The 72,089-nt window shown below is 45.3% G+C and overlaps 1 protein-coding gene and 1 pseudogene across 1 annotated transcript; one reads left to right on the top strand and one right to left on the bottom strand.

Moving 5' to 3' along the window:
- Positions 1–7,326: 7,326 nt before the first annotated feature.
- LOC109781767 (uncharacterized) lies at positions 7,327–8,199 on the top strand (annotated as a pseudogene).
- Positions 8,200–47,430: 39,231 nt separating this feature from the next.
- On the bottom strand, positions 47,431–51,064 carry LOC109744958 (WAT1-related protein At1g44800-like). The gene is made up of 7 exons (XM_020304099.4): positions 50,730–51,064; positions 49,504–49,566; positions 49,290–49,406; positions 48,913–49,156; positions 48,665–48,823; positions 48,426–48,577; positions 47,431–48,317 (listed from the first exon to the last, which is right to left on the bottom strand). Exons 1-7 carry the CDS (start codon positions 50,918–50,920, stop codon positions 48,146–48,148), a joined length of 1,098 nt encoding a protein of 365 aa, XP_020159688.1. The 5' UTR covers positions 50,921–51,064; the 3' UTR covers positions 47,431–48,145.
- Positions 51,065–72,089: the final 21,025 nt, after the last annotated feature.

Genomic DNA, 72,089 nt, shown 5'->3' with positions numbered 1-72,089 from the left:
TCCTCTAGTTTAGCATATATTGTGCATTTATGGGTCATTTATGGTGCATTTATGGTTGACCTAAGTAATATGTGTCACTCTTTGTTGTGGCAAGCTAGCTTAAGTGTTTGGGTTAGGGGTTTAGTTAGGTTAGGGTTAGGGTTAGAGTTAGGGTTAGGGTTAGTGCTATGATTAAGGTATAGTAGTTGTTAGATTCAAAATCTTATATTTTAGATAGTTCATCCTTATGAAATGACCGGTCCATGGATGACTCAATTTTGTTCCATTGTTTTTAGATGGATAAACTAGTGAATGTGCATTATTTGGACAAGGCGGCTTTCATGGATGGAAATGCCGACGAAGGGGAGGAGGCCATGGTTTTTGACACAAGCCCGAGCTATGATGATATTGTTGTGAAAGTGAGAAGCGTCCTCAATTGGATTAACCCAAGTGATGGTGTGAAGCTTGTTGGGCGATATGATGTGGGAGTGGGAGTAAAATCCCGATTAAAGAGTATGCCCATCACCTCTGAATTGCATTGGGATGTGTATAAGGAGAAAGCTGAGGGATCACAAGACAAGTCACTTGAGTTATTTGCCACAAGACAAGTAAAGGTTGAAGTTCCTCGGCCACTACTCGACTTGAACCGGAATGTGTCCTCCCCAATACATGATGCTGTCGTGGTGTATGACCACAATGCGGCTAGCCAACCACCAAGTAGCCAACCAAATGAAGAGGACATCAATGCTAGAGCCATAGTTCTTCTAGGTGATGATCATGTTGGAGATGAGGCCGTTGCTCATGTTGATGAACATGCAAATGTTCATGTTGATGAAGATACCATTACTCATGTTGATGGAGATGCTATTGCTCAAGATGATGTGTATGCGGAAGAAGAAGAGATTCATTACAATCCCATTGGTGACTTGGATGTCATTGTGCATCAACAAGACATGGACCGGAACCTCCCTTATAGCCATATGTGTAGGTATGAGTCGGATGATGAGGGTCCACCGGAAGAATTGGATGAGGATGGTTTCACGCCGCAAGAAAATCAAATTTACAAGAAGGTCAATAATGGCAAGGAAAGAGGACCCTCTTTGTTTCGTGATCTTAGTCTTGCCGACAAGGCCGTTGTTGATGGTGGCATGAGGTTGGGCTTGGTTGAACCATCACCTTGCCCGAGGATGGGTGATCCAAGGCCACCGGGTGAGGATGAGAATGCTCATTTGAAGAAAGGGATCAAGTTTGGTTGTTTGTAAGAGTTCAAGATATGGTTGAGTGACTATGCCATTCGGAACCATAGGCCGTTCGTTGTTGGTCATTCCAACAAAAAATTGCGCTACACCATCAAATGTGACAAAGAAGGTTGCCCATGGAAGGTCCGTGGAAGAAAGATCAAGGAAACCGGGCAATGGGAGTTGAAGAGTTGTGTGGCCACCCACAAGTGCATACCGCCGGAGAAAGCGGACCGAAGCAAGGGACACCGCCAACTCATGTCCGAGTATCTAGGCTATAAATTGTTGAATGAGATATCCCATGATCCAACCGCGAAGGTGAAGTTCCTCATGAGTTCAGTCTTTGAAAGATTCGGGTACCCGGTCAAGTATGGAAAGGCGTGGATGTCCAAGGCAAACGCTATAAGGATGTTGCATGGTGATTATGTCGCCGCGTACAACATTCTTCCGAGAATGTTGGGAGCCATTGCTCATCGGAACCCGGGCATGCGCCGTAGGGTCGAGTCAATCGAGGGAGTGTTTCATCGAGCTTTTTGGAGCTTTGGGCAATGCATTGATGCATTTAGGCATTGCCGGCCCGTGTTGTCAATTGATGGCACGTTCTTGACCGGAAAGTACAAGGGCATGTTGATGGTAGCAATGGCCCACTCGTCCAATGACAATGTCTTGCCGGTGGCATTTGCGTTGGTGCCTTCCGAGCACGATGATAATTGGGAGTGGTTTATGGATCATGTGAGGACGAAGGTGATTGGCCCCAAAAGAGAGGTGTGCATCATATCGGATCGCCATCATCGGATTCTCAAAGCAATAGAAGTTGACATTCCAGGCTATCCAAAGCTCCAACACCGTTGGTGCATGAGGCATTTCGTGGCAAACCTTTACCGTGCATGCAAGAGTAAGGAGTTTTGCAAAGATCTTACCCATGTTTGTGTGGCATTCAACACGGACACATTCCAAAGCCGCTATGATAAGCTATTCAAGGCGTTGGAGAAGAACAAAGGAGGGAGAGAATTCTTGACAAGGCATTTTCCATAGAAGCATAAGTGGTCACGTGCTTACGACGAAGGAGGTTTCCGATACGGAGACATGACAAGTAACATGGTGGAATGCTTCAACAATGTGCTCAAGGGTGTCCGTTCTTTGCTGGTCACTGCAATAGTGAAATATACCTTCTTCAAGCTCAACGAGTATTTTCTGAGGCATTCAGAAGAGACAGCCAAATGGATAGGTGAGAAAATGGAATTTCCCTTCAAAGTTGAGGATTGGTTGAAGCATGAAGCGCGCAAGTCTTGGCGTCAACAAATCATTAGTTTTAATGAAAAAGAACAAATCTACCAAGTCGATGAGCCAGGTGGCACAACAAGGGACGGCATGACGTACGGTGGAGTAGCATATGAGGTGCGCCTCAAGACCCGGTGGTGTCAGTGCGAGAGACCTCACAAGTATCATTGGCCTTGCTCGCATGTGATGACCGCCGCAAGGTTCATAAACTTGAAAGTATCCGATGGTACCACCTTGCGATTGCATGAGTTCACATTGGAACGAACGAGGATGACATGGGCTCCTAGGTTTCATTCCTTCCTAGATCAGTCACAGTGGCCTGAGTATGATGGGCCACACATCGTCCCCGACCCTGAACTCATGGTGCCTACAAAGGGAAGAAGAAGAAAGAAGTAGTTTAGGGGTGACATGGATGACCTAGCTGGATACACTGGAATGAAACAATTTGGTAGCGGCCATTTCATGGAGGCACCGGACATCAATAGTTGTGGTAAATGTGATGAGCCGGGACACAATGTTAGGAAATGCACCAAAAAGCCACGGACCGATGCCAACACTCCGGATCCCACTAGTCAAAGTGGTCCCGAAGAGGAGGTACCGGTGGCACACGAGGAGGTAGGAGTGGTAGTGGGCGAGGAGGCGGGAGTGGTGCGCGTGGAGGACAGACGAATCTTGGCGGTAGTGGACGAGGAGACAGTATTAGAGGGCTGTGACTTGACTTGTCTTCAAATGATTACGAAGAAAAACAGAGTAAACTCTGCTCTGCTTTGCACCCTACCGCCAGAGGATTCGGCGGTAGGCTATGACAGCCTACCGCCATGGGCATTAGCGGTAAGCATTTAAACCCCATAGCAACCTCCTGGAACGCAAACTCTCCCCTGTTTTGCGGTAGGGTTGGCCATCCTACCGCCAAGGCCTACGGTGGTAGGGTGTCCACCCAACTACCCTTTTCCTGTGACCCAAACAGCAACATTTCTGACGGTAGGGTAGGCCACTCTACCGCCAGTGGTCATGGTGGTAGGGTGGCCACCCAACTGCCCTTCTCCTGTGACCAAAACGGCGATATATCTGACGGTAGGGTAGGCCACCCTACCGCCAGGGTTCATGGCGGTAGGGTTGGCCACCCTACCCCAGGGGTCACGGCGGTAAGGTGGCCACCCAACTTCCCTTGTTCTGTGACCAAATCGGCGATATTTTGGGCGGTAGGGTTGGCCACCCTACCGCCGGAGCCTATGGCGGTAGGGTGCTGATCCATGTCCCCCTTCCTTTATTTTGTAGCCCTTTGCCTTTCCATTTCTTACAAACTTCTATGAACTAAGCATCCACAAATGACATCCACAAATGATCGAGTAGCAAAGACATACATAACTGAGCACAGTTCATTACATCCACAAATGACACTAGTTCAACTGACTTAAAACATCTAGAGATTCGAATGACATGAGTTCAAACTACAAAGCTCAAGCTCGAGCATACACTTTCTACTTCGGAAAAAAAGATCTAAAACACATAAGACGTTCAATTTGTGCGTCATGATCAGGATTAGGCTTCAGTTGATAATCCGACGATCCCGCCCAATTCTCCAACACACCTTTCGTTTCGCCGAACCAGGCCCATCGAGCACAGCGTTCCAGAATCTCTGACTTGCCTTGTCTGATTGCCCATCCAATGACCTGTCCGGGTTTTCTCAAGTCCAGATCGCGGAATTCTTCTATGTTCATAGAGAAAAAGATCTCCGTTGCCACAGAATGTCTGCAAGCATATTCCTTCTCATGCAGCTCATTAAGTATCTTCTGTTTTTTTCACAAGCCCTACGGAAAACTTTTCTCTCCTTAAGATCAGAAGGTTCCTCCATGAATGGATACTTGTTGAAATCCATCATGGCAGCAAACACCTCATCATTGCTCTTGAACCATGCTTCAAGCTCCCTCTTGATACCAAGTTCTCGCTCCGGCACAATCTTCTCAGACGCTACCGCCAGCCTCTTAGATGCAATGTCACAACACTTCTCATATACTTTCTTCATCTGCTCTGGGGTCATGTTTTCCATGCTACATGAAATGGAACAAACCATAACTCAAATCAAATGATACAATACAAACACAAAGCATAACTTATTTATAATGACCTAGGTTACATAATGTTCTCACTGGTTCAAATGACATAGGTTACATAAATGATAAGGGTACATGCCATTACAGTCCAAATGACACTACAACATCATTTGTTTCAACCCCCTCTACTACTCCATTAACAAGACATCTTTGTCCGGGCTGCCCGGGGTTGCAACAAATGACATCATTTCTTTCACGGACCCAAGCCCAACGAGTTGCCCGACTAAGTATCGCCGATGATGGTTGCCTAAATAGCCAATCAATGATCTGGCCAGGGTTGTTAAAGTCCATCTCATTCACTTCATCCCTTGTTCCACAAAATGCAATTTGCCTTGCAAGAGCGCGTCTATAATTTTTCTCTTCATTCTTGAGGTTGCTTATATTTTTCTCTTTAACTTGGTATAACTTAACTCTGGCATCGTCGCACTTCGTCACATAATATTTTGAAAAATCTCTACAAGCCGCATTCAATGCATCAACGGCTTTGACCCACAAGTCCATCTTTTCCTCAATGACTGCACGTTCACGCTTCGCCGCCACCTCCGCGGAAGTCTCAACAAAGATGATCGATCCCATCCTGCAAGTCACGGGATTACTATAACGGTCATCCAAGGCAAAAATCCTAACCGCCTCTTGACAAAAACTATAACCCTAGGAGTAGATCGAGCTATAATTCGAGAGGTAACTACTCTAACAAAACCCTAGTTAAACTATAACCATAACCATAACCTTAACCCTAACCATGTCATTATACCTAACCTAACAAAACCCTAAATGATATTTCTTACTACCCAAACAATGCTAGTGACACAATACATTGTCAAAGCACAAACATTACCCTAAATGCATCATATACATTGATTTCACCACAACAAAACCATGAACTAGTGATTCCAACAAAATGAGCAAAATGCATGAATTGAACCAACCAAATGAAAGGGGAATGGGGGAGGTACCTTGGGTGATGCAAATGGCCTCGATCCACTGGCCAAATCTCAAGCAATGGAGGGGGATCTAGTGGGTGATTTGGTGGGGGAGAAGAGGGGGAGAGAGCTTGAGCTCGAAAGAAGAGTGGGGTGAATGAGTGGGTGGGGGAGCAGCACAGCCCCCTCCCTCACAACCTTATCCAGGAACCTACCGCCAGACAGCCCGGCGGTAGGTTGCAAGAGCCTACCGCCATAGCCAGCGGCGGTAGGTCCCTTTGCCACGTGTACATGGCCGTTAACAGCCAGACGGCGTCAGGGAACCTACCACCACGAGGGGCGGCAGTAGCCTGTACATCTCTACCGCCAGGTCCTCCGGCGGTAACAAAAGGGTCAAATCTCGAAAATTTTCCATACCAGAGTCAAGATCTCGATTTTATACGCCAAAAGAGTCGAAACATGAAATTTTGCCGCCGGAGGCGGAGGAGCCATACATGAGAAATCATACGCAAAAATCCTACCCATGCGGCTTGGCACCAGCAGGTTCCGTGCTTGCTTTCCCCTTCTCACTGGCACTGCTTTCTCTCCGAACCGGTCGCCACTCTAGTGCTCTCTGTTCACGCTCGCACTCTCTCTCTAGCGGACTGGGGCGGATCCTATAGGGGCCGAGCTGGGCCGTGGCCCGCCCAGGAATTTTACCTGTGCATATCTTCCTAGCCCAGCGCTACAGCCCCCAGCCCACATGGCGCATCCCCGACCCCTCAAAAAAACCTCAGCCTCACGAAGGCAGCGCATTCATTCTCTCTCTCTCAAAAAAAAAAAAAAAAACGACGGCAGCGCATGGCACCTCCCCGTCTTGAAGCATCTAGCCGCAGGACTGTAGCGCATTCTAACCGAGGGGAGCGCCGGCGACGGGAGCGAGCCGTCCGCCGTCTCGTGGAGCGGCTGCGGCCAACTCTGCCCACGGTTTCACTGATGGAGCTGATTCAGTTAGTTCCACAGCTGGTTAGTTGGCAGATTGTCGACTTCAGTGGATAGCCATCCAGACAAGAAGAAGCTTCTCTCCGTGCAAGGCTTCGACTTCTTCCGGTATGCAGAAATCCTAGGTATAGTGTCACCGTTTTCCAATGCCAGGAATTCTTCACATTGCTAATCCTCAGAAACTTATTTGGTGTATAGGCTGATGATTTTGCAGTTGTCAGAAACTTATGGTGCGAAACGGACAATTGATTGCCAAATGGAACAGTTGTAGGATAACTATTGAAATGCACAATGTTGATTCCTAATGATGTTGTATATATCAGTATTAACTGTAAAGTTTTTTTTTGCTGGGAACTGCAAGTACACTTGTCTTGCTCACATAGACGACCTTCCAGTATGCAGATTGAGGATCTGTGCTAACCGTGTAATTCTGATTATCTGATACGAGATTCTTCTACTCTGCTCACGTAGAAAATACTCCTTCCGTTCAGCTTGCAAAAACATCTTATATTGTGGGACGGAAGGAGTAGTTTTTAGGCTTGTGAGCTTTACTTGCCCATTAGCAGTCAGTCTCATTGACAACCGGAGAACGTAATAGTACCATCTTATTGTTTTACAGTTTTAGTGAACTCTAGTTGGACTATGCACTGCTATCTATCCTTTAGAGCAAAATTTCACCGGGGTATATATTTTATGGTTGCTGCAGGGAAACGATTCTTTGAAGAGTTGGATAGAGATGGTGATGACCAAGTCACCCTAGAAGACCTTGAAGTTGCAATGAGAAAGAGGTGATTGCCTAATCGATCGACCATGGGTCTCTGCCTCGGCAAGGACCCTTCTCCCTGGCCGGACCTCCCGCTGGATCTGGCCGGCCTCATCCACGGCAAGGTCCGTTCTCCCTAGCAGGACGTCCCTCCGGATCTGGCCGGTCTCATCCTCTGCTGTCTCACTTCCCACGCTGACCACCTCAGCTTCGGGGCCGTGTGCCGCTCCTAGATCGAGATCCCGTGGTTCTGCAAGGAGCCGTCCAAGATCGTCATGTGTTCTCCATCCATGGTGATTTTCAACGAAGGGACCTTCATGATTGCGCCTCTCTAGCCGGCCGACCCAAACGGATGGTATTCTCCTCGTGGTGATGATTACGTGGACATGGCAAGATCTTCACCGTCACGCACTCAGGGAAGCTCTTCTCCCATGACCTCGTCCACCATGGCTGCGAGCATGTGATGAAGATGAGCCCATCCATTCAACCCGTGAACAACACCGTCTGCCACCTGGTTGTGTCAGTGTCAGCTGATAAGGAAAAGCTACTGATGGTACGGTGGAGCAGAAAGGCCATGTGTGTCATGGTTGATGATCAACGGAGGGCAATGAATCTGCAGGTATTCGAGGCGGGCTTGGCCGAGGGCCAGTGGTTGGAGGTGAAGGACCTGGGAGGCCAAGTTCTGTTCCTCAGAGAGTTGCTGCAGGGCATTTGGATCGCCGGAGCAATGCCACCCGAGATTCCCACAAGGGAACCGTGTGTACATCTTGGGCGTCGACTGGCACCTGAAGAGGACCGTCGCCGGTGCCAGCCCGTGTAAGTGCCATGACTGTCAGCACGTCGGTGTTCCCAGCTACTGCGTGTATGACATGACTACCCATACTGTGAAGCGCCAAGTCGGAGTGGCTCTTTCCATGTGAGTGATTCAAATCCAGAGAGATAAATCGTACTAGTATTATGGGAAACTAGCAATGATCTATCGAGGGGCCTTAGATATTACAGTGCAGGGCAATTATACGACCTCATACATTAGTGGTCCATTGCAAATATTTCTCCAGCTACGCTATATATTTTCAAAGCAGATGACCAGTTCTAAATCGCCAGAAGGGTCATTTTGAAATTGTTTGTCATGGTACATTAATGCAGTACATCGATGTTTTCTGCGGAGGCCAAATTTATGTCTCTACAGGAGGCCTCTCCCTATTGCTATACAACTACTCGTCTCCACGCCCAAGCAATTTTTTCTCCTTGTGCACACAATGCAGATCGAAGCTGTCAAGGCCTCATTTGTGCGAACAAAAGAACTCCAGCTAGTATTTTAAAAAATTGGTGAGTCAACTCTCCTGTGTCTGCGTGTGATTGTTTGTGTCTCTAGTAATGGGTTACCAGCTGCTATTGGCAACTTGAAGCATCTTCGCTACCTTCAAATCTCGAGAGCTTCACCTTCCAAGAGTCTCCCCGCCGAGTTCTGTCGGCTCTATAACCTGGAGATTTTACGTCTACAGAAATGCATGCTAGAAAGCTTGCCAGATGACTTCAGTAGTCTGATATGCTTACAGAGATTTGAATCAGATGGATTTGAATGCAATTCAAGGTCTAGAAGTTTCCGGGAAGAAGAACTTTATTATGAAGCGAATGTTGATCTAGCCACTGATGAGCAGGGGCGAGGATTTAGGTTGATGAAGAATATTAACAACCTTGGTGAATTGAACATACATAATATCAGCAAGCTAATCAAGGAGCATGGAGCAGAAGCCCAACTACAGAATAAGCATTATCTTGAGATGCTTAACCTATCATGGTCTAGGTTGAAGTCATCTCAAGAGGACAAGTTCTACAACCTGCCTCAAGTCTTTGCTCCTCCATTGTTATCCAGGTGTGTCGCTTCCAACCTGGTTTCCCACTGAGATCTCGTCAAGCTTAATGTCACCTTCGTTTATAATTTGCGATGGACGCGAGAGTTCATCAGCATCCAATATCTCAGAGCGTATAAACCAAAGTGAGATAGCTGAGGCAAGGAAAAATGATATCGCTGGTATTTTCTCGTCCCTGACAGACCTAGTGATTGATAACTGCCAAAATCTATCATGCCTCAAACATTTTACTCCCTCCATCAAGAAAATCACAATTACGAATTGCAAGGACTTAGTTTCAGTACCAGCTGAAAGATTTGTGGATCTCCGTTGCCTTGAAGAACTGACGATGCAGCGGTGTCCAAAAATATATTCCCAAGGTTTGGTTGCACCTTCTTTCAAGAAGCTTGTGCTGAGTACGGGGAGTGTTTATCTTGGTTGTGGCAATCTCGGAGACAATATCAACTGCTGCTCCCTCACCTACTTTTTTTTGGTCATGGAGCCGTCCCACATCCATCCAACTAGAAATGTGGAATCTTCCAGCACTAGAGGAGACAAAATTTTCAAATAGTTTTTTTCGCGAATACGCAAAGCTTGCGTATCATTGCATTGATAGGAGGAATAGAATGAGTACAAAGAATGGTACAACACATGACACGAGCGCATGCAGGCGTGAACATGGTGCCCGGAGCAGAGAGACAAAGGATGCTCGGCCCGAATAGAGGATACATCACAGCTAAACCAAAGCCTGAACCTAGAGCGGCAATCTGGACAATCTGGACAGGTCCTCAGAAATACGGGCGGATCTAAAGCATTCCCGTCCCTTACTTCCTAATTTCATTCTCATATTTTGAATGACTCACTACTGGAATTTTCATGTACGCCGGGTGTAATGCTCTTCATCGAGTGCTAAAACACGGACACTCGGCAAAGCAAGGTTTGCCGAGTGTCACTCTCGGCAAGCCCACCGTCACGGCAAACTGACATCTTTGCCGTCACTGCCCCACGGCAAAGAGGAACCGCACGGCAAAGTTGCAGACGCCGAGAGCAGCTCACGGTAAATAGGAGCCACGTGGCATGCTCGTCCGCAATAGACGGCTCCGTCAGTTACTGCGTACTTTGCCGAGCGTCACCCTCGGCAAAGCATATGCAACATCTTTTTTTTTTGTGTGTGTTCTTTCTAACTGACATGTGGTCCCACTGGTCATATTTATCAGTAAAAGTTTTAAATAACTTGCTAAATATTTTTGAAAAAAAATGACGATATCTTTGCCGAGAGCTGCTCTCGGCAATCCTTCTGACCAGCGTGGCCCACATGGGGGGCTGCCACTTTACATAGCTTTGCCGAGAGCTATGCTCGGCAATGCTCGCCTTCTTTTCCGAGAGCTGCTCTCGGAAAAGTTGTGGCACAACAGTAGTGTCCCAGACGACCATGTTTCCGAGAGGTGCTCTCGGTAGTATATCGTGTTCCGAGTGTTGCTCTCGGAAATCTTTCCCATCCATTCTGCTGTCAAGCTATTTCTTTTCTGATCCCTGCAGATAAAAACAACTGCAGTGCAATTTGATCATATATAGGCATAATTTGATCTAGTCCACACATATATAGGCATAATTTGATCATATATAGGATAATTTGATCTAGTCCACACATATATAGGCATAATTAGGGATAGTCCACATATTTTCACACACAAGTCGAATGTATTTGTTGGAAATATGCCCTAGAGGCAATAATAAATTGGTTATTATTATATTTTCTTGTTCATGATAATCGTTTATTATCCATGCTAGAATTGTATTGATAGGAAACTCAGATACATGTGTGGATACATAGACAACACCATGTCCCTAGTAAGCCTCTAGTTGACTAGCTCGTTGATCAATAAATGGTTACGGTTTCCTGACCATGGACATTGGATGTCGTTGATAACAGGATCACATCATTAGGAGAATGATGTGATGGACAAGACCCAATCCTAAGCCTAGCACAAGATCGTGTAGTTCGTTTGCTAAGAGATTTTCTAATGTCAAGTATCATTTCCTTAGACCATGAGGTTGTGCAACTCCCGGATACCGTAGGAATGCTTTGGGTGTACCAAACGTCACAACGTAACTGGGTGGCTATAAAGGTGCACTACAGGTATCTCCGAAAGTGTCTGTTGGGTTGGCACGAATCGAGACTGGGATTTGTCACTCCGTCTAAACGGAGAGGTATCTCTGGGCCCACTCGGTAGGACATCATCATAATGTGCACAATGTGACCAAGGAGTTGATCACGGGATGATGTGAGTTACGGAACGAGTAAAGAGACTTGCCGGTAACGAGATTGAACAAGGTATCGGGATACCGAAGATCGAATCTCGGGCAAGTAACATACCGATAGACAAAGGGAATTGTATACGGGATTGATTGAATCCCCGACATCGTGGTTCATCCGATGAGATCATCGTGGAACATGTGGGAGCCAACATGGGTATCCAGATCCCGCTGTTGATTATTGACCGGAGAACGTCTCGGTCATGTCTGCATGGTTCCTGAACCCGTAGGGTCTACACACTTAAGGTTCGATGACGCTAGGGTTATAGGGAATAGATATACGTGGTTACTGAATGTTGTTCGGAGTCCCGGATGAGATCCCGGACGTCACGAGGAGTTCCGGAATGGTCCAGAAGTAAAGATTTATATATGGGAAGTCCTGTTTTGGTCACCGGAAAAGTTTCGGGTGCTATCGGTAATGTACCGGGACCACCGGGAGAGTCCCGGGGTCCACCAAGTGGGGCCACCAGCCCCAGAGGGCTGCGTGGGCCAAGTGTGGGAAGGGACCAGCCCCTAGGTGGGCTGGTGCGCCTCCCACAAGGGGCCCAGGGCGCAGGAAGGGGGGGAAGGGGGAAACCCTAGTCTCAGATGGGCCTAAGGCCCATCTAGTGGGGCGCCCCCCTCTCTCCCCCCCTTGGCCGCCCCCCAAGCCCCATCTAGGGCTGGCAGCACCCCTTGGGGTGGGGGAACCCTAGATGGGGGCGCAGCCCCTCCCCCTCCCCTATATATACTTGAGGTTTTGGGGCTGCCATACACATGAGAACTTTTCTCTTTTGGCGCAGCCCTACCCCTCTCCCTCCTCGTCTCTTGCGGTGCTTGGCGAAGCCCTGCTGGAGTGCCACGCTCCTCCACCACCACCACGCCATCGTGCTGCTGCTGGAGGGAGTCTTCCCCAACCTCTCCCTCTTTCCTTGCTGCATCAAGGCGTGGGAGACGTCACCGGGCTGCACGTGTGTTGAACGCGGAGGCACCGTTCTTCGGTGCTTAGATCGGAATCAACCGCGATCTGAATCGCTACGAGTACGACTCCTTCATCCGCGTTCTTGCAACGCTTCCGCATCGCGATCTACAATGGTATGTAGATGCACTCCCCTTCCCCTCGTTGCTAGATTACTCCATAGATTGATCTTGGTGATGCGTAGAAAATTTTGAATTTCTGCTACGTTCCCCAACAGTGGCATCATGAGCTAGGTCTATGCGTAGTTTCTATGCACGAGTAGAACACAAAGCAGTTGTGGGCGTAGATGTTGCCAATTCTTCTTGCCGCTACTAGTCTTATCTTGTTTCGGCGGTATTGTGGGATGAAGCGGCCCGGATCGACCTTACACTTACGCTTACGTGAGACAGGTTCCACCGACTGACATGCACTAGTTGCATAAGGTGGCTAGCGGGTGTGTGTCTCTCCCACTTTAGTCGGAACGGATTCGATGAAAAGGGTCCTTATGAAGGGTAAATAGAAATTGGCATATCACGTTGTGGTCTTACGTAGGTAAGAAACGTTCTTGCTAGAAACCTATACAAGCCACGTAAAAACTTGCAACAACAATTAGAGGACGTCTAACTTGTTTTTGCAGCATGTGCCTTGTGATGTGATATGGCCAGAAGATGTGATGAATGATATATGTGATGTATGAGATTGATCATATTCTTGTAATAGGAATCACGACTTGCATGTCGATGAGTATGACAACTGGCAGGAGCCATAGGAGTTGTCTTAATTTATTGTATGACCTGCGTGTCAATGAAAACGCCATGTAATTACTCTACTTTATTGCTAACCGTTAGCCATAGTAGTAGAAGTAATAGTTGGCGAGACAACTTCAAGAAGACACGATGATGGAGATCATGATGATGGAGATCATGGTGTCATGCCGGTGACAAAGGTGATCATTTCGCGCCTCGAAGATGGAGATCAAAAGGCGCAAGATGATATTGGCCATATCATGTCACTTTATGATTTGCATGTGATGTTTGTCATGTTTACATCTTATTTGCTTAGAACGACGGTAGCATAAATAAGATGATCCCTCACTAAAATTTCAAGAGAAGTGTTCCCCCTAACTGTGCACCGTTGCGAAGGTTCGTTATTTCGAAGCACCACGTGATGATCGGGTGTGATAGATTCTAACGTTCGAATACAACGGGTGTTGACGAGCCTAGCATGTACAGACATGGCCTCGGAACACATGCGAAACACTTAGGTTGACTTGACGAGCCTAGCATGTACAGACATGGCCTCGGAACACAAGAGACCGAAAGGTCGAACATGAGTCGTATAGTAGATACGATCAACATGGAGATGTTCACCGATAATGACTAGTCCGTCTCACGTGATGATCGAACACGGCCTAGTTTGACTCGGATCATGTATCACTTAGATGACTAGAGGGATGTCTATCTGAGTGGGAGTTCATTAAATGATCAGATGAACTTCATTATCATGAACATAGTAAAAAGGACTTTGCAAATTATGTCATAGCTTGCGCTTTAGTTCTACTGTTTAAGATATGTTCCTAGAGAAAAATTTAGTTGAAAGTTGGTAGTAGCAATTATGCGGACTGGGTCCGTAAACTGAGGATTGTCCTCATTGCTGCACAGAAGGCTTATGTCCTTAATGCACCGCTCGGTGTGCTGAACCTCAGCGTCGTCTGTAGATGTTGCGAAACATCTGACATACACGTTTTGATGACTACGTGATAGTTCAGTGTGTAATGCTAACGGTTTAGAATTGTGGCACCAAAGACGTTTTTGAAACGTCGAAGAACATATGAGATGTTCTGAAGACTGAAATTGGGATTTCAGACTAGTGCCCACGTCAGGAGGTATGAGACCTCTGACAAGTTTCTTAAGCCTGCATACTAAGGGAGAAGAGCTCAATCGTTGAGCATGTGCTCAGATTGTCTGAGTGCCACAATCGCTTGAATCGAGTGGGAGTTAATCTTCCAGATGAGATAGTGATGGTTCTCCATAGTCACTGCCACCAAGCTATTATAGCTTCGTGATGAACTATAACATATCAGGGATAGATGATGATCCTTGAGCAACTCGCGATGTTTGACACCGCGAAAGTAGAAATCAAGAAGGAGCATCAATTGTTGATGTTTAGTAAAACCACTGGTTTCTAGAAGGGCAAGGGCAAAAGGGATACTTCATGAAACAACAAATCAGTTGCTGCTCTATTAAAGAAACCCAAGGTTGAACCCAAACCCGAGACTAAGTGCTTCTGAAATGAGGGGAACGGTCACTGAAGCAGAACTACCCTAGATACTTGGTAGATGAGAAAGCAGGCAAGGTCGACAGAAGTATATTGGATATACATTGTATGAATGTGTACTTTACTGGTACTCCTAGCAGCACCAGGGTATTAGATACCGGTTCGGTTGCTAAGTGTTAGTAACTCGAAATAAAAGCTGCGGAATAAACGGAGACTAGCTAAAGGTGAGATGACGATATGTGTTGGAAGTGTTTCCAAGGTTGATGTGATCAAGCATCGCATGCTCCCTCTACCATCGAGATTGGTGTTAAACCTAAATAATTGTTATTTGGTGTTTGCGTTGAGCATAAACATGATTGGATTATGTTTATCGCAATACGGTTATTCATTTAAGGAGAATAATGGTTACTCTGTTTATTTGAATAATACCTTCAATGGTCTTGCACCTAAAATGAATCTCGATCGCAGTGATACACATGTTCGTGCCAAAAGAAATAAAATAGTAATGATAGTACCACATACTTGTGGCACTGCCATTTGAGTCATATTGGTATAGAACGCATGAAGAAGCTCCATGTAGATGGATCTTTGGACTCACTCGTTTTTGAAAAGATTGAGACATGCGAACCATGTCTATTGGTATATGTGCATGAAGAAACTCCATGCAGATGGATCATTTGGACTCACTTGATTTTGAATCACTTGAGACATGCAAATCATACCACATGGGCAAGATGACTAAAAAGCCTCGTTTTCAGTAAGATGGAACAAGAGAGCAACTTGTTGGAAGTAATACATTTTGATGTATGCAGTCCAATGAGTGCTGGGGCATGCAGTGGATATCGTTATGTTCTTACTTCATAGATGATTTGAGTAGATGCTGAGAATATTTACTTGATGAAACACAAGTCTGAATTATTGAAAGGTTCAAGTAATTTCAGAGTGAAGTTGAAAGATCGTCGTGACAAGAGGATAAAATGTCTATGATATGATCATAGAGATATCTGAGTTACGAGTTTGGCACACAATTAAGACATTGTGGAAAGTGTTTCACAATTAATACCGCCTGGAACACCACAGTGTGATGGTGTGTCCGAACATCATAACTGCACCCTATTGGATATGGTGCATACCATGATGTCTCTTATCGAATTACCACTATCGTTCATGGGTTAGGCATTAGAGACAACCGCATTCACTTTAAATAGGGCACCACGCAATTCCGTTGAGACGACACCGTTTAGAGAAACCTAAGTTGTCGTTTCTTAAAAGTTTGGGGCTGCGACGCTTATGTGAAAAAGTTTCAGGCTGATAAGCTCGAACCCAAAGCGGATAAATGCATCTTCATAGAATACCCAAAACAGTTGGGTATACCTCCTATTTCAGATCTGGAAGCAAAAGTGATTGTTTCTAGAAACGTCCTTTCTCGAGGAAAAGTTTCTCTCGAAAGAATTGAGTGGGAGGATGGTGGAGACTTGATAAGGTTATTGAACCGTCACTTCAACTAGTGTGAAGCAGGGCACAGGAAGTTGTTCCTGTGGCACCTACACCAATTGAAGTGGAAGCTCATGATAGTGATCATGAAACTTCGGATCAAGTCACTACCAAACCTCGTAGGACGACGAGGATGCGTACTACTTCAGAGTGGTACGTGATCCTGTCTTGGAAGTCATGTTGCTAGACAACAATGAACCTACGAGCTATGGAGAAGCGATGGTGGGCCCGGATTCCGACAAATGGCTCGAGGCCATAATCTGAGAGAGGATCCATGTACTTGATGGTCGTAAGGCTGTTGGGTGGAGATGGATTTTAAAAGGAAGACAGACAATGATGGTAAGTGTCACCATTAAGAAAACTCGGCTTGTCGTCAAGATGTTTTCCGACAAGTTAAGGAGTTGACTACGATGAGATTTTCTCACTCGTAGTGATGCTAAGAGTCTGTTGGAATTATATTAGCAGTTACTGCATTATTTATGAAATCTTGCAGATAGGATGTCAAAACATTGTTTCCTCGACGGTTTTCTTGAGGAAAGGTTGTATGTGATACGACAGGAAGGTTTTGTCAATCCTGAAAGATGCTAACAAGTATGCAAAGCTCCAGCAATCCTTCTAAGGACTGGAGTAAGCATCTCGGAGTCGGAATGTACGCTTTGATGAGATGATCAAAGATTTTGGGTTTATACAAAGTTTATGAGAAACTTGTATTTCCAAAGAAGTGAGTGGGAGCACTATAGAATTTCTGATGAGTATATGTTGTTGACATATTGTTGATCAGAGATGATGTAGAATTTCTGGAAAGCATAAAGGGTTGTTTGAAAGGAGTTTTTTCAAAGGAAGACCTGGATAAAGCTGCTTACATATTGGGCATCAAGATCTATAAGGATAGATCAAAAACCGCTTAATAGTACTTTCAAATGAATACATGCCGTGACAAGTTTTTGAAGGAGTTCAAAATCAGCAAAGAAGGAGTTCTTGGCTGTGTTACAAGGTGTGAGTATTGAGTAAGATTCAAGACCTGACCAAAGCGAGAGAAAGGACGAAGGTCGTCCCCTATGATTTAGACGTAGGCTCTACAGTATGCTATGATGTGTACCACACATGAAGTGTGCCTTGCCATGAGTTGGTCAATGGGTACAATAGTGATCCGGGAATGGATCACATGACAGCGGTCGAACTTATCCTTAGTATCTAGTGGACTAAGGATTTTCTCGATTATGGAGGTGAAAAGGGGTTCGTCGTAAAGGGTTACGTCGATGCGAACTTTGACACTAATCCGGATGACTCTGAGTAGTAAACCGGATTCGTATAGTAGAGCAGTTATTTGAAATGGCTCCAAATAGCGCGTGGTAGCATCCACAAGATGACATAGATATTCGTAAAGCACACACGGATCTGAAAGGTTCAGATCCGTTGACTAATAACCTCTCTCACAAGCATAACATGATCAAACCAGAACTCATTGAGTGTTAATCACATAGTGATGTGAACTAGATTGTTGACTCTAGTAAACTCTTGGGTGTTGGTCACATGGTGATGTGACCTGTGAGTGTTAATCACATGGTGATGTGAACTAGATTATTGACTCTAGTGCAAGTGGGAGACTGTTGGAAATATGCCCTAGAGGCAATAATAAATTGGTTATTATTATATTTCCTTGTTCATGATAATCGTTTATTATCCATGCTAGAATTGTATTGATAGGAAACTCAGATACATGTGTGGATACATAGACAACACCATGTCCCTAGTAAGCCTCTAGTTGACTAGCTCGTTGATCAATAGATGGTTACGGTTTCCTGACCATGGACATTGGATGTCGTTGATAACGGGATCACATCATTAGGAGAATGATGTGATGGACAAGACCCAATCCTAAGCCTAGCACAAGATCGTGTAGTTCGTTTGCTAAGAGCTTTTCTAATGTCAAGTATCATTTCCTTAGACCATGAGGTTGTGCAACTCCCGGATACCGTAGGAATGCTTTGGGTGTACCAAACGTCACAACGTAACTGGGTGGCTATAAAGGTGCACTACAGGTATCTCCGAAAGTGTCTGTTGGATTGGCACGAATTGAGACTGGGATTTGTCACTCCGTGTAAACGGAGAGGTATCTCTGGGCCCACTCGGTAGGACATCATCATAATGTGCACAATGTGACCAAGGAGTTGATCACGGGATGATGTGAGTTACGGAACGAGTAAAGAGACTTGCCGGTAACGAGATTGAACAAGGTATCGGGATACCGACGATCGAATCTCGGGCAAGTAACATACCGATAGACAAAGGGAATTGTATACGGGATTGATTGAATCCCCGACATCGTGGTTCATCCGATGAGATCATCGTGGAACATGTGGGAGCCAACATGGGTATCCAGATCCCGCTGTTGATTATTGACCGGAGAACGTCTCGGTCATGTCTGCATGGTTCCCGAACCCGTAGGGTCTACACACTTAAGGTTCGATGATGCTAGGGTTATAGGGAATAGATATACGTGGTTACCGAATGTTGTTCGGAGTCCCGGATGAGATCCCGGACGTCACGAGGAGTTCCGGAATGGTCCGGAGGTAAAGATTTATATATGGGAAGTCCTGTTTTGGTCACCGGAAAAGTTTCGGGTGCTATCGGTAATGTACCGGGACCACCGGGAGGGTCCCGGGGTCCACCAAGTGGGGCCACCAGCCCCAGAGGGCTGCGTGGGCCAAGTGTGGGAAGGGACCAGCCCCTAGGTGGGCTGGTGCACCTCCCACAAGGGGCCCAGGGCGCAGGAAGGGGGGGAAGGGGGAAACCCTAGTCTCAGATGGGCCTAAGGCCCATCTAGTGGGGCGCCTCCCTCTCTCCCCCTTGGCCGCCCCCCAAGCCCCATCTAGGGCTGGCCGCACCCCTTGGGGGGGGGGGAACCCTAGATGGGGGCGCAGCCCCTCCCCCTCCCCTATATATACTTGAGGTTTTGGGGCTGCCATACACATGAGAACTTTTCTCTTTTGGCGCAGCCCTACCCCTCTCCCTCCTCGTCTCTTGCGGTGCTTGGCGAAGCCCTGCTGGAGTGCCACGCTCCTCCACCACCACCACGCCGTCGTGCTGCTGCTGGAGGGAGTCTTCCCCAACCTCTCCCTCTCTCCTTGCTGGATCAAGGCGTGGGAGACGTCACCGGGCTGCACGTGTGTTGAACGCGGAGGCACCGTTCTTCGGTGCTTAGATCGGAATCAACCGCGATCTGAATCGCTACGAGTACGACTCCTTCATCCGCGTTCTTGCAACGCTTCCGCATCGCGATCTACAATGGTATGTAGATGCACTCCCCTTCCCCTCGTTTCTAGATTACTCCATAGATTGATCTTGGTGATGCGTAGAAAATTAGGAATTTCTGCTACGTTCCCCAACAGTATTATCCTAGTAGACGTCACACAAGTCGCAAATTCATACATATTGTCACTACTTGCAAAACACGTGCACGTCACAATAGAAGTACACTTGTTCATATATAGATCATCTTGAGGAGGAGAGGCCATCAGGTTAACATTCCGGAGGAGGAGGAGGGGCATCACTTGCACTGCTTCGAGATTGCATAAGAACCTATAAGATGAGAGTCACGTGAGGGTGGTTCATCCATATGTAATGAATCTTCTACTCTAGTTTAGATAATGTTCTACCTGTAGTTGATCCTCAAGCAGCTTCAACCTCTTGTTCGTGTCTTCCCGTTCCTTTTCTCTAGACTCCTGCTCAGCCTGCCGCCTTTGCTCCTCTTCAACAGTCCGCTGCGCCATTAAATCCTGTAACATGGCATTAGGCTCATATAGGTTGGAACGGTGCTATTTCGAGGCATGGACATAAATGAAAGGTTAGGATGCTAACCTTGAGACGCGCTATCTCACGTGATGCGGCGGTTGGGCGACTCCGTACGGACGGAGTTGAGCTGGTGCTTGACACGCGTATCTCGTGCAGCTTGCGATGCGAGGAGGTGGCGATCGCCCCGTTGCAAAGGAGGTGGCGGCCATGGCGCTTCCCCTCGCCAGCAATGATGAGAAGCTCGGGATCAAGGGGCTTGGACGTAGGTTCGGCTTCCTGCCCGTGCACCTCCTGGAAGACCTCTTTGAAGGTCCCCCACTTCTCCTCCGCCGACTCGCTGCAGAACTCGACGCCATCCTTCCCCTTGCGGCCTTCTCTCCAGGCTTCCAGGATGTGGACCGGGCGACCAGCCTTCGCCTCCTGCAAAATTAACCATCAAGTTGAATGAACCAAGATGCACCATGCGAAAAAGTTAACATCTTAATCCACATACCATGTGTTGCTTGAGAGTGGTTAGGTTCCGGCTCCCCTGGACATGAGCCGGGCCTGGCATTTTGGCTCGTTCATTTCCCTTCTCCACATGCTGCGCCTGCCATGCTGGGTCACACCACATGTCAACCAGGGCCTCCCAACAATCCTCCTTCATCCAGGGTTCCTTCACCTAGTCAGACAAAATCGAATAATTGAGGAACAAGAGGGATGAATCAAAGTACTAGCAACCGATGTAGTCACTTACCACTGACAGGTATTCTTCTCGCGACAAGTTGGTCTGGCAAGCAGTCTTCCTTGTCATCTTCCCTCCCTTCTCATCGACCGACCGACACTGCATCACGGCTTTGTACCGCAGCGTGTGCTTGGTGTCAGAGAGTATCTTTCGGGCAGATTTCACGATGCCTTTGATCGCCTTCTGCTTCTCACCATCCACGCAAGAAAATGTTTGCTACAAGAAAGCATATGGCATCTTCTCACCATCCACGCAAGCAAGGATTTGGATATGGAAAAATGCAGTGGTCGGAGCGAAGATACTTACAAAAAGAGCATTGATGACCCGAGTGGCCATGGTGACATCATGCTCATCCTTGTTGTGTAGATAATGCTCCCAGGTTAAACCTGGCGACGGCGGATCATCATCACCCGGCTTGGACAATCCAGGGAAGTGCTTCCTCAAGAGGGAGCCGATGACGTGGTTCGGCGGGCGTGCCCCCTTAGGTTGTGTCGGGATAAATTCCCACTGACTGCATGATATAAAAGACAAGCATATGTGAGTGTCAAAGCTGTGGCATCCAAAATATGATGGAAATGAAATGCTTGCTTACCCCTCTCCTGTCGGGCAAATGACAGGACGGTTGCTGGCAGCAGTTGGTTCCGGGACCTTCCCCGGACCACGCCCGGATTTCTTCCTCTTGGAAATGTTGCTCGAGGTAGACCCCGAGCCGTCCGAGGCCTCCATGTCGCCCGACTCGGTAGCGAGCGGATCTGGTCCATCTAAGTCCACTCCGACATCGCCATCCGATGATGACTCGTCGTCGGGGGTGGACTGGTGGGAGGCGGACGACTTGGTCCTACCAATCGGGACTCTCCGGTACTTACTAGTGCCCCCATCAGAATCTGAAAAACAAAATAAATATGGTGAATATTAACCACACTACTTCAATAGGCATCAAACTTTTTTTGATCAAAGAAGGGTTTTCCCCTTCCGATTTTCATTAAAGAAAACCAAGCCAACAGGTATTCACTTTGTTGATTAGTTTACATATCTATGTTAGGGACGATGACTAGTTCGATGCTTGGTTTCATTTCAATATTTCAATATAAAAGTGGAGCCGGCCTATATGTCCAAACTAAAAAAATCATAAGTTATGTGAAAGAAGAGTATAAGCACAACCAAAATGGTAAATAAAAAGTATTCAAGCATACTCCATGGTTTATTCAAGCTTCATTTTAACTGGATGTAATATATGCCAACAAGCATAATTCATCGAGACGAGAGAGGGAGGAGGGGCCGGTTTTGTACTAACCTGAGGGCATCTCCAGCTGCCGCGCTACCTGAGGAGCTCCACTGTGACGGCCGTCCTCTCATCGCATCGAAGAACCGCCGCGCCGGCCGCCGGCCATGAAGCTTGGTGGTGGTGGAGGAGGGGTGGCGGTGGCTACAGTTGGGGGCGGTGGAGGAGGGGTGACGGCGGCGATTTTGGCGGAGGCGGCGGTGGTGGCGTGGGAAACAAAGAGGGGGCGGTGGCTGCAGTTGGGGGCGGTGGAGGAGGGGTGGTGGCGGCTGAAGTTGGTGGTGGTGAAGGAGGGGCGGCGGTGGCTGCAGTTGGGGCGGTGGAGGAGGGGTGGCGGCGGCAGTTGGTGGTGGTTGAGGGCGGCGGTGGCGATTTCGGCGGCGGCGGCGGCGGTGGCGCAGGGAAGAGAAGAATGAAGATAGAAAGAAAGGGGAACGGTTAAGATCTAGGTTACATGCTTTACCGAGAGCGGCTCTCGGAAAAAGCGGCCATTACCGAGAGCCGATAAGCGACCCTCGGTAACAACTGCTCTAATTTTTTGTTTTCCTTCTCTTTGTGTTTTTGTTTGGCAGTATCTTTTTTGTATCTGATATTTCATATGTTTTTACGACCAAAATTTGAAAATGCCATGACTTTTGATGAATTTTTTCGATAAAAGACTTTTGATGCACTCATAGATATATATATGCTTTTTTGGGTTAGATTTGTTCAAAACTCAACTTTAAAGAGTGTAAAGTAAAAAAACATGAGAAGAAGCAGTTGTTGACCGTGGACTTCTTCATTGTTGACGTCGTCGTTCTCTTGTCGTGGTGGAGAAGGAGGTTGATGAGGTTCATCTTGGTGTACTTCCTCATTTTCTTCATCTTGATGTGTCCCACTCATGGACTACACCCTCTCGGTGCCGAATAATGCCCTAGACCGCCGGGGCCACAGGATGGGTGCTCGATATAGAGACCGCCCGATGGGGGGGGGGAGGGCACCCCTACATGCGTGTGGCCCATGCATATGCATGCAGGGGTGGTGTGCTATTTGAATAAGCAACGCACGTCCTTGACGTGACACGTGCCTCACAAACCACACACACGGGCGGGAACGTCGAGGACCGGCTGCGTCCGTCCCCGAGACAGAATCTTCGGTGGGTGATCCCGTGATAGAACGAGCCTAGACTTGGTCTGTCAACTCGCGATGACATGCACTAACACGGAGAAGCAGTTATTCACCGTGGACTACACCCTCTCGGTGTCGAATAACGCCCTAGACCGCCGGGGCCACCGGATGGGTGCTCGATATGGAGACCGCCCGAAGGGGGGGGGAGGGCACCCCTACATGCGCGTGGCCCATGCATATGCATGCAGGGGTGGTGTGCTATTTGAATAAGCAACGCACGTCCTTGACGTGGCACGTGCCTCACAAACCACACACACGGGCGGGAACGTCGAGGACCGGCTGCGTTCGTCCCCGAGACAGAGTCTTCGGTGGGCGATCCCATGATAGAACGGGCCTAGACTTGGTCTGTCATCTCGCGATGACATGCACTAACACGAAGAAGCAGTTATTCCCCGTGGCCTACCCCCTCTAGGTGCCGAACAACGCCCTAAACCGCCGGGGCCACCGGAGGGGTGCCGGTCTCTAGAACCGGACGAGGCCCATCCGAAGAAGAAAACACAAGATGGTAATTATGATGTGCTAAGGTTGTTTGCCAAGCATGAAAGAAAACAACAACAAAAAAGTATAATACATATTATCGAGAATGAACAAGAAGGAAAGATACCTAGGTTAGATGCTTTACCGAGAGCTACTCTCGGAAAAGGTGGCCATTACCGAGAGCCGAGAATCGACCCTCGGTAACCACTGCTCTAATTTTTTTTCACTTCTCTTTTTGTCTTTGTTTTGCACTATCTTTTTTGTATCTCATATTTCATATGCGTTTACGACCAAAGTTTATAAATTCCATGACTTTTGATGAATTATTTCAAAACTCAACTTTAAAGAGTGTAAAGTAATAAACATGAGAAGAAGCAGTTGTTGACCGTGGCCTACCCCCTCTCTCGGTGCCGGTCAACTTTCTAGACCGGCACCGAGAGAGAACTTTAAAGAGTGTAAAGTAATAAACATAAAAAGAAGCAGTTGTTGACCGTGGCCTACCCCCTCTCTCGGTGCCGGTCAACTTCCTAGACCGCCGGGGCCACCGGATAGCCCATGCATATACATGCGATGGCCTTCTTTGAGAGCACAAGAAGTTTCGAGGCCAACGGAGCAACAGGACCCGCACTTCCTGCACAAACCGGACACATTCCGTCTCGATACCCATAGAGTATCTCGAAGAACGGGCCTAGACTTGGTCTGTCATCTCGCGATGACATGCACTAACATGGAGAAGCAGTTATTCACCGTGGACTACACCCTCTCGGTGCCGAATAATGCCCTAGACCGCCAGGGCCACCGGATGGGTGCTCGATATAGAGACCGCCCGAGGGGGGGGGGAGGGCACCCCTACATGCGTGTGGCCCATGCATATGCATGCAGGGGTGGTGTGCTATTTGAATAAGCAACGCACGTCCTTGACATGAGACGTGCCTCACAAACCACACACACGGGCGGGAACCTCGAGGACCGGCTGCGTCCGTCCCCGAGACAGAATCTTCGGTGGGTGATCCCGTGAGAGAACGAGCCTAGACTTGGTCTGTCAACTCGCGATGACATGCACTAACACGGAGAAGCAGTTATTCACCATGGACTACACCCTCTCGGTGCCGAATAACGCCCTAGACCGCCGGGGTGCTCGATATGGAGACCGCCCGAGGGGGGTGGGGAGGGCACCCCTACATGCGCGTGGACCATGCATATGCATGCAGGGGTGGTGTGCTATTTGAATAAGCAACACACGTCCTTGACGTGGCACGTGCCTCACAAACCACACACACGGGCGGGAACGTCGAGGACCGACTGCGTTCGTCCCCGAGACAGAGTCTTCGGTGGGCGATCCCGTGACAGAACGGGCCTAGACTTGGTCTGTCATCTCGCGATGACATGCACTAACGCGAAGAAGCAGTTATTCCCCGTGGCCTACCCCCTCTAGGTGCCGAACAACGCCCTAGACCGCCGGGGCCACCGAAGGGGTGCCGGTCTCTAGAACAGGACGAGGCCCATCCGAAGAAGAAAACACAAGATGGTAATTATGATGTGCTAAGGTTGTTTGCCAAGCATGAAAAAAAAACAAAAAAGTATAATACATATTATCGAGAATGAACAAGAAGTAAAGATATCTAGGTTAGATGCTTTACCGAGAGCAACTCTCGGAAAAGGTGGCCATTACCGAGAGCCGAGAATCGACCCTCGGTAACCACTGCTCTAATTTTTTCCCTTCTCTTTTTGTCTTTGTTTTGCACTATCTTTTTTGGATCTCATATTTCATATGCTTTTATGATCAAAGTTTATAAATTCCATGACTTTTGATGAATTATTTCAAAACTCGACTTTAAAGAGTGTAAAGTAATAAACATGAGAAGAAGCAGTTGTTGACCGTGGCCTACCCCCTTTCTCGGTGCCGGTCAACTTTCTAGACCGGCACCGAGAGAGAACTTTAAAGAGTGTAAAGTAATAAACATGAGAAGAAGCAGTTGTTGACCGTGGCCTACCCCCTCTCTTGGTGCCGGTCAACTTCCTAGACCGCCGGGGCCACCGGATAGCCCATGCATAGCCCATGCATATACATGCAATGGCCTTCTTTGAGAGCACAAGAAGTTTCGAGACCAACGGAGCAACCGGATAGCCCATGCATAGCTCATACATATTATCGAGAAGAAACAATAGGGGGAAATATGCTTAAGTAGTCGACGTCACATTTGCCGAGTGCTTGTCGGTGCGGCCCTCGGAAAAGAAATCAACTCTAGATCTAGGTTAGACGATTTACCGAGAGCAGCTCTCGGAAAATACGTCCCCCTAGATCTAGGTTAGATGCTTTACCGAGAGTCACACTCGGAAAAAGTAGACATTCCCGAGGGCCGATAGTCGACCCTCGGTAAGTACTGCTCTAATAATTTTTTCCCTTCTCATTTTGTCTTTGTTTTGCACTATCTTTTTTGTATCTCATATTTCATATGCTTTTACGACCAAAGTTTATAAATTCCATGACTTTTGATGTTTTTTTTCAAAACTCAACTTTAAAGAGTGTAAAGTATAAAACATGAGAAGAAGCAGTTGTTGACAGTGGGGGGGGGGGGTAGCAATGCCACCGGAGCATCGCACCGGGCCCTCATACATGCCGTACGATGTGGTGGAATGTCCAAAGAGGCAGCATGCATCTCCGGGGTGTGGCCCCCCACACGGACGGCGATGACATAGTAGTAGACGTTCTGCGGTAACGATTCGGCATGAATATTATTAAATACTCGGAGCGCGATAAAATCATGAGTTTTTTACACAACGTGGGCACATGTGCTATAGGACTGATGGTAATTTTCATAGTTTTTGGTGATGGAGAAGTATCTGAACACTTCCCTTTCCGCGGATTGCTCTTCGCGTGTCTACAACTGTGGCCGGCGGCCTCCGGGGGCTAGCACATGCCGCCAAATCTTGCGTAGGCGGTCTCTCACAAGTCTGCAAGTGTTGTGGCGGTTGCAAACGCCCGGCCCGCGTCTCCGGGGTGTGCCCCCCTCACGGACGGCGCCGCCGCCGGCACCTGGAGGGGGGAAACGGATGCGCCGGGTCTACACGGATGGGGTCTTGCTGTGGCTTTGGCCCGGATGTTGCTCCAAAGTGTTCCGATGGGCTGACCTAACACAGCCGGGTGGAGAGTTCCACTGGTCAAAGCCCGTCCGTGCAAAGTCAAAGGGCTAGATCCCGTGGTCAAACGCTACAGGGTTAGGCGGGACGAGGGCCCTGGGGTAGCAATGCCACCTGAGCATCGCACCGGGCCCTCATACATGCTGTACGGTGTGGTGGCATGTCCGAAGAGGCGGCATGCGTCTCCGGGGTGTGGCCCCCCTCACGGACGGCGATGACACAGTAGTAGACGTTCTGCGGTAACGATGCAGCGTGAATATTATTAAATACTCGGAGCGCGATAAAATCATGAGTTTTTTACATGACGTGGGCACATGTGCTATAGGACTGATGGTAATTTTTCATAATTTTTGGTGATGGAGAAGTATCTGATAAACTTCCCTCTCCGCGGATTGCTCTTCGCGTGTCTACGACTGTGGCCGGCGGCCTCCGGGGGCTAGCACATGCCGCCAAATCTTGCGTAGGCGGTCTGTCACAAGTCTGGAAGTGTTGTGGCGGTTGCAAACGCCCGGCCCGCGCCTCCGGGGTGTGCCCCCCCTCATGGACGGTGCCGCCGCCAGCACCTGGAGGGGGAAAACGGACGCGTCGGGTCTACACGGATGGGGTCTTGCTGTGGCTTTGGCCCGGATGTTGCTCCAAAGTGTTCCGATGGGCTGACCTAACACAACCGGGTGGAGAGTTCCACTGGTCAAAGCCCGTCAATGCAAAGTCAAAGGGCTAGATCCCGTGGTCAAACGCTACAGGGTTAGGCGGGACGGGGGCCTTGGGGGGGGGGGGGGGGTAGCAATGCCACCGGAGCATCGCACCGGGCCCTCATACATGCCGTACGGTGTGGTGGCATGTCCGAAGAGGCGGCATGCGTCTCCGGGGTGTGGCCCCCTCACGGACGGCGATGACACAGTAGTAGACGTTTTGCGGTAACGATGCGGTGTGAATATTATTAAATACTCGGAGCACGATAAAATCATGAGTTTTTTACACGACGTGGGCACATGTGCTATAGGACTCATGGTAATTTTTCATAATTTTTGGAGATGGAGAAGTATCTGATAAACTTCCCTCTCCGCGGATTGCTCTTCGCGTGTCTACGACTGTGGCCGGCGGCCTCCGGGGGCTAGCACATGCCGCCAAATCTTGCGTAGGCGGCCTCTCACAAGTCTGGAAGTGTTGTGGTGGTTGCAAACGCCCGACACGCGTCTCCGGGGTGTGCCCCCCTCACGGACGGCGCCGCCGCCGGCACCTGGAGGGGGGAAACGGACGCGTCGGGTCTACACGGATGGGGTCTTGCTGTGGCTTTGGCCCGGATGTTGCTCCAAAGTGTTCCTATGGGCTGACCTAACACAACCGGGTGGAGAGTTCCACTGGTCAAAGCCTGTCCGTGCAAAGTCAAAGGGCTAGATCCCATGGTCAAACGCTACAGGGTTAGGCGGGACGGGGGCCCTGGGGGGTAGCTATGCCACTGGAGCATTGCACCGGGCCCTCATACATGTTGTACGGTGTGGTGGCATGTTCGAAGAGGCGGCACGCGTCTCCGGGGTGTGGCCCCCCTCACGGACGGCGATGACACAGTAGTAGACTTGGTCTACACGGATGGGATCTTGCTGTGGCTTTGGCCTAGACTTGGTCTGTCATCTTGCGATGACATGCACTAACACGGAGAAGCAGTTATTCACCGTGGACTACACCCTCTCGGTGCCGATCAACGCCCTAGACTGTCGGGGCCACCGGAGGGGTGCCGGTCTCTAGAACCGGGCGAGGCCCATCATTTGAAAAAGAAAACACAAGACGGTAATTATGATGTGCTAAGGTTGTTTGCCAAGCATGGAAGAAAACAACAAAAAAAAGAGTATAATACATATTATGGAGAATGCACAAGAAGGATGCTTTACAAAGAGTTCCTCTCGGAAAATGCGGCCATTGCCGAGTGCAGCTGGACGACCATCGGTAAATTCTGTCGGTGCGGCTCTCGGAAAAGCCCCCGAGATCTAGGTTAAGACTTTTACCGAGTGTCGTTAAAAGTTGGCTCTCGGAAATGTTTCCCGCGGGGACTTATGCAAAATTTCCCCCTCGCGCGCGCTCACTCCTCTCTTCTCTCTCTGTTTCTCTCACCCCCGCCCCCTCTGTCCGCTGCCGCCCCTTAGTGCCGCCTCCCCATCCGGCGAGCTCTGCCGCCGCCGCCGCCGCCACCGGGAGTGCCTCCCCCGACCCCTCCACCTCCACCTCCACCGAGCCCCCCCACCGCCACCTCCACCGAGCTCGTCCACCACCACCATCTCGGCCAAGCTACACCGAGAACTACCGGCGCGGCATCCCCTCCACTGAGCTCTACCTCGTCCGGCATCCACCTCCCCCGCCGCCCCCCTGCCCCGTTGGTGAGCCCCTACTCAATCTCGTTTTTTTGAAATAAAAGGGGTTTCCCCCCTCTCCATTACAACAAAAGGTGTATATATATGCATAGTGAATAATGTGTGTGAGTGTGTGCTTTGTATGTGTGTGTGTCAGTGAGTGATGTTGGTGTATGTGTGCATATATAGTGAATGGTTTTTTTATATTTAGGTGTGTATATTTGTGCATATATAATGAATGGTGTATGTGAGTGTGTGTGTGTGGGAGAGGGGTGCTATTGATGTGTGTGTGTGTGCATGTGCGAGTGAGTGTGTGATGTGTGTGTATGGATATGTGAGTGTGTTTGTGTGTGGGGGGTGTGTGAGTGAGTGTTTCATGCAGGACATATGATGTTTGTGTGTTTGACATATGATTGACACAACTTCATTCTTTCATGCAGGAGATGCATCTATTTTGACAATAGAGAGAGTGAATTCCGTTGCATGCTTCAAGGGTAATCTCTTCCCGTTCATGTGTAGGTTTTCATTATTTGTAGATCACCTAAATAGTCGCGTAACCTAGGTGTCTCCCTTTCGGAAGGGTTGTATCTATAAATATGCAAGTCTTTGCATATTTATAACCTCAACTCTCTCGAATTGTCCACGTTTTCCATGGACAACCCGAGGATGTGTAGGCGGGTCGTTTTCATGATGTACTTAGATCCGAGACAGAATTTCGACAGTGTCTCCTTGTTGTTCTCTAGATACACATCCTCTTGGCTTATTGCTGATACGTGTATTTGGAGAACAGCGGGGAGGTGCTGCCAAAATTTTGTCTCGGGTCAGAGTACGTCATGAAAGCGGACCCAGCCTACACATTCTCGGGTGGGATTAGGACCTATCTTTACCTATTACATAGCTCAGTGCATATCGTAAAACTTGATGGAACCACTTGTTACATAAAAAAATTATGTGTGTGTTTCACTTTATATCAGAGGATGGAAGAACGTGAGTGGATGTACACCGGACATCCCAGCATGGAGGGTATGACCCCTGAGTGGAGGTCGAAGACCAATGATTTCCTGGTAATAGTATTTGCTGGAGAAACGCCAGTTCGTGGAATTTGGTGCCCATGCACGGAGTGCGATAACCAGACTGAAAGAGATAAGATTACTATGAGTAAACACTTAGGCAAATATGGGTTTACGCCAGGCTATTACCGGTGGATCTTTCACAGTGAGACAGAACAGTCCAGGGCGGAGGTGGTGCGACAACGCACCGGCGAATATGATACTCGGATTGAAAACCTGTTAGATGACATCCGCCGTGCGGATCCGCGGGAGGACCCGAACTCCGAGGAGCCACCGGAAAGCCCTGAAGAGTGTCATGCAGCTTTGTTTGCGGCACAAAAACCCCTTCACGCCCATACAAAGGTTACTCAACTAGATGGCATTGCACGCCTAATGGCCCTGAAGGCAAACCATAACAGGAGCATAATTTGCTTCAATGATTTGTTGTCAGTTATTGCTAGCCTGTTGCCTAAAGAAAATATATTGCCAAAGAACATGTACGAGTCGAACAAAATCCTCGGTTCACTTAAGATGCCGTATGAGCAAATACATGCTTGTCCAAACGGATGCATGTTATTTAAAAATGAACATAAAGATAAGAATTATTGTGTCAAGTGCAAATCCTCTAGGTATATTGAGGTAATAGATGATGATGGTAGCAAGAGGCAGCTCACAATTGCCGTCAATATCCTTCGATATCTTTCATTCACAGAGAGGATCCAGAGGCTTTATATGACCGAGGAAACTGCCCAATATATGAGATGGGCCGCCGAAGGGAAGATGTACAATACAAAAAAGATGCAACATCCACGGGATGGTGAAGCATGGAAGAAATTTGTTGAAATTCATAAGAAAACAGATGACTGGAAGAGTGTAGCTGTTGGGATAACAACCGACGGGTTCAATCCATATGGTTTGATGGCTGCCATATACAGTTGTTGGCCAGTATATGTTATCCCCCTGAATCTGCCCCCTGGCGTTTGCATGCAACGACATCACATGTTCCTGACGTTGATAATTCCAGGTCCTAACTATCCCGGGAAGCATATGAGTGTGTATATGGAGCCATTGGTGGACGACTTACTTGTTGCTTGGAACAACGGGGTCCGGACATATGATGCCGTTTCAAAGAAGCACTTCAATATGCATATCTGGTACCACACATCGCTACATGACCTACTGACACGTGCGATATTTTGTGGTTGGTGTGTAAAGGGGAAGTGGCCTTGGCCAGCGTGTCGACAGCGTGTGACTTTCATTTGGCTGGCTAAGGGTCACAAGTATGTATGCTTTGACCAACATTGGCAGTTCCTTCGTCTTGATCACCCATACAGGCAAGACGCTATGCACTTCCAAAAAGGTGTTATTGTTGATGACCCGCCACCACCTATTATGACCGGTGCCCAGCTTAAGGATGAGTTAGATGCTCTCGAGGAAAAGCTCGATGGGAAAGGTTTTGTGGGATATGGAGAGACACACCAGTGGACTCACATTCCAAGCTTATGGAGGCTCCCTTACTTTAAACATCTTCTACTTCCACACAACATTGATGTAATGCACACTGAAAAGAATATTGCGGAGGCCTTACTCGGCACGCTCCTCGACACCGAGAAGTCAAAGGATAACATTCAGGCTAGGATCGATCAAGCCAAACTATGCAACAGGCCAAAATTAAATTTGGTGCCTCGTGCAAAACGTAATTCTTGGAAGAAGCCACCAACCCCTTTCACCCCTTCAATGCCCCAAAGGAAGGAAATTCTCCAGTGGATTGTGAACAACTTGTACTTCCCTGATGGATATGCAGCTAATATCATGAGGGGAGTGAATATGGCTACAAAGCGAATAGGAGGCCTCAAGAGTCATGACTACCATGTATGGCTTGAGCGGATAATGCCTGTGATGATTCGAGGGTATGTCAGAGAGGATATTTGGCGAGTGCTGGCGGAGTTGAGCTACTTCTGCTGTCAGCTTTGTGCCAAAGAACTAGATTATGAAGTGGTTGCAAAGTTGGAGGAACAAGCACCTGAGTTGCTATGCAAGTTAGAGATGATATTTCCGCCAGGTTTCTTTAATCCGATGCAACATATGATCTTACATCTCGCGTATGAGGCTAGAATGGGAGGACCTGTGCAGTTCCGATGGCAGTATGCACCTGAACGGGAGTTCAAGCATCTTCGTGGGAAATGTAAGAATAAAGCCCGCATTGAAGCCTCCATAGCCGAGGCATACCTGAACGAGGAGGTGGCCACGACCATGACAAAGTACTATCATGACAGTATTCATACTAGGTTAAATCCAGCTCCTCGTTACAATGAAGAACCCACCAGTAATGTTTCCGACCTTAGCCTCTTCGAAGGCCAAGGTGGCAAAGCAAGTGGACCGAAGCCCAAGAACTTTTCACCTACTGAGTGGTCGACTATTATGATCTATGTCTTGACCAACATGGAAGAAGTGCAACCATACATAAAGTAAGTGTAGAACACCTTTATTGACAACTACTCACTAGTCTTGAGTTCTAACTCGAATTCTTCCTATTGCTAGGGAATTCCAGAACGAATTCTGGAAGCTACCACGGCCTCCTAGCGATGAAGAATCAGCAGACCTTCTTGAAGATACCAATGCTGATGGCGGTTTCATTTCTTGGTTCTCAAGAAAAGTAACTTTTCTAACTTTATGTTACTTCAAGTTGATCTTACTTGCCTGTAATGCTTCCACTAATGAACCAGACAATCTCCTATTAATCTTGTAGGCATATCAGGAGGTTGATATGGATGCCAAAGTGAGAGAAGTAGCCAAAGGTTTTGAATACGAGGCCAAGTCATTTAAGGCTTACGACATGAATGGGTATTGCTTCCACACTGATAAACACACGCGTGAGAGGCCCAACCGAAGGTCAATAAGTAGTGCGGTCTATTGTCTAGGGACAGATGGACGTCACTACTATGGAACCATCGAAGAAATTTATGAGTTGCAGTATTGTGGTTTACAAGGAGTGAAGCCCATCGTATTCAAATGCAGCTGGCTCAATCCTGAGAAAGTGAGACGAACCCCTAGTATTGGCTTTGTCGAAGTTGAACGAGCATCGAAATATGCAGGAAATGATGTCTATATTATGGCTCAACAGGCTACACAAGTGTTTTTTCTCCCATACGCGTGCACATCTACGGAATATATCAATCTCTTGAAGTGGGATGTCGTGTACAAGGTACCCCCGCGTATCAAGGTACCTACCCCAAACAAGGACGATTACCATATAAACCCTAACACATACGAGGGAGAGTTCTTTCAAGAAGCAAACACTGACGAAGACGAAGATGATGCAAAGGAAGATGATGGCGTGCATCACGAACATGATGCTATGGAACATGAGGCCATGGATGACATGGAAGTAGATAATGCAGAGGACGAATACGAGGATGTTTCTGACCCTCGAGATTTGGCATTACTTATGCGATGGCACATGGGGCTAGATGAGGATGAGGGCCCCCCTGAAGACTTCGAGGATGAATGTATGAACGGGCGTGATAGCGATGATGAAAGCCCTGATCCAAATGTTGCACCTAATATTGACCCTTATTTCTAACAACTCCATGTAATCGTGTGAGAACTCTATGTATGTGTGTCACAACTCTATGTATTCGTGTGTGTAACAACTCTATGTATTCGTGTGTGCAACAACTCTATGTATTCGTGTGTGCAACAACTCTATGTATTTGTGTGTGTAACAACTATATGTATTATTGTGACAATTCCATTTATTCTTCATATGTGATATATTTATTGTATTTACATCAAGTTGTATCATCTGTACTAACTGGTTTGTTCTTCTTCGTATCAGGTGATTGAAACATGACAGGTAGCAAGAAGATTCCAAAGGAAAGTTTGAAAAAAGTGAATGATCTGTACAATGATCAACCTGCTCGACCGGTGAAAGCGGTGGCCGCTCCTTCATCAGTTGCCACAACCGCCAAGAAGGCCAAAGGATTGGCGGGTCTAGACACCCGTCCGGCAAAACGTGCGAAACAAGGTCGAGTACCACGCGGGGGAGGAGTAGGAGGCGGACGAGGAGGGGGAGTAGGTGAGGCAGGAGGAGGAGGCGGACGAGGAGGGGGAGTAGGTGAGGCAGGAGGAGGAGGCGGACGAGGAGGGGGAGTAGGTGAGGCAGGAGGAGGAGGCGGACGAGGAGGGGGAGTAGGTGAGGCGGGAGGAGGAGGCGGATGAGGAGGGGGAGTAGGTGAGGCAGGAGGAGGAGGCGGACGAGGAGGCGGACGAGGAGGGGGAGTAGGTGAGGCAGGAGGAGGAGGCAGACGAGGAGGGGGGAGTAGGTGAGGCAGGAGGAGGAGGCGGACGAGGAGGCGAACGAGGAGGGGGAGTAGGTGAGGCAGGAGGAGGAGGCGGACGAGGAGGCGGACGAGGAGGGGGAGTAGGTGAGGCAGGAGGAGGAGGCAGACGAGGAGGCGGACGAGGAGGGGGAGTATGTGAGGCAGGAGGAGGAGTACGTAAAGCAGCCCAGAGTAGAGCACCTCTTTCTTCTCCTCGACCCTCTGATGCAGTGCTTCACCGTGCTCAGGAGGAGGAAACAGAGGATGGGGATGAGGCGTGTGAGGAGGAGGACGAGGAGGATTTTGCGGAGGAGGTGGTGGAGGATGAGGAGGAGGAGGTGGTGGAGGACGACGCCACCGAGAGGAGGCTCGTTGTTCGTCAGGTTTCTAAGGGTGGGGATGGACCCTCACGGGTGACAGAGCACCACGAGGTGAGCGGTTCGCAACAGAGCGGTTCGACTATCAGCACTACTTCCGGAGGGAAAGTGTGGCTGCGTGGTCCTTCAAAGCTTCCAAGACGTCCATATGTGCATAGAGACGTGTTGATTAAACCAATGGGAGAGAAGTAAGTGGTTATCTCGACTCATCCCATATAAATTGTACCTTTTGTCATTTCCTCACATATAATATGACTTCACTCTTCGAAATGCAGAAGCTTAGTAAAAGGTGGTGAGAGGCGTCTGCCACGGTCGCCGAGTGGCATCATTGGGGGTCTTTGTAGGTTAAATTATCCTGGACTGGTCACTTTGCCGAACGGTATCATTGAGCCAGCTTGGTCATGGGATCACTACAAACTTGCACCGGATTTCCTGGATATGCGTCAGAGGGTTTATGATAACAGAGCCATGCGAGTGGTCAACGATTTCTGGGTAAGTCCTTTCAAACACCTAAATGTCAATACCAAAAGGTTTAAATTTGCCATAGTCATGATTTAACCCTTCTCACATGTATGCATGTTTGTAGGATTTCTATACATGCGTTGAGGGTCAGAAGGATCGTGCAAATGTGGTGGTCGAGAATATTGCCAAGAAACTAGTCCACGACATGCACTATGAGGAGCGCGTCCGGTTAGTGGTCAAGTATCACGCGGACTATCTCAACCATAGGATTTCCAAACAGGAGGCTCGAGGGACGCATCTTTCACGGGACAATTACTTCAAGGCAAGTGATGATGGATGCTTGCTATTCCCTACATTACCGCAAAATTAGAATCCTTACTAAGATGTATTTGTTTAATTTACAGGTGATTCCTCGGTGGTGCGCTGACAAACGTTCGTGCTGGGAGAAGATCGTCGAACGGTGGACAGATCCAGGGTGGCAGGATGAACACAAAGTAATATCTGAATGGCGTAAGTTGATGGGGGGTCGAGGACACCGTCAAGGCAACCTCACCATCCCAGGTGTCGTCTCAAAACATGTAGGCAACCACATACTTTTCATCATGTTCTCTTTCATTTGTGAGCATTCCCTTGATTGTTTGGATCGCTTTCTTTTGCAGAAAGAAGACACTGGCAAGGACATCACTTACTTCGAGGCATGGACCATCAAACGTACCAAAGACGACAAGGACAAGGACCCACTCCACCCGGAGAGGGACTGGATCAGCTCTAAAGCCCGGTCAGATGGAGAGAACTACACCAAAAAATTGAAGGAGACGTACGGGCCTGACGCTGATCCTCACGTGCTACCGTTTGACCCTCTTGTGGCCATTGCCGCGACAGGCGGTAGACCGAATGGCCGGATGGCGGTTCACCTCGATTCTGTCATAACCTCCTCCCTTCCGAGAGTCAACACGCTCCGTGCTATGAGTACTGGCTCTACTCCTACCGTAGAGCGTCACGTACCACATTCCGTGAGCATTATTGAGGATATTCAGGTCAGTGCTTCTTCATTGATCCTTCATGGTCCTGCATATTTGCATTTCAACATGAATGACATTTGCATTTCCATATTGTAGACTCGACTGATTGACACCGAGAAAGAACGAGATGAAAACCGGGCCAAGCTGAAGGCACAAGATGATCTAGTGAAGTCTTTACAACATATGGTGGCCAATCTTTATTCCATGCAAGGCCAACCAGTGCCAGAGATGCCACCGACGCCAGAGTGGAACATTGTGAGTTTCGTTCAAACTATTTCTATCACCATTTTCGGCATTACCATATGCATTCATCTCACTATTGGGTCAATCCATCACAGCTCAACCCATCACAAGGGTCGAACAATGTTCCGGTAGTTCCACCTCAAGTTGGTGGAGTTGGGGCAGCAAAGGGAATAATTCCTTCTAATGTTGATGTTATCACTCCGGTTGATGGAGTTGGGGCAGCAAACGGAATGATGCCTTCTAATGTTGATGTTATCACTCCGATCTCCAAAATCGCCTGAACTTCATGTTATGTTATGTTTGAAACTGTTCCTTGTATGTTGAGAACTCTTGCATCTTGAGACTTGTAAAGTGGTAGTCGAGTGTCTTCACTACTATTTCACCTCTTATGCACTATTGCTTTTATGTGGAATGCTTTTCAGAATCATTGCTTCTTTTGTTCAATGATGCCTATATGTGACATGTTCTATGTGTGATGAACTATATGCTGCTGCTATATATGTTTCGCTGCAGGAAAGAAACAGAAACAGGAAAAAAAGGCTCCTGGGCACACCATTACCGAGGGTGGCTCTCGGTAATAACTGTGAAACTGGACCATAATGCACCCTTTACCGAGAGGCCTCTCGGTAAACATGTACCAACCAGTAGAACCTGACACCTTTACCGAGAGGCCTCTCGGTAAAGGATAATAACCTGTGGTGCCCCTGACAACGTTACCGAGAGCCCTCTCGGTAAAGGGAAAATGATTGCCGAGGGTGGCTCTCGGCAAAGTTGGACCTCGGCCTGCTCTCGTGGTCCCACATGTCAGGAGGTGAGACGTGTCAGCCTCCTAGTGGTTCTCTTTGCCGAGAGGGGCTCTCGGCAAAGATGGACCTCCGCCTGCTCTCGTGGTCCCACATGTCAGGAGGTGACACGTGTCAGCATCCTAGTGGTTCTCTTTGCCGAGAGTGGCTCTCGGCAAAGATGGCCCTCGGCCTGTTCGCCTGGCCCCACATGTCAGGAGCTGACACGTGTCAGCCACCTATTGGGTGGCCTTGCCGAGAGTGGCTCTCGGCAAAGTTGGCCTCGGCCTGTTCGTCTGGTCCCACATGTCAGGAGCTGACACGTGTCAGCCACCTACTGGGTGGCTTTGCCGAGAGTGGCTCTCGGCAAAGCTGGCCCTCGGCCTGTTCGCCTGGTCCCACATGTCAGGAGCTGACACGTGTCAGCCACCTACTGGGTGGTTTTGCCTAGAGTGGCTCTCGACAAAGCTGGCCCTCGGCCTGTTCGCCTGGTCCCAAATGTCAGGAGCTAACACGTGTCATCCACCTACTGGGTGGCTTTGCCGAGAGTGGCTCTCGGCAAAGTTGGCCCTCGGCCTGTTCACCTGGTCCCACATGTCAGGAGCTGACACGTGTCAGCCACCTACTGGCTCTCTTTGCCGAAAGTGGCACTCGGCAAAGAAGGCCCTCGGCCTGTTCCCCTGGTCCCACGTGTCAGGAACCGCCGGCACTGTCTGCTATCCGTTAGCCACTTTATTTTGCCGAGTGGTACTGTTTGGCTCTCGCAAAGTATTTGCCGAGTGCCCGTGTTCTGGCTCTCGGCAAACTCCTGTTTGCCGAAGAGGTGTACGCCGGGTGGCTTTCGCCGAGGGTGACACTCAGCAAAGGCTTTGCCGGCGGTTTTCGGCCCTTTGCCGAGTGTCCGTGGCACTCGGCGTAGCCTAGAATTCCAGTAGTGATTGATGTCGTTTGAACCAAATCTTCATTTTAAAACTTTTTATATATTTGAATTCGTAGCGAGAACATCTTCAGAACAAGATCAATCTTGGATGTATTTAACTATTTTATGTTTTATTGTTTCGATTAGCAAGCTCAACCTCCGGGTGTCTACGAGGCCATCCCATGCGTCTGCGAGGCCATTTTGGGCCGGGGCGGCAACCACCTCGGTTCAGACGCACAGTCGGCCAGTTTCCTTCTTCTCGCACACTAGGTGTTCGAGGAATTGCCTAGAAGGTGGAGTTCCAAGCAAATGTCCGGTGGAGTTCTGATAACCCACAAGTATAGGGGATCGCAACAGTTTTCAAGGGTAGAGTATTCAACCCAAATTTATTGATTCGACACAGGGGGAGCCGAAGAATATTCTCAAGTATTAGCAATTGAGTTGTCAATTCAACCACACCTGGATAACTTAATATCTGCAGCAAAGTATTTAGTAGCAAAGTAGTATGGAAGTAATGGTAACGGTGGCAAAAGTAACAGTAGCAATTTTGTAGTAATTGTAACAGTGACAACGGTAAAGTAACTAAGCGAAGAGCAATATGTGAAAAGCTCGTAGGCATTGGATCGGTGATGGATAATTATGTCGGATGTGATTATTCTTGCAACAGTTATAACATAGGGTGACACAGAACTAGCTCCAATTCATCAATGTAATGTAGCATGTATTCCGAATATAGTCATACGTGCTTATGGGAAAGAACTTGCATGACATCTTTGTCCTACCCTCCCGTGGCAGCGGGGTCCTATTGGAAACTAAGGGATATTAAGGCCTCCTTTTAATAGAGTACCGGACCAAAGCATTAACACTTAGTGAATACATGAACTCCTCAAACTACGGTCATCACCGGGAGTGGTCCCGATTATTGTCACTTCGGGGTTGCCGGATCATAACACATAGTAGGTGACTATTGACTTGCAAGATAGGATCAAGAACTCACATATATTCATGAAAACATAATAGGTTCAGATCTGAAATCATGGCACTCGGGCCCTAGTGACAAGCATTAAGCATAGCAAAGTCATAGCAACATCAATCTCAGAACATAATGGATACTAGGGATCAAACCCTAACAAAACTAACTCGATTACATGATAAATCTCATCCAACCCATCACCGTCCAGCAAGCCTATGATGGAATTACTCACACACGGCGATGAGCATCATGAAATTGGTGATGGAGGAAGGTTGATGATGACGACGGCGACGGATTCCTCTCTCCGGAGCCCCGAACGGACTCCAGATCAGCCCTCCCGAGAGAGTTTAGGGCTTGGCGGCGGCTCCGTATCGTAAAACGCGATGAATCCTTCTCTCTTATTTTTTTCTCCCTGAATGTGAATATATGGAGTTGGAGTTGAGGTCGGTGGAGCACCAGGGGGCCCACGAGGCAGGGGGGCGCGCCCAGAGGGGGTAGGCGCGCCCCCACCCTCGTGGATAGGGCATGGGCCCCCTAGCCTTGATTCTTTCACCAGTATTTTTTATTAATTTCAAAAATAATCTCCGTGAAGTTTCAGGTCATTCCGAGAACTTTTATTTTTGCACAAAAATAACACCATGGCAATTCTGCTGAAAACAGCGTCAGTCCGGGTTAGTTCCATCCAAATCATGCAAGTTAGAGTCCAAAACAAGGGCAAAAGTGTTTGGAAAAGTAGATACGATGGAGACGTATCAACTCCCCCAAGCTTAAACCTTTGCTTGTCCTCAAGCAATTCAGTTGACAAACTGAAAGTGATAAAGAAAAACTTTTACAAACTCTGTTTGCTCTTGTTGTTGCAAATATGTAAAGGCAGCATTCAAGTTTTCAGCAAAGATTATGAACTAACCATATTCACAATAACACTTAGGTCTCATATTTACTCATATCAATGGCATAATCAACTAGCGAGCAATAATAATAAATCTCGGATGACAACACTTTCTCAAAACAATCATAATATGATATAACAAGATGGTATCTCGCTAGCCCTTTCTGAGACCGCAAAACATAAATGCAGAGCACCTTTAAAGATCAAGGACTGACTAAACATTGTAATTCATGGTAAAAGAGATCCAATCATAGTCATACCCAATATAAATTAATAGTAATGGATGCAAATGACAGCGGTGCTCTCTAGCTGGTGCTTTTTAATAAGAGGGTGACGACTCAATCATAAATGTAAATAGATAGGCCCTTCGCAGAGGGAAGCAGGGATTTGTAGAGGTGCCAGAGCTCGATTTTAAAGCAGAGAGAAATAATATTTTGAGCGGCATACTTTCATTGTCAACATAACAACCGAGAGATCTCGATATCTTCCATGCTACACACATTATAGGCGGTTTCCCAAGCAGAATGGTAAAGTTTATACTCCCCCTCCACCAAAAAACATCAATCCATGGCTTGTCTGAAACAATGGGTGCCTCCAACTAACAATAGTCCTGGAGGAGTTTTGTTTGCAATTATTTTAATTTGGTTTGAGCAAGGGACTGGGCATCCCGGTGACCAGCCATTTTCTCGTGAGTGAGGAGCGGAGTCCACTCCTCTTGAGAATAACCCGCCTAGCATGGAAGATACAGACAACCCTAGTTGATACATGAGCTATTCGAGCATACAAAGCAGAATTTCATTTGAAGGTTTAGAGTTTGGCACATACAAATTTACTTGGAACGGCAGGTAGATACCGCATATAGAAAGGTATGGTGGACTCATATAGAATAACTTTGGGGTTTATGGAAGTGGATGCACAAGCAGTATTCCCGCTTAGTACAAGTGAGGGCTAGAAAAAGACTGGGAAGCGACCAACTAGAGAGCGACAACAGTCATGAACATGCATTAAAAATTAATAAACATTGAGTGCAAGTATAAGTAGGATATAATCCACCATGAACATAATATCGTGAAGGCTATGTTGATTTTGTTTCAACTACATGCGTGAACATGTGCCAAGTCAAGCCACTCGAATCGTTCAAAGGAGGATACCACCCTATCATACCACATCACAACCATTTTAATAGCATGTTGGCACGCAAGGTAAACCATTATAAACTCCTAGCAAATTAAGCATGGCATAAGCAACTATAATCTCCGGTTGTCATTGCAAACATGTTCATTCATAATAGGCTGAATCAGGAATGATGAACTAATCATATTTACAAAAACAAGAGAGGTCGAGTTCATACTAGCTTTTCTCATTTCAATCAGTCCATCATATATCGTCATTATTGCCTTTCACTTGCACGACCGAACGGTGTGGATAATAATAATAGTGCACGTGCAATGGACTAAGCTGGAATCTGCAAGCATCTGATACAAGGAGAAGACATGGGCTCTTTGTTAAATCCACAATAATGCATATAAGAGCTACTTCAACATTTTAATCATGGTCTTCTCCTCTCAACCCCCAAAGAAAAAAATAAAATAAAACTATTTACACGGGAAAGCTCCCGACAAGCAAAAGAAGAACAAGAAATCTTTTTGGGTTTTATTTTAATTATTACTACTACAGCATGGAAAGTAAACTAGCTTGGATAGTACAGTGAAAAAGTATGAGCACCGACAACTAGAATGAGTGTGTGAACATGAATGTAATGTCGGTGAGAAATACGTACTCCCCCAAGCTTAGGCTTTTGGCCTAAGTTGGTTTAGGGCCATGGCTGGCCTGGCGAATATCCAAGGTTGTAACTGGGGTCGTACTGAGAAGGATCCTCGGGGTGCCACTGGTTGGCAATCTCCTCCGGATCCCAGTGGTAAACAGACTGACGGTGAGGATCATGTTGTGGCTCCGGCTCTGGCTCTGGAGCTGGTGTGAGGTTCCGGTCGGCATGAATGGCCTCCGGCAGAACAAGATACTTGTTGTTCGCGCTGGTCGCGGAGGAAGTCGGTGAGGCCCGCATTCTCAGCCAAATAATAAAAATCATCATGAATCCCGGCTGCCCTCAAGAAATCATCACAAGGCCATTCACACGGCCGAACTTCCGCGGTGCGAGGGAGATTATATTTGGGCCTTTTATCCTCTTCACTTTGCTTATCCTTCGAGCTTCGGCTCGAAGAGACCCTCAAAAATCTCTTCATCAATTTCTGAAAATTTTAGTAACTAAAAAATAAAAGTGAACCAAACTCAACAAAATTGATAGCAACTACTCCCACAAGTTCCTAGAGACTATATCATGCATTAGAACTACTTGGGACCATATAAATTTGACATGCAAGCTCAAGAACAGGGTCACCTAGGCAGCAAAAATTTGCAATGAGTAAAGCACTAGAACAAAAACTAATTGGACCATTGGAGGAGTCACATACCGAAGAACAATCCCCCAAAGAAGTTTTGTGAGTGGATCTTTGAGCAAGGAGATCAAAAATCACAGCAAAATGAGCTAGAACTCGTGCTTGAGCTGGTTGGTGATTTTTTTGGGAGGAAGGAGTGTGTGGTGGCTGGAATAAGTGGAGGGGGGTCACCAGGGGCCCACAAGGCAGGGGGGCGCGCCCTGGACCCTCGTGGCCAGGTGCTTGCTCCCCTGACGTGTTCTCAGTGCCTAATATTCTCAAATATTCTAGAAAAATTATATTTCAATTTCAGGGCATTTGGAGAACTTTTATTTTTGGGATATTTTTTTATTGCATGGATAATTCAGAAAATAGGCAGAATAAACTATTTTTTTGCTTTATTTAATCTAAATAACAGAAAGTAAAAGGAGGGTACAGAAAGTTGTGCTTTCCAACTTCATCCATCTCATGCTCATCAAAAGAAATCCACTTACAAGGTTGATCAAGTCTTGTTAACAAACTCATTCCGAATAACATGGAACTGGAGAAATTTCGAATAACACTATGTTACCTCAACGGGGATATGCACATCTCCAACAATAAGAATATCATATCTCTTCTTGACAGTAGGAAGAGGAAATTCAACACCTCCAATAGTAATAGATGGAATTTTTCCAATAGAATTGATACTGTGGACTCAAGGTTGTTTCCTCGGAAAGTGTACCGTATGCTCATTACCATTAACATGAAAAGTGACATTGCCCTTGTTGCAATCAATACAGCCCCTGCAGTATTCAAAAAGGGTCTACCAAGGATAATCGACATACTATCGTTCTCGGGAATATCAAGAATAACAAAGTCCGTTAGAATTGTAACGTTTGCAACCACAACAGGCACATCCTCACAAATACCGACAGGTATAGCAGTTGATTTATCGGCTATTTGCAAAGATATTTCAGTAGGTGTCAACTTATTCAAATCGAGTCTACGATATAAAGAGAGAGGCATAACACTAACACCGGCTCCAAGATCACATAAAGCAGTTTTAACATAGTTTCTTTTAATGGAGCACGGTATAGTTGGTACTCCTAGATCTCCTAATTTCTTTGGTATTCCACCCTTAAAAGTATAATTAGCAAGCATGATGGAAATTTCAGCTTCCGGTATCTTTCTCTTATTTGTAATGATATCCTTCATATACTTGGCATAAGGATTCATTTTAAGCATATGAGTAAAACACATACGCAAAAAGATAGGTCTAATCATTTCAGCAAAGCGCTCAAAATCCTTATCATCCTTTTTCTTGGATGATTTGGGAGGAAAAGGCATGGGTTTCTGAACCCATGGTTCTCTTTCTTTACCGTGCTTCCTAGCAACTAAGTCTCTCTTATCATAATGTTGATTGTGGGTTATCAAGATCAACAGCAGGTTCAATTTCTACATCATTATTATTACTTGGTTGAGCATCAACATGAACATCATCAATAACATTATCACTAGGTTCATGTTCATCACCTGATTGTGTTTCAGCATCAGAGATAGAAATATCATTGGGATTCTCAGGTGTGTCAACAACAGGTTCACTAGAAGCATGCAAAGTCCTATCATTTTTCTTTTTCTTCCTTTTAGAAGGGCTAGGTGCATCAACATTAGTTCTCTGAGAATCTTGCTCAATTCTCTTAGGGTGGCCCTCAGGATACAAAGGTTCCTGAGTCATTTTACCCCTTCTAGTCATAACTCTAACAACATTATCATTTTTCTTACTATTTAATTCATTGAGCAAATCATTTTGAGCTTTAAGCACTTGTTCTACTTGAGTGGTAACCATAGAAGCATGTTTACTAATGAGTTTAAGTTCACCTTTAACACTAGACATATAATCACTCAAGTGTTTAATCATATAAGCATTACGTTTCAATTGTCTACCAACATAAGCATTAAAGTTTTCTTGTTTGACAATAAAATTATCAAACTCATCTAAGCATTGGCTAGCAGACTTATAACGAGGAATATCACCTTCATCAAATATATAGACAGAATTTACCTTTACTACCTGTGTCGGGTTATCAAGACCATGTATTTCTTCAACAGGCGGCAAATTAAGACCATGTATTTCTTCAATAGGAGGTAAATTCTTAACATCATCTGGTTTAATACCCTTTTCTTTCATAGATTTCTTTGCCTCTTGCATATCTTCAGGACTGAGAAATCGAATGCCCCTTTTCTTTGGAGTTGGCTTAGGAGTTGGTTCGGGAAGTGTCCAATTATTTTCATTAGTCAACATATTATTCAATAGCAATTCAGCTTGATCAACTGTTCTTTCCCTGAAAACACAACCAGCACAACTATCCAGGTGGTCTCTGGAAGCATCGGTTAGTCCATTATAAAAGATATCAAGTATTTCATTTTTCTTGAGAGGATGATCAGGCAAAGCATTAAGTAATTGGAGAAGCCTCCCCCAAGCTTGTGGGAGAATCTCTTCTTCAATTTGCACAAAATTATATATTTCCCTTAAAGCAGTTTGTTTCTTATGAGCGGGGAAATATTTAGCAGAGAAGTAGTAAATCATATCCTGGGGACTACGCACACAACCAGGATCAAGAGAATTAAACCATGTTTTAGCATCACCCTTTAATGAGAACGGAAATAACTTAAGGATATAGTAGTAGCGAGTTTTCTCATCATTAGTGAATAGGGTTGCTATATCATTTAATTTAGTAAGATGTGCCATAACAATTTCAGATTCATAGCCATAAAAAGGATCAGATTCAACCAAAGTAATTATCTCAGGATCAAAAGAGAAATCATAATCCTTATTAGTAACACAGATAGGTGAAGTAGCAAAAGCAGGGTCATATTTCATTCTAGCATTCAGAGATTTTTCTTTAAGCTTAGCTAATAATTTCTTAAGATCCTTCCTATCATTGCAAGCAAGAAAGTCTCTAGCAGTTTCTTCATCCATAACATAACCCTCAGGCACAACAGGCAATTCATATCTAGGGGGAGAATCTTCATCATCACTTTCATCAATATTATCAGTTTCAATAATTTCATTCTCTCTAGCCCTAGCAAGTTGTTCATCAAGAAATTCACCTAGTGGCATAGTAGTATCAAGCATAGAAGTAGTTTCATCATAAGTATCATGCATAGCAGAAGTGGCATCATCAATAACATGCGACATATCAGAAGCAGGTTTAGGTGTCGCAAGTTTACTCAAAACAGAAGGTGAATCAAGTGCAGAGCTAGATGGCAGTTCCTTACCTCCCCTCGTAGTTGAGGGATAAATATTGGTTTTCTCGTCTTTCAAGTTCCTCATAGTGATCAGCAGATATAAATCCCAAGTGACTCAAAGAATAGAGCTATGCTCCCCGGCAACGGCGCCAGAAAATAGTCTTGATAACCCACAAGTATAGGGGATCGCAACAGTTTTCGAGGGTAGAGTATTCAACCCAAATTTATTGATTCGACACAGGGGGAGCCAAAGAATATTCTCAAGTATTAGCAGTTGAGTTGTCAATTCAACCACACCTGGATAACATAATATCTGTAGCAAAGTATTTAGTAGCAAAGTAGTATGGAAGTAACGGTAACGGTGGCAAAAGTAACAATAGTAGTTTTGTAGTAATTGTAACAGTGGCAACGGTAAAGTAACTAAGCAAAGAGCAATATATGAAAAGCTCGTAGGCATTGGATCGGTGATGGATAATTATGTTGGATGCGATTATTAATGCAACAGTTATAACATAGGGTGACACAGAAGTAGCTCCAATTCATCAATGTAATGTAGGCATGTATTCCGAATATAGTCATACGTGCTTATGGGAAAGAACTTGCATGACATCTTTTGTCCTACCCTCCCGTGGCAGCGGGGTCCTATTGGAAACTAAGGGATATTAAGGCCTCCTTTTAATAGAGTACCGGACCAAAGCATTAACACTTAGTGAATACATGAACTCCTCAAACTACGGTCATCACCGGGAGTGGTCCCGATTATTGTCACTTCGGGGTTGCCGGATCATAACACATAGTAGGTGACTATTGACTTGCAAGATAGGATCAAGAACTCACATATATTCATGAAAACATAATAGGTTCAGATCTGAAATCATGGCACTCGGGCCCTAATGACAAGCATTAAGCATAGCAAAGTCATAGCAACATCAATCTCAGAACATAATGGATACTAGGGATCAAACCCTAACAAAACTAACTCGATTACATGATAAATCTCATCCAACCCATCACCGTCCAGCAAGCCTACGATGGAATTACTCACACACGGCGGTGAGCATCATGAAATTGGTGATGGAGGAAGGTTGATGATGACGACGACGACGGATTCCTCTCTCTGGAGCCCCGAACGGACTCCAGATCAGCCCTCCCGAGAAAGTTTAGGGCTTGGCGGCGGCTCCGTATCGTAAAACGTGATGAATTCTTCTCTTTGATTTTTTTCTCCCCGAACGTGAATATATGGAGTTGGAGTTGAGGTCGGTGGAGTACCAGGGGGCCCACGAGGCAGGGGGCGCCCAGGGGGTAGGCGCGCACAGGGCATGGGCCCCCTGGCCTTGATTCTTTCGCCAGTATTTTTTATTAATTCTAAAAATAATCTCCGTGAAGTTTCAGGTCATTCCGAGAACTTTTATTTCTGCACAAAAATAACACCATGGCAATTCTGCTGAAAACAGCGTCAATCCGGGTTAGTTCCATCCAAATCATGCAAGTTAGAGTCTAAAACAAGGGCAAAAGTGTTTGGAAAAGTAGATACGATGGAGACGTATCAAGTTCTCGTCGAGGAGTGGCGAGCATGGCATGGGCAAAAAGACCACTAGTTTTATCCCTATGTTTCATGTCATGTATGATGAACTTTGTTTTTACGTGTGATGTGGATTGATGAATATGTAATAATTTGATGTTGTGGTTGATGATTTTTTTTTGCGAATCTTGTGGTTGATGAATTTGATGTCATGTTTTTATTATTTGTGTTAAATTCCAATTGTAGTGCCCTATTTTAGGTCACTGTTGGAGAGATAAAATCTGATGCTCTAAAACTCACTTTTTGGTGTCTTAAACCTCAATGCCCTATTTTAGGACAACCACTGGAGATGCTCTAACATTGACGACACCCTCATAATGATGCACTCAACAAAACATACTTTTTATTTGAAAGTTCCGTGGATATGAGAATGAGGCTCAACCTAGAGTTACATCTTGGTACAATAATGACACAAGATATATCTATATCTATACAAATATAAAAAGACCTAAAAGGGCGGATCCAACAAATCCCGGCTATCAAACTAGGTCAATCCAACAACTCAGACTGCTCCAATGGTGAGCGCTCAACACATTTAGCATGCAGTTGATATCATACCAAATATCAATGCCATGCTAATCACATAATTAACACGTAAATAATATCCTACCTAATATCAGCGTGTGATTAATATACTACATAATAACAACGTGCAATGCACGTACGCATTTACTAGTCCAAGGAAACATCGGAAGAGCGATGAGCTCAAGTCATCACTTTGCAAGTTGATTTTGCATCAAGCTTTCCTTGCTGCATGCAGGCACGGTGATTGTCAAATGTGATCAAGGTTGCTTGCTTTGGTAATGGTGGTAGTAGTAAACGGTAGCTCAAAAGAGTTGTTTTTCTCAAAATTGTCATCGCGTTCAACTTGATTCACATGGTCATTGCTCTTGCCCCAGATGAGAGCATAGAGACCAACAACAATAATCATCGCGCCAGTGATCCTACATGGAAACAAATTTGTGAATGGATGAATAACAGCTACTCCCTCCGATCCAAAATAAGTGTCACGGTTTGTTCAAAGTTGCGAGTGAAGCAATATATATACATACCTTCCCAATGTAATCACCTCGGAAAGAATGAAGGAGCCTAGCACAGTCACTATGATCATGCAGAGAGGGCAAAAGGCAGTGACAAACACTGGCCCCCGTTCTTGGATAACTATCCCTTGCAAATAATAAGCAACCCCAGAACACATTACGCCCTGAAATGAAATTAATTAAGCAGCGAGTTAATCATCGGAACCATCCACGGAAGCAAGTCTGATTTCAAATTGGTCACAATTAGTTACAGAGTAGGCGGCCGTCAAGAGCCTCATGTCGAATCCTATTGCCCAAGCCTTGGTGTCACGCTCCATCACCAGCGCAACCACGCCACTCTGCAGGACGCCCATGGCGCATATCATCGTGGTCAGGGAGAGCTCGGACGGGTAACTCCTCAACGTGTGTGACTGAAGATCGCAAACAAAATCGATGGTCACCACAAATACATCGGGATGCAGTTGGAACAAAAACTAATTTAAGAAGAGTGTGAACTCACCTGGAGTATGAAGAAGGCTGACCAGCAGAAGCTGCTCAACAGGATCATGACGATGCCCAAGAGCCAGCAACCGCTACTGTGGTTGGCCGTGTCGGCGACGACGTGGCTTCCGGCATGCTTGGTCCATGGGAAGTTGAGGACAGGGCCGCGGAAGAGTACCATGAGCAGCGCTCCGCCGACTGTGATCACCGTGCCGGCGATCTTCGCCTGGCTCCGCCGCTCCTTGATGTTTATTCTCTCCATCCTACATTGTTGACCAATTTCTTTCAATACCTACTTAATAAATACAAGCTCTTTATAAACACGAAAAAAGTAAAACAGAGAATTGCTGGTTCCTTTTACTGTTAATAATGTATCGGTTCGGTTCGGAACTTCACCTGATCAGGATGGCATTCACAAATGTTACGGCAGGCAATACGTTCGTGAGCGCCGAAGAGAAGCTCGCCGACGTGTTACGGGCTCCTATGTAGAAGAAGTTCTGGTCAAGGACTGGCCTTGAATAATTTTAACAAGTATAAATGTAAGAATGCATCAAATAATGAAATCACAAAAATACAACTGTTATGCAACAAGTGTGTGGTGGATCCTTACTCGAGTAGTGCCAGAGCGACGATCTTGTAGAACAGGGAGAGAGTCATTTTGCGGCTTGTTTTCCTGTCACATCAAATGAAGAGTAAACATCATGTCGCTTTTTTACTTGGTTTATCAAGGAAAACTGGACGACGACGAGCAAAGAGAAGTGCTAGTGTTATTTCAGCCGTTTCTGAATGCTCAGCAGCGCTACCGCTAGCTGGTAGAACCATCCGTTATGAGCAAAAGATAGTGCTAACAAGTTTTCTCTATTTTACCAACCTCACTTTTTCGATCAAGAACCATCTTATTAACTCATAAAGATTTCGTTTTCTCATCAAGGATGAAGTGACGACGACAAACATATCTATTAAAAGGAATATGAGAAGACAACAAAATAATGTAAATTATATGGATTACATTTCAGGAAACATATTGTTGTTTACTTTAATTCCATGAACACAAATAGTAAGCTAATCTTAACCCTAGAAATTGTCCCATCTGAGAACATAAGAGTATGAATGTGGCTCAACAAGCAACTGATAAATTTCCCCACCTACTTACTAAGTTACTATACACACCTCTCGCAAAAAAAAGTTACTATACGCGGACGCGGTGTTTTGGCTCCTAGGTGTATATGCACCTATTGTCTAAATACACATTTTAAAAAGTTGAAAAATTCGGAATAAAAATCCCGCGGGTATATCCGGACATTCTATGTGCGTGCACAAAGTCCCGGTGAAAAAGACATTTTTTGTGGCTTGTGTAAAAAAGATAAAGAAATGCCTCATGAATAGTTATAATGGAGCATCAGAAATTGTCTTTTTACACAAGCCACAAAAAATCTCGTTTTTCACCGAAAACTTTGTGCACGCACATAGATTTCCGGATATACACGCGGGATTTTTGTTCGGGATTTTTCAACTTTTCAAAATGTGTGTTTAGACAATGGATGCATATGCACCTAGGAGCCATAGCCAATTACCGACTATACGCAACTTATATTATGACTTTTCAACTACTTCAAAAACTGAACTCCTAAAGGTACAACGAAACGAGTGACCAATTTGACATGACCACGGCTTTTCTAACCGTGCAGCGGCGGGCCCGGTTGCCACCCTGACATGAGCACGGTTGACCACCAACAAATACATTCTACACGAAGCCAGTATAAACGTCTAGACATGTTCAACGATTCTAGTAATCAGTAAGAAGCTAGGGATGATTCACGGATCCGTGATATCAACCTCTCAAACCATAGCGCGAACGGAGCCATGGCAGCAGCGGCGATGGCGTTCCGGTAGACGACGAGGACGTAGTGGCTCATGCCCTGGCGCAGCGACGCGACGGAGAGGAGGAAGAGCCCGGCGTAGCCGAACTGGAGGAAGACCATGGCCATGTAAGGCATCACCTTCCTCCAACTCCCGACGAGCTCCATGATCTGACCCTCTCAAACTCCAGCTAAACTATACTGCCTCGTTTCGACTCGACTCGACTGACTATATGTGTAGCTGCTGATCAGGCAACGTTAGCCTGGTACGCCTGCCTGCCTGCTTGGTGTGTTGTCATGCAATCTTGGCAGGGGCAACCTTATATATGTAGACACTCAACTGTGCAGGCAACCTGCATGACTGGGTTGCCCCATACGTTACACTTTAGGTGTGTGAGTGACCTGCTGTCGAGTGGTCTGTGTGTGTGAGTGGCCTGTTGTGGCCCTTCCGCCCAGCGCGTGCTGCCCCGGCCGACCATGGATGGGATGGACGGCGAGGGCGATAAGGAGGCGGGTGAGGGGGCAAGATAGGGAAAGCTTTCAGAGAAAACTGATATTCTGTTAGCAAAGATTCCAATCTTCAAAATCCAAGTAAAATATGTTTGAGTAAAATAGGTCCTTCCTTGCACGTATCACAAAAGAGCGATAATCTTATCTGGCATTCTTGCTGACGTTTCTTGGGAAGGAGGTCCCAGCAAATCATCTCACAGCCGTTTGGTCGCGATCGAACGATGGCAACCTTCGCGAAAAAATGCCTTCACAAAATGGAAAACTGTCAGCCCCTAAAAGTAAAGTTGCCACCTCTCTACAACTTAAACTATCATAAAAACTCGCAAATTCTATCCTTGAGGGCCTCTACAACCACGATTGCCTATTTTATTGCCTTATACCTCCGCGGGCGTGTTCACTGACAGTGCCCGGACAGAAGCCATTTTGCACACAACCATAAACCTCAAAAGTCTGAAGCCTATTTTATAAAACCCATCATAGTGCGTAGATCATAGGAGATAGCATAAAAACATAGCAATTAGGACATCGGACTTCGACATATTTCATCCAAAAGGGACGACGGAATTCAAATTCAACCTAAAATGAAGATAAAACAACTAAAATACAAACATAGCAGTGGATGCAGCCGGAGTTCACCACTTCCTCACCGACCGCTTCCGCTTGGGGTCTCGGCAGCTGCCTCGACATATGCATCTGCGGCGGGTGGCGAGTCGTTGGCCGGCATGCCGCTGTCGTCGTCGAAGGAGGAGGACGAGGACAAGATGAGGAAGCCTGCCATTCGGTTGGCGGCGCGGTTCTGCTCCGCCGGGAGTCGGACGGTTCTCTCCACCACCACCTTCTTGTGTCGCGCCTTCGCCGATTTCTCGAGTGCCCGAGGGAGCACCGATGCGTTCCTGCGACGACGCGGTGGGCATTGGTTTCCACCAATGTGTATGACCGCCGGATTACGAGGCAGAGTGCCTCATCGTCTTGCTCGGTGGGTGGTAGCGGCTCCGGTGCACATCTGGAGGACCTGCAGCCATGCCTCGCTCCGCACTGTGCCGCCACTTTCATTGCCTGGCAGTATGCGTGGCCCACCATCTCTGGCTACTACTACCGCGCCAGTGGGCTGTGGGGTGCGGTCACCAGCACCCAACACAGGTGTTGCCGGTGTTGGGGCCGCTACTCGCGCTGTCGCGTCATCGTGGATGGCAGAGAACGCGCAGGACGGAGTCGGGCCGCCGTAGAGGACGAGTTGCCCACCCATGATGTCGGGGACGCCGTCAAAAAGGAGTTGTCGCCCCAGTCCATCCGCGAGCGTCGAAGTGCAATGCGAAGTGCGATTTCCTCCTCATCCGGGTTAGATGAGCTCGACGAGTCCGTGTTGGCCAGCCCCACCCAATCGATCTCGGCAGAAGCGGAGCTGGCCACGACAGAGGGGACGAAGGGGAGATTGGGTGGAAGAGGAGGAGATAGAGGGGAGCAGAGAGGGCGAGTGGACTGAAGTGGAGTGGGGTTTGACTAGGGTTCCTCGTCCGGATATGGTTTTGTGGGGACGGTGGTGGAGGCGACATGGGCCATAGCGGGCCGATCTGGCGTGACGGAGGTGTCCTGGCGCGTTAGGGCCTTCCCATATCCACCCCAGATAATGGTCAGGTATACAGAGCATCGGTTAGTCCGAACTTTTGAGCTGGATTTGCCAGCCGTGGTTGGGTGACAATTTTGTGTCCGGACAATGACCGGACATCAACATCCCAGCGTTTGGGGAGGATGTGGGGTCCGATTGTAGATGCTTAAAAAATGCTCGCTAATGCGGTCTGAAAGAAAGTTAGACGCACATATCTCCATCACGAGGGTGTGTGTGTGTGCACCGGCCGTCTCCCTCCGGGCGCAACCCGACCAAACCGTCACATGATGCAGGCCAAACCGCCATGGCTTTCCTCCCCGCCCTCTCATCCCAGCCGTCCATCCGTCGCGTGCGCCTCCTGCTCCGCCTCGGACAGATAAATACCTGGAGCGAACCGAACGGATCTCCTCTCCGGCGGCCTTCCCTTTCCCATCGGACTCCTCTCCAATCGCGCCGGCCAGACGCTGCCAGTCCCCCCCCCCCCCCTCCGACCCCTCGCTGGTGCTCCAGCCTAGGTGAGTTCCTTGTTCATATCTTGCTCGCGCCTTCATCTCCTGGTTTCGTTTCGTCTGGTCCTGTTAGTGGATTCTTTGGAGGAAGCATGATGACTCCCAATGCCCCAATCTAGCACGACGCTGCGGCATTAGCACCGTGCCAGTTCCCTTCTCCGTGGTTGCTTGGCGTGCCGCCGTCGTGAGAATGAGCCGCTCCGCCGTGGGTTCCTGCTTCCGTTCCACGGGGTGGCGGCTAGGCTAGGTTCTAGGAGTTTAAGTCTGTGCCGGGGAAAGTTTGCTGCGAGACTTCTTGCGGTGGTGATCAACTGATGGTTCGTTCGTGCGTGCATGGGATCTCCGAGCAAGGGTTTCTTGTGTACAAATATTTGGTTTCCAAGGCGATTGCTAAGATGCGTACCAGTCGATGAGAAAAGTACATTTGTATGCTCACGCTGTTCACTGCAAGCATGAACCTGTGCAAGAAGTACATTTTTCTTTAAGCTTGATGTACTCATGAATGGGGAATACTTCTATCAACGTGCAGGTTCTTGTTGCGTGAAGCATCTTCCTTCCTTTTTTGTGACATGGGTATATATGGAGCATTGATGAGTGTCGTGAGTCTATCATCAGGTTAGCCAAAGGTTTCCCTCTGATAATATAGTTTCCGGCGACGGCGAACCGTGACTGACCATTTGTACATAGGTTACATATTACAAAGAGGCATCGAACGTTATGATGATGGAACGATGGAGGAAATTAAAGAGATACAAAACCAGAGGCAGGAGGAATGATGGAAGCCTACCAAAACACAGAAAACAAGGATGGAGCGATCAAATGTGGCATGCTCGGGTCGAGCCATATCACTTCAGTGTTGAATAAAACAGGAACCTTTTTTATTTGAGTGAAAGCTAACTGCTAAGATTGAGTTGTATCGGTTCGATATGATCGGACTTAATGTTGGCCATTAGATTTTATGAAGATATGACAGTCGAGAGCAAAAATGGATTAGGGTTTTGAGCGGGTGGTGATTTATCACCGACAAGCGGCCGGCATTGTGGAAGAAGGTGACACAAGCTTTGGGGGAGTTGATGGCGACGACATTTCGGTGGTCCTTGGGCCCTAGTCACTACATGTCGAAGGGCGGCGCGACACGACAAATAGCGCAATCCCCGGCTGCAACGAGATGGCTTCTCCTACTAGCGTCTTGCTCGAGTGGAGCTCAGGTGGTGTTAAACTTCTCTAGTGAGGCTTGGAATTCACGTCACAGTGTTGCTACGAGAGAGAAGGGGTCATGCGAATGCGATGCATTGAGGTCGACCTAGGCGAGGAGAAAGGGGGCTTGGAAAGGCGGTTTATAGGATTTAGATGAGACGTGATGTGATGTTCTCGGGGAAGTAGGATTCAGTGAGAGAAGAGAAATCGCAGGTAGGGTCCTGACCATCAAAGGGAGACGGTGAAGGAAGAGAGAGGCAACACATCAACGTTGATCATCCATCAAATTAAATGGATGTGATTGCTACATGCCGTTTCCGGAAGGAAACCGGTCACGGCCGTAAGAGGAGTTGGGTCGGTTAATCAGTTGTACGAGTTGCATAGTGTGGTTCGTTTAGGAATAGAGTTTACTGGGATTTCCCTAATAAACTAGACGATTTTTTTTTCAAAACAAGTCCAAAAGAATTTCTAAAAATATAAGAAAATTAAAGAAAATAAAATACTTATATAGGGCCTACGAAAAATATTCGCGAGCCAAACTAAATTTTAGAATTATATTTTGTAAAGTTACTTTGAGTGTTAAAATATTTTGCTTAAATACTTTTAGACTTCAATTAAGTCTCAAAATATTCTTGAACTCCAGAATAATATTCAAGTATTCCTTATTTATTATTTTGAAGAAGTCATATTATCTTCTTTCGTATTTGAATTGGAATATTATTTTGAGTATTTCAAAATTCAAATAAGAACTCAAAATGAAGGCAAATATAAATATATGAGAATTCATATAAACTTTTAGGAGTTTTAAATTATACTCAATTTCAAAATTCAAATCAAATCATTTAATATTATTTAATTTTCAAGAATTCATGCATGTACTTCGCTATCCTACATTTCCCTGCCCTAATTCACCACCGCCATTCTACTTCTCACTGCCCTTATTCATCACTACCAACACACAGTTCGACGATCATCTTTGCAGGTTGGCTTGGAGCTAGTAGCATCTTATCCAGCTTATAAAAACTCACTCGATACAATGATAGAATAACATCGGTAATAGATAATTTTACAACACTATAGGTTTTATTCATTTTTACCGATAAATCATTTCTTAATGAACTGACATAAATAGTATGGTGCATCTTTATACTAATTATTTTTACTTTCAAAATTGTTATGATAGTAAATCTGAATGCCTTTTCTTATATAGCATTTAGCACGCGATGTATAAAAAACAATATCAAATAACACATGGAATGTTGTGCCTCCAGTTTCAGTGTTATACAATTGAATCGTTAAAAGTAGAACAATGATTTTCTAAATGTGTACAACAATCCTAGCAGAAATGTATTTTGTCTTGAGAACGGTGTTATTTTTAAATTAGTTTGAAACATTTTAACAAACTAAATTCAATTTAAATCGAAGCTAATCATAAAAGGGCGACAAAATCACATTCATCCCCAAAATAACTTGTGCCACTTTGATGTACTACATTATATTTATATGTGTTTGTATATACTTTACTATCTTAAAATATCTTAGTAAAGGTACAATTATTATTCTAAGTATCCTAACCAAAGTTTATATGTAGAGTGTCATAGTTTAGTCTTTTTATCTAATATGATTGTCTAGTATTGTTGTAAGTACAACGTATGAGGTGTCAAAAAGTGAAATGTCCTCGAATTTAAGACTTGTCCTTGCTAGTTGCTATCATCATTTCTTTCATCAATTTTATTGCAGATGATATTTATTTTGTTATTGTGTGGTTAAATCTTGCATTTACATCCCTCATGGTTCATACTTGGTTAGCCAGCATGGGTGTTTCTTCCATTGTAACATAAGACAGAGTTTGTAACATGCATGTGCCAAGTTATTTTGCTCATTAATAAAAATTGTTTATCTCAACCCCCAACCAAAGAGTACATATTTCATAAGGTGCACCAAATAAGCCATGCATTGCACAGTCTCAGAGTAGGAACAATTGTTAGCACAATGATAAAGTGATTAAAATAATATGCCTTCTAGTTATTTTGAGAAGTTACATGACAAATTATGCAGAAGTGAAGGTGGTTCGTCGTGCAAGCCTGGGCGTAAAGTATAAACATATTCATCTATAGACCTAAGTATTGTCTAAATTATTCCATTGACATCTTACACAATCCAGAACACATTAAACTTTGAAACCATTAAACTTGGGCAAAACATGTTTCTTTAGAGACATGTTTATTTATTAGTACCCACTCCAGCTACAGGTTGTCTACTATTCGAAACTCTTATTTAAAAGAATTTTATAAGAAATTATGCATAGGAAATACTCTCTTCACCCCAAAATATAATGTGTATTAGAATTATTTAAAGTCAAACTTTCTACACTTTGACCAAGTTTAAAAAATATATTTATCTACATCCAGAATACCAATCAATAGCATTAGGTTCATCATGAAATATATTTCCATATGATATATATTTCATTTATCAAAGTTTGACTTTCATGAAAACCACGGCGCACTATATTATGAGACGAAGGTTGTGGTACTCTTGTGGTGATTTCTTCGATCATAGTCCTATTCAATTCGCGTGGTTCTAAACCAGGGGATGTGAAGAACACAGAGTTGGGCATCATGCCTACTAAAATTGTACTACATGATTTTTGTTAGTTTAATTGCATCAAATAAACAATTATTTCCAAGATGTTTGAGTGGATGTAAATCCTCGTACTTTGAATGTAGAAAACATTTAAAACTATTTATATGGGGCCTATTTGGGACTGGTCCGCCTCCATCAAAATTAGCTTCACTCCACCAAATACACTTTGGAGCATGTCCATACAGGAGTTGCAGCTCCACCAAAAAGCAGATTATTATGTTTGGCTTATAGCTAGCTATAACTTCAAGAATGAAAAAATTGGTGTAAAAGATCTATTTTATTGGATGACGTAGGGGAAAACAAAGGGGTGTCCACTTACCGGTGGCAGTGATGGATAATTTCTCCTTAACTCCAGCTTCTAGAGTTTTTGAAACACTCCTGAAGAGCTTCACGAAAAATAAGGAGTTATACCCTAGATTCTAGGTTTTTCATAGTGGCATATAGTAGAGCTACCTTGTTTGGCTTGCGTTTTATAGAGCGGAGATGAATTTTAGGGAACGGAGCAGTCACAGACAGGCCCATAGAATTTTAGGATACGAATCCAATGATATAATTTTGATGTCATATAATATTTAAGAAATTTTTGCATACTCAACACGTATTTGACGCCATGGAGCCACCCCAGCGTTCACACGCGCACGCAGATCTCCCGGTGTGCTGTACGTGTATGCTTCAGTGCTTTTGTGTCTGCCGGTGTGTGTGATGCGTGCTATCCTTGTGTGTGGGAGTGTTGCGTGCTTGTCTGGCCCCCGTGCGTGCTTGTGTTGTGGCCGGCGTGTCCTCCCGCTGCTGTTCTGTTCAGGCCCGGGTCGTCGCTGTCGCTCGTCATGTCAAATGCGTGGATTATTTGAGCGGACACGTACTCCCACTCGAACGGCGCAGTGTCCAGTTTCAAGTGAAGTGGCAGCGCACTGTGCATTGCATGTTTCGATGATTCCAAATACACATGCATGCTTCCTCTACTGCCCAGCCAAATCCATACAGTTAATTAAGTACAAGCATCACCCCACTTGCATTATTTTTAGATCCATCACTCCATGGACGTGATGCATATCCCAGGAGTAAGAGCATCTCCAGCCACGTCCCCAACACGCTTTTCAGGCGATTTTTTCGCGCCGACGCTCAAAAATCGGCCCAATCGTGCCTTCAGATTCCTGTTTTTCGCCGATTTGGGCCAAAATTGGTGCCGGCAGACCCAGGCTGAACCCGGCGCATTGGGGCACTCGGGGGCGCCGGGGCAAGCGATTTTGGCGCGAACTAACTGCGGGCCCGCCGAGTCAGCGACAGTCGCCTCGTCGTCCTCACAACACCTCGGTTTCCCGCATGGAATCAGTGCCAAGGCTGCCACCGGTCAGCCTTCCATTGATTTCTCACGGGCGGCGCGGCGACGCCCTCCCTCTCGCCACGCGTACACACGGCACCCGGCCGCTATAAAAGCAACGCCTCCCCCTCGCCTCTGGCCACACCCCGTCGTGTTCTGCCTCTCTCTCCCCATGCGCAGCCGCCGCCGACGTTCCTCCCCTCTCTCCCCAAGCCCAGCCGCGACGATGTGCGAGCGATTCCCCGGCGATGGGGCGGCCGCCGCCGCTCGCTGCACGGGTGGGAGGCGTACTTGCTCTTCGAGGCCAACATCCCGACGCCTCCCGAGATGCGCGCAGGGCCGGGCGGGTGGAGGCTCAGTGCCGGTGGCGTCCCCATTCCCCCGCTGCCCGACGTCAACGCGCACGCCGACTACTTCGCCGGCAAGGTCGACCGTGTGCGGGCATCGCTGACGGAGGAGCAGCGCGCCCTCCCGCAGTACGCTGCCGACAACCACGAGGTGTGCGCTGCGTACTTCCAGCACCGGCAGGCGTAGCGGCTGGCCCCCACCAACGGGGCGCCGGTGGTGCAGGGCACCAAGAACAGCAGGGGGCGCTGCCTGTGGTGGGGCGCCCCTGGCCGCTCGCTTCACGCCGTTCTCCAGTACCTCGAGGGCGGCAACGACCCGCCCTTGACGTACCCTGCCGCCCCGGCCCGGAGCGGCGGCCAATGGATGTCGAGGAGGATGTCGTCCTCTTATTCCTCCTCCTCCCGCTCCTCCTCCTCCTCCGGGTCACCGGCGCTGTTCAGCGCCAAGGCCGAGCCCGCAGAGACGCCGCTCGGCCGGCGCACCCGCAGCGCCGGCATCGTCATCAACGAGGGCGGGCGCGCCTCCTCCTCGGCTCCTCCCCGCTTCGTCAAGCCAAAGACGGAGCCGGGGCTCGCCACCGTGAAGACGGAGCCCGGGCTCGCCGCCGTGAAGACGGAGCCAGGCCTCGCCGCCATGAAGACGGAGTCGGGGCTCTCCGACAAGGCGGCATTGAAATGGGCGCGCGAAGACTGGGAGCGGACGGAACTAGAGCGCCAGTGTCGCGCCCTGGAGCAGTTCGCCACTCGGCGCCTTGGCCAGGACGAGGGAGGCGTCATCGTTCTCGACGACGACAGCGACGACGACACGCCGCCACCGGTCCGCCAGGGCGACCCCGGGCAGGGGTCCAGCAGGGGCGGCCGCATCAAGGAGGAGAAGGACGACGAGGACAACGGCTATGGCGGCGACGGCGGCGACTTCGCCGCGTTGAGCGTGTTCTTCCTGTAGTCTAGGCCTTTGTTTTTTTAGTAAATTTTAAATTCGCTATGTAAAAATTGTTTAAGTTGCCGAAGTTTATGCCCGTTTGCCAAATAATAGCCGAATGTCTTTTAGAAAAAAATTTAAAAAGCCTTCTGGGGCCGGCGGCTGGGAACCAGTTCGGCCCCAAGCCGATTTTATCGTCGGGTCGTCCCCAGGCGGCGATTTTTCGAGCCCCCTGGAAGGCCAACGGCTGGAGATGCTCTAAAGACCTGCAAGAAACGGAGGCCTGGTAGCTAGAGCCCAGGGACTCCCGGTCGTCCGATCGTAGATTCTCTGCGATGCCAGCTATTGGATCTGGGGCTTATTTCGTCTGAGCCGTTAGATCTTGGGGCCGATCGCTCTCAGCCGTCTGATAAAATCCCAATTCCATTGGTGGGGTAATTCATGTGTTTTGCTTAGGGCAGTTTGGGGATTTCACCTCGGCACGTATAAAAAGGGCAGCATTGCCGTGGTGAAACCCTAGACCTGCACATGCGGTGATAAAATCCCCTCGATTCACCCCTCTCCACCCCGCTTGCGCCTCTTCCACTCATTAGGAAAATCAGTTTGACACTAATCCTTAAGAATAAGATATTTTAGTTGCTTAAATTGTGTTGTACTCGTTGTTGATTTGATTGAGATCACTCCAGTTTTATGGTGCCACAAAAATTGATTTAGTTTTCTTGATTGCAAATGCTGCTCTTTCTCATCACGCATAACATTAAGTCGTTACCTTAGCTAAGGTTAGGGGTAAAAAAATTAAGGTTTGGTCAGTCTAAGAGGTATTGTTGTTCACTTCTTCAAATTTATGATGACCATTTCAGATTCTGCATTGGAAGAAATTTTTTCTCTTTTTGCAATTTTCATTACATTAAGTTCGTAAATATGGTTGTCATGATATATTTATTTTCTAAATATTTAGTGCCATGGAATAATGTTGTGTGTACTGGCCTACGTCCTACTTACAGAAAATAAAAACTCTTTAATATCTCTCTCAAAACAGCTTTATAAATAAAGCAACACAACAAGATACCTGACCGAACGATACAATATGGTGGGGAAGCCCTCACAAAAGCAGATCAAAAGATACAACATAAGCCTAGAACTAGCCTAACACCTCGTCAAGGCCCGACCGACAACGCATAGGCCTAACACTCTTTAATATCCCTTATGCATGGATGGACTTAAAATTACTACTATGTACTGATCAGGGTGCGTATCTTTAGTCAGATTTACACCTTATAGAAAACAGAAAACATTGTGGCTAGTAATGCTAAAGTAATCTTGTTTGAGCTGTAGACTTGGTTGCAATAGAAACTTCTCATTGAAAAAAAAAATGTAATTCGGACTATAGAAGAATCGAATTGAGCACTTTTCAGATTGTGCGGAGTTAGGGCCTTTGTCTTGCGGTCCATTTATTGCTCTATATTGCGAGCATGCTCTAAGATGTTTGAAACGTGTTTTGTAGATTTTGTCTGTGCAGAGGTTTAATTGTTCAACCGATTCAAATGCAAAAGGGTTCCACATTCCCTTGTGATGTTGATGTTGAATAGCTATTGAACTCTAGGGTATAAAAGGATGGGATCAAAATTAGGATATGTGTGAACTTGTAGTTTCTCTCAAAGATGGGATCATAATTGGTAGAAATATATATATATATATATATATATATATATATATATATATATATATATATATATATATATATATATATATACCTGAATATTGATAGAAATCCCAAGAATAGATATTCTATTGATAAGGTATTATCAATCATATGGGCAGGGAAGACCCTCTGTAAAAAAATAAAAAAAATAAAAAAATGAATAAGCAATGTTGAATATTTAAGCAAGTTAAATTAAAAATAAATGAAGCAATGCTGAAGCAGCCTTGTCATGTATGTACGCATACACTGCCACAAAGATTCTTGAAGGCAGAAGAAGCACTGAAGGCTAATCGCATGAAGATCTGTATGGCCAAAGAGCGAAGACTGGTACACAGAGACCAGTCAATTATTCATCGAGAGACAATGCCACGTGAAAAAAGCAAAGATTCCTGAAGATTGAAGCTTGTCGTCACTCTCTCTCGCACTTTTCTATATTATTAGAAGGACACGCTTGTACCCTAGTAGGATTTTTCTATATTATTAGAAGGACACGCATTTACCCTAGTAGGACACGCGTGCATACTACCGTGTGTAAAATAAGTGAAGGAAGACTCCTGAAGGCCTCCCTGACAGCCGCCACCCCCCCCCCCCCCCCCCCCCCCCGCGCTATAAAAGGAGACGTTGGGCTCAAGAACAAAACACAAGACGGGAGAGCACGAAGCACTGAGAGCATCAAGACTCTCCACCAAAGCCCCGTTTCCTTCGTAGTTTAGCCACCACCACTTCTAGTAGAATAGCCAAGAAGGCGCCTCGATTGCCAAGAGTTTGAAGGTAATTTCCTAGTTGTGTGTAATCCCTTCGGGGCCTCCCGAAAGGGAAAACCATATGTAAATTATGTTGTGGAAATGATGTAGTTTCTTGGTCTCACTTAGTATTTTTATTTATGAATTTATGGGACGAGTTCTTATGCTAGGGATCCTATAGGAGAAACCTCTGCGTGTGTAGTTCTCTGTGTAGCCCAGAGTGGCGTTTCAATGAGAACCTTGTGGCCGTAGAGAAGTGTTCCCTTCGGGTGGAACTGCCTGGGAAGACGATAGGAATTTACCCCATAAATTTGCAATTAAAACTGCTAAGTGAACGTAACTAGCTACATCTGATACAACATAATGATAAATATGGTGAGTACTGAGTAGGATTTTACACCTCTGCGCACACCGTCAGACGAATTGTTGGCCTCGCCAGCCCAGAATAGATCATGTATCAAATAAATAATCAAGTTAGAACGTGAAGGTAATCATATTGAATTAAATATTACTGTGAATAGTGAAGCACTATTCCAAATAGTGTACTAAATAGTAAATACTATTGTGAATAGTGCCCTACCTAGTGAACAGTAAATACTATTCAAGATAAAAAGCATACGTGTCTACCACTTTCACCTAATCCCATATTAACCTAATCAAAATCTAATCTCATATTAAGCTAAATAAAGTTATTTAATTTCTTCTAGCTGATTATGTATCTTCTTTATTTAGCTTAATATTATATGCTAGCTGATTATGTATCTTCTTTATTCCTGACATATCGGTAGATACTTCAGCTTTATTATCATCTATAGTTTCAACTATTTCGGGACATCTCATAAACTATTTATCATGGATGATGTTCTTACTGCAACCAGTATCTAATAGTGCCAATATTTTATATGAAATATTTGGCTTAAGAACAATCCTAACTGGAATCCTTATTCCTAACACTTCTTTGAATGGTAATCGAACAATATATTTATTCCCAAAACTAGTAATTGCATCTTTCAATTGTATTAGTTTATCTCCTTTTTTATCCCTTACTGTTACCATTTGCTCTTTCATTTCCGTGATTTTAGCAACATTATTGTCTTCCTTCTTACCATTTCCTAACTCATCTTTAAGTTTTTCTAACTCTGCTTCTAGCTTATTTATTCTATTTTCTAAATTTCTAACCCTACTGGATAATATCCGTTCTTCTGGTTCTAATTCTATTTCTTGTCTCCACTTTTGATTATTGCAAGCTACATGTGAACCTATTATCTTGGCTTGGGTAATATATACAGAAAGCACATTTTATGTTATAATCACCTTTTCCTCTAATCCAATCATGTTCACAATCTACTTGGTTCATCATTTCAATTTTTAAACCGGCTAATTCATCTATTAGGTCTATTTCATCTTCACTTGATTCATATTCTGGAGCCTTATTTTCTACTTCATCTGTCTCTATAATTGAATATATTGACTCATCGTCTTTTATTTCATCATCACATACTAATATATTCTCATTAACGCTATCTATAATTAATACTCTCTCTTGTTCTTCATATTTGCTAGGGTATCTTTTCTGGTCTTTATTAGGACAAGTTCTACTTAAGTGATCAGGAGAGTTACATATGAAACACCTGCATGTTTTATCATAGGTTTTCTTAGGATTATATCTTCTTACATTTCTTTTATGCAAGAATGGGGCTCTATTGTCTGACCTTCTTAAGAAATATCTTTTCTTTGTTCTAAAATTTCTATTATCTCTCCTTTGTGGTTTATAATATTTGTTTTTCCTATGCCTTTCTTCTCCATATGTTAGTGGTATTTGGACAATGTTATTGCAAAAATTGTAATCTGATTTCTTCATAGATCTTTGGGCTTGAATGCTAGTACATACCTTTCTTAGCTGTTTGAAAACAAATGTTATGGCTTGGGATATATTTACCACATTTCCTCCTGTTTCTTTTTTATACTCCTCAAATATTATGGAACCTAGAGGATCGGGCAACTTATTAAAATATCTTTCTACTACACCTACATTAAAACCTTGTTTAGCAGTAGTAGCATTATACAAATAATGTTGGGAGAATTCTTTTATACCTTTCCAGCTAGTTAATGTTAATTTTTCTATTTCTCTTAACCTCTCATTTTGTAATGAGGTATGTCCTAATTCTGGATCTTCTGCTATGATCATATTTGAGATAACATTCGCAAAGTTATTAGGGTTACTTCCTGCCCTTTTTAATTCTTCATATTGACTAGGGTATGACTCTATCCATTGTTCCCATAGAACTTTTACAGATTCTCCTAAAAATGTTTCAAGATATGTTAACGTATCTTCTACCTTAGTGCCTATATTATACTGATTTTGTATATATTTTTGTACTATTAAACCTTTCCATATGCTGATTATATTCGGCCAATCTATTGGATCATGAGCTGCTAGGTTTAATATAGCGCCATCATTCTTATAATTCTGAAATTGCACTGGTTTTTCAAAATCTCTTCTTTTAGTACCCATATATCTATATTGTCCTGGGATATATGTAGGTTGATAATCATCTTTTTCTGGAGGCCATTGTCCAGCTAATCTGGTAGGTCTCTCTCTTTCTCCTTCTCTTTTTACAGATGATTCTCCATATCCCCTTCTTCTTTTTCCACTATTTTCTACTTCCATGGCTTCCATTGCATTGTCTAAATTATGCAGTCCCACATCATCTAGTGAGTTATAGAAATCACTATTTTGTTCTGAATCATCATATCTTTCATCTTCCAACCACATTTCTTTTATTAATTCTTCCTCCTCCTCATAACTTTATAATAATAACTTATTATTGATATCCCATTGCTCTTCTTCACTAACAACTTCTTCTTTTTGAACAATATTCTTATCTTTATTATTATTATTATTATTATTATTATTATTAATGATAGCATTTTTATTAATAATAGCATTTGCTTTTCTTTCTGCAGATTCTATAATTTTATCTTCCATTGTTGAACTACTGGTGACAAACTTTTTATCATTTTTTAGTTTCTTTAACCTTGCAATTTCTCTAATGATAAATAGTTCTCTTTCTCTAATTTTAGGCCAATCCTTTGTCATAGAATGACTATATTCCCATTCAATATGTTTTAGCTTCTTTTCCCAATGAATTATTTTATCTTCTAAATCAGCCTTTTCCATGCATTCAGATATACTTTTATTTTTATCATCATTAATTTCTGATTCTGACATAAAAGATTCAGAGTCTTCTACTGATGCATCTTTATAGTTCATAAATCGAATACTGCTACTTCCTTCACAGTTTTGATAGCTTATGTATTTTTCAGGTTGCTTTAATTCTTTTTTCTCTATTAATTCACCTATCTTCCATTCTTCTCCAGCTCTTTCTTCAGAACCAATGTTAAGAGGATTCATAAACTTTATACCTTTTGATTGCATACTATCAATTACGTCATTCACATTTACTCTATATCTGGAGCTACTTCTATTAGTGAGCCTTCCTATAAATTCTATACTTACTAACAAATTTGTTCCTTTAAAATCTTCATAACCTTTAGTTTGGAAACCAAAACTCATTTTTTCAATAAATTCTTTTACGGGCGTCATTAGGCCTGGAGCTATATAGGTTATTAATCTATTTTCATTCATGTCTCCTTCCAAAAATCCTAATGCTGCTTTGTCTACAGATTCCCATCTTCTGTCTAATAAAGTTATCAAAACCTTCGCACCTAATTTCTTCCATGTCATACCTTTGACTCCTATGATATACATGCCTTGATGAATATATTTGTAACCACAATATCTATTTTTGCTTACAATTCTTAAATCTACTGGATGTGTTAACACACTTAATTCTACTTCTCGAGATATTCTGTATAGACCACTCTTACTTTCAAACATACCCATATGATATACTTGTTGCGGCTTTATTTTTCTTAGGGTATTTTTCTGATATCTTTCTAGATCTCTTTGTATATCTATAACTTCTTCAATACTATCAATATCATCAGCTTTGCATGATAATCTATGCTTCATGGCTAGAGGTCTTGAATCTTGCCTTACTAATTGGAGAGTTTTGTCTCTTCTAAGGAAGCCTTTAGATACGTCCATTTTTCTGAATTAATATTTCTAGTAGAGGAAACTATTCCAGATGATGATAGCACAATTTCTTTGTTGCTTTGAACACTTTTTAGCTTATCTAATACTTGAATTAATAGTTGGATGATTGTGTTATTTTGTCTTATTATTACTTTGGAATCTTCTTTTGGGGAGTCGTGATCGGAGAACCCGACAGGAGGTGACAGGTATTTTGCTACTTTGTTTAATGCTTGAGTATATTCAGTCATATAATTATGAGATAATCAAAGTTTTAACCTCTTGCACCAACTTTTTTATTTCAAGTATATCTTGTCTTGATTCAGTGCGTGGGAGTGACTCTTTGCCTTTACTTAGGTAGCGGCCTATTGATAGCACTTCCTCTTTAATATAATCGTTATTCTTGCAAATTGTATTCTGTCTTGCTTTTGCTTCCTCTAGCTTATGTAAAGCTAGATCAATTTTATTATTCAACCCCGAATACTTATCAGCAAGCTTTTGGTATTCTTTGAATAAACTTTCAAATTTTTGGTCTAAATTATCTTGTCTTTTTCCCAAGATATGTAAAAATTATATATCAAATCGACGACTGTATTTAACTGGCTATGAGATGTATGCCAGATATGCTCTTCAGAGGGATTTACTCTACACCTTATATTTAGATTTTCCTTAGTATTTATTACTTTACCTGCGCTAACTTCTAAGTTTAAATATTTTAACCTTTCAATGATTAAACACTGGACCTGATACCAACAATATAGGGAATAATAAAATAAATAACTTTATTTAGCTTAATATGATATTAGATTTTGATTAGGTTAATATGCGATTAGGTGAAAGTGGTAGACAGGTATGCTTTTTATCTTGAATAGTATTTACTGTTCACTAGGTAGGGCACTATTCACAATAGTATTTACTATTTAGTACACTATTTGAAATAGTGCTTCACTATTCACAGTAATATTTAATTCAATATGATTACCTTCACGTTCTAACTTGATTATTTATTTGATACATGATCTATTCTGGGCTGGCGAGGCCAACAATTCGTCCGACGGTGTGCGCGGAGGTGTAAAATCCTACTCAGTACTCACCATATTTATCATTCTGTTCTATCAGATGTAGCTAGTTACGTTCACTTAGCAGTTTTAATTGCAAATTTATGGGGTAAATTCCTATCGTCTTTCCAGGCAGTTCCACCCGAAGGGAACACTTCTCTACGGCCACAAGGTTCTCATTCAAACGCCACTCTGGGCTACACAGAGAACTACACACGCATAGGTTTCTCCTATAGGATCCCTAGCATAAGAACTCGTCCCATAAATTCATAAATAAAAATACTAAGTGAGACCAAGAAACTACATCATTTCCACAACATAATTTACATATGGTTTTCCCTTTCGGGAGGCCCCGAAGGGATTACACACAACTAGGAAATTACCTTCAAACTCTTGGCGATCGAAGCGCCTTCTTGGCTATTCTACTAGCAGTGGTGGTGCATAAACTACGAAGGAAACGGTGCTTTGGTGGAGAGTCTTGATGCTCTGAGTTCTTCGTGCTCTCCCGTCTTGTGTTTTGTTCTTGAGCCCAACGTCTCCTTTTATAGCCATGGGGGCTGGCTGCCAGGGAGGCCTTCAGGAGTCTTCCTTCACTTATTTTACACACGGTAGTATGCACGTGTGTCCTACTAGGGTACATGCGTGTCCTTCTAATAATATAGAAAAATCCTACTAGGGTACAAGCGTGTCCTTCTAATAATATAGAAAAGTGCGAGAGAGAGTGCCGACAAGCTTCAATCTTCAGGAATCTTTGCTTTCTTCACGTGGCATTGTCTCTCGGTGAATAATTGACTGGCCTCTGTGTACCAGTCTTCGCTCTTCGGCCATACAGATCTTCATGCGATTAGCCTTCAGAGCTTCTTCTGCCTTCAAGAATCCTTGTGGCAGTGTATGCGTACATACATGCCAAGGCTGCTTCAGCATTGCTTCATTTATTTTTAATTTAACTTGCTTAAATATTCAACATTGCTTATTCATTTTTTTATTTTTATTTTTTTTACAGGGGGTCTTCCCTGCCCATATGATTGATAATACCTTATCAATAGAATATCTATTTTTGGGATTTCTATCAATATTCGGGTATATATATATATATATATATATATATATATATATATATATATATATATATATATATATATATATATATATATATATATATATATATATATATATATATATATATGTGGACTACTACCGTTAGGATTTGCTTTGGTATATAATGCTACATTTTCCATGTCATGCTCAAAGGATGTAATGTGCCGAACCATTAATATTACAAGTGATTACTTCCTCTCGTGTCTTCCTCCATTGGATTTTTCTGCTTGTTTGGCCCATGTACACTATAAATAAAGTTTGTCAGTTTCTTCATGCGATCCATGTACATACATATTCTAAGGTAGGTGGAGAACACCTCGGGCGTTGCTATGACATTCAATAAATCTTCGTCTGCTTGCATTAGTGCCTTTTCTGATGCGAAATGTGTTGGTTGCTTCGATGATAGAAAGTCAACAGGTGGGTTTCTCTTCTTCTATGGACCAAATTTAATTGCATGATGTGCGAATAAACAGGCCACTATTTCCAGGTCAAGCATAGGGGTAGAACATAAATAATTAGCAAATGCAACAAGTGTGGTCATTTGGGGTTGGTCTATACTCAAAGAACTTGGAGTGTCACAAGCTCAACCTCCTTGACTTTGATGTGGTAATCTTGGTGCAACTTACTGTTGGGGAACGCAGTAATTTTAAAAAATTCCTACGCACACGCAAGATCCATCTAGGTGATGCATAGCAACGAGCGGGAGAATGTGTCCACGTACCCTCGTAGACCGAAAGCGGAAGCGTTTAGTGACGCGGTTGATGTAGTCGTACGTCTTCACGATCCGACCGATCCTAGCACCGAAGGTACGGCACCTCCGCGATCTGCACACATTCAGCTCGGTGACGTCCCACGAACTCTAGATCCAGCTAAGGTCGAGGGAGAGTTTCGTCAGCACGACGGCGTGGTGACGGTGATGATGAAGTTTACCGGCGCAGGGCTTCGCATAAGCACTGCAACGATATGACCGAGGTGGAAATCTGTGGAGGGGGGCACCACACATGGCTAAGACAACTGTCAACTTGGGGTGCCCTCCTCCCCCGTATATAAAGGAGGGGAGGAGGTGGCCGGCCGGCCCTAGAGGGCGCGCCAAGGGGGGAGGAATCCTCCTCCTAGTAGGAGTAGGATTCCTCCTTTCCTAGTCCTACTAGGAGGGGGAAGGAAGGAGATCAGGGGGAGGGACATGGAAAGAGGGGCCGCGCCACCCTCCCCTAGTCCAATTCGGACTCCCTTGGTGGGGTGCCACCTCCTTGCTGCTGCCCTCTCTCTCCCCTAAAGCCCACTAAGGGCGCAATAACTTCCCGGGGGGTTCCGGTAACCCTCCGGCACTCCGGTTTTATCCGAAACTTCCCGGAACACTTCAGGTGTCCGAACATAGCCTTCCAATATATCAATATTTATGTCTCGACCACTCGAGACTCCTCGTCATGTCCGTGATCACATCCGGGACTCCGAACAACCTTCGGTACATCAAAACACATAAACTCATAATACCGATCGTCACCGAACATTAAGCGTGTGGACCCTGCGGGTTCGAGAACTATGTAGACATGACCGAGAACATCTCCGGTCAATAACCAATAGCGGAACCTGGATGCTCATATTGGTTCATACATATTCTACGAAGATCTTTATCGGTCAAACCGCATAACAACATATGTTGTTCCCTTTGTCATCGGTATGTTACTTGCCCGAGATTCTATCGTCGGTATCATCATACCTAGTTCAATCTCGTTACTGGCAAATCTCTTTACTCGTTCCGTAATGCATCATCCCGTGACTAACTCATTAGTCACATTGCTTGCAAGGCTTATAGTGATGTGCATTACCGAGAGGGCCCAGAGATACCTCTCCGACAATGGGAGTGACAAATCCTAATCTCGATCTATGCCAACTCAACAAACACCATCGGAGACACCTGTAGAGCATCTTTATAATCACCCAGTTACGTTGTGACGTTTGATAGCACACTAAGTGTTCCTCCGGTATTCGGGAGTTGCATAATCTCATAGTCATAGGAACATGTATAAGTCATGGAGAAAGCAATAGCAATAAACTAAACGATCATAGTGCTAAGCTAACGGATGGGTCTTGTCCATCACATCATTCTCTAATGAAGCTAACGGATGGGTCTTGTCCATCACATCATTCTCTAATGATGTGAGCCCGTTCATCAAATGACAACACATGTCTATGGCTAGGAAATTTAACCATCTTTGATTAACGTGCTACTCTAGTAGAGGCATACTAGGGACATTCTGTTTGTCTATGTATTCACACATGTACTAAGTTTCCGGTTAATACAATTCTAGCATGAATAATAAACATTTATCATGATATAAGGAAATAAATAATAACTTTATTATTGCCTCTAGGGCATATTTTCTTCAGTCTCCCACTTGCACTAGAGTCAATAATCTAGTTTACGTCGCCATGTGATTTAACACCAATAGTTCACATCACCATGTGATAGTTCACATCGTCATGTGACTAATACCCAAAGGGTTTTACTAGAGTCAATAATCTAGTTCACATCTCTATGTGATTAACACCCAAAGAGTACTAAGGTGTGATCATGTTTTGCTTGTGAGAGAAGCTTAGTCAATGGGTCAGTCACATTCAGAGCCGTATGTATTTTGCAAATTTTTCTATGTCTACAATGCTCTGCATGGTGCTACTCTAGCTAATTGCTCCCACTTTCAATATGTATCCAGATTGAGACTCAGAGTTATCCGGATCGGTGTAAAAGCTTGCATCGGCGTAAATCTTTACGACGAACTCTTTATCACCTCCATAACCGAAAAATATCTCCTTAGTCATCTAAGGATAATTTTGACCGCTGTCAAGTGATCCACTCCTGGATCAATATCGTACCCCCTTGTCAAACTCATGGCAAGGTACACAATAGGTTTGGTACACAACATAGCATACTTTACAGAACCTATGGTTGATGCATAGGGAATGACTTTCATTCTCTTTCCATTTTCTGCTGTGGTCGTGTTCTGAGTCTTACTCAACTTTACACCTTGCAATACAGGCAAGAACTCCTTCTTTGACTATTCCATTTTGAACTACTTCAAAAAATCTTGTCAAGGTATGTACTCATTGAAAAAACTTATCAAGCGTCTCGATCTATATCTATAGATCTTGATTCTCAATATGTAAGCAGCTTTACCGAGGTCTTTCTTTGAAAAACTCCTTTCAAACACTCCTTTATGCTTTCCAGAAAATTCTACATCATTTCTGATCAACAATATGTCATTCACATATACTTATCAGAAAGGCTGTAGTGCTCCCACTCACTTTCTTGTAAATACAGGCTTCACCGCAAGTCTGTATAAAAATATATGCTTTGATCAACTTATCAAAGCGTATATTCCAACTCCGAGATGCTTGCACCAGTCCATAGATGGATCGCTGGAGCTTGCACATTTTGTTAGCACCTTTAGGATTGACAAAACCTTCTGGTTGTATCATATACAACTCTTCTTTAATAAAACCATTAAGGAATGAAGTTTTGATATCCTTTTGTCAGATTCCATAAAATGTGGCAATTGCTAACATGATTCAGACATACTTTAA

The sequence above is a fragment of the Aegilops tauschii genome, chromosome 7 (assembly GCF_002575655.3).
Source record: "Aegilops tauschii subsp. strangulata cultivar AL8/78 chromosome 7, Aet v6.0, whole genome shotgun sequence".
In the NCBI taxonomy this organism is placed as follows: Eukaryota; Viridiplantae; Streptophyta; class Magnoliopsida; order Poales; family Poaceae; genus Aegilops; species Aegilops tauschii.
The sequence above is the reverse complement of the archived record's forward strand: the minus strand, read 5'-3'. Positions and strand labels throughout refer to the sequence as shown.

What these genes read in the sequence shown, in the direction of transcription:
- LOC109744958 (XM_020304099.4), bottom strand. Translation starts at nt 50,920, where the DNA reads ATGGAGCTCGTCGGGAGTTGGAGGAAGGTGATGCCTTACATGGCCATG. An exon ending in GTCGCTCTGGCACTACTCGA is followed by an intron (nt 49,407 to 49,503) that starts GTAAGGATCCAC and finishes AAATTATTCAAG; the next exon opens with GCCAGTCCTTGACCAGAACT. An exon ending in GTGAATGCCATCCTGATCAG is followed by an intron (nt 49,157 to 49,289) that starts GTGAAGTTCCGA and finishes TCAACAATGTAG; the next exon opens with GATGGAGAGAATAAACATCA.